Raw genomic sequence first — 72,089 nt, forward strand, 5'->3', positions numbered from 1 at the left:
TTTATGATGAAGAATTGTCTGCTCCTTGTAATTGGAAGGGCGTTACAAGCCATGAATGCCTTTGTTGCGGTAAACCACTTCCTCTTCATGTCTCTTATGTCCTTGCTTTGTAAGAACAGAATAAACTCTGTTTGGCATCTGAAAATAGGATAACATCAAGTTTCTGCATCTGTCCAACTGAGCATCTGCAGGGTCTATTGTGCCAGATGCATTTAACCTGGCCTGGCACCAGAAACATTATCTCTGTTCCCAGAATGCCCTGGGATGTAACTGGATGTCAAATCCCCATACATTATGCAGTCTCAGGCAGACTACTGCAGTTTGCCACAAACTTGCATTGTCCACTCACTTTAAAAAGAAAAAGCTAGTATTTTGCTTTATGAAACTTATCACACCAATTTATAATACAAATGGCAGACACCCTTGTCCTAGGACTTTTTAATACATCATTTTACACTGCCTTTTTCTTTAAGCAATTGCAAATCACCTTATATGTGATTTAGCTATGCAAATCTTACTGAGACAGTGCCTGTTTCTGCAGCCAAACCCATTCAAATGTCCTTCTGCTCCTAGAGGGAGTGACATTATACAGCCCCTTAAAAAGTCATGCAGGCATAGTACCTGAATGCAAGGCATTGACCTCTGCGGTGGATTGGTGGTAAGAGGCAGCTCGGTGCTTTGTGCGAAAGGTAGTTTCAGGCTGTACGTTGGCTACCAAGATTGCATGGAGCAAAGCCCCTGTTCTTTTGAGTTGTACGTTCCTGCCAGTGAAGTTGCTGGCTCTACACCAAAAACGTGGGCCTTGCTTTCCTTACCTACCTTCTAAAGACTCTTTAGAAGCAGTTGTGGGCTGCTCGTGTGGGCCATGGATCACAGCACAAAAGCTGTGGTAATAAGCTATTTTTTCAGCTCCGAAAAAAACAAGTGACAAGTTTCATCTTCCTGCTGAAAGCTGGTCAAAACTTGCAGACCATTCAAGTGAGATTAAATGACACTAAGGCTTTATTTTGGTTCTTGGCAGGACTTATCTCATTTCCCCGACTCATGGAAGGGTTGCATGAATAAGGAAATAAGGCTGACATACATGGAAGATCCATTCCTGGGTCTCTGTCAGTGTTAAGTGTGTTGCCCACACTTGAGTTTCTCCCTTCTGGTTCATCCATCTTGAGTGCCACCTTAGGCCAGGCAGTGAGGTGTCCCTTCTTCTTCATTACATGGCCCCTGACACCTCTGGGGCTCACCCTCCCTGTCTAAATCCTGGAAAAGCTGAATCACGCTATTGATTCTTGCCCCGTAGAGCGTGGGAGAGTGTATCGATTAGTGCTGGGTGCCCAGGGAGAGCTGTGGGAAGACATGAAAGGGCTGCTAGCATCGGAATGGCATGCACCCTCTAACAAGGATATATGGTAAGCTGATGAGTTTTCCTCAAATAAGTGGGACCCTAGACCAGTCAGCCACAGCTAAAACACAACTGATTATAACTTACAGGATTTAATATAGAGGTAGCACTTAATTTAATGGCACATGCTAATTGTTGGTCATGTTGATTTTGCAATGAAGGCAAGATTTCAGTGATGCTCTAAAAAAGAAGGGTAAATAAAAGCTGAGCATAAAGCCCAATGTGGCAAGATTAATTCTGCAGAATGGATGCTTGCTTTTTCATTGCACCAGTTAAGTCTCTAAAATAAACAGAACAACCAATTTAAAGCAGATGCATGGAACAACAATCAGGTTTCATCTCTGGTTTTAATCTTTTTAAACCACAGCATTTGGTACTCAGAGCTCAAAGGAACTGCAGACTGAATCAGGAGTTTGCTGTAACTTAGCAGCTTGGAGGAAGCAGATTTGTGGCTGTATAACAGGGAGAGTTGAAACAGCCCTGTTCAGATAACCAAATTATAGTAAAATAGGCAACTGTTGGAATCTGGAGACAAATGAACATCCAGAGGTCCTGCCTGTGAACTGTTATCAGCTACAGCTTGGGAACAATAGAGCTAAGCAGCAAACGGCCAGCTCAAGCACTGCTCCTTAAGTGATGAAACAGTAAACTCATGAGTTTTATTGGCAGTTGCTATCCTGTGTACCACAAAAAAATGAAATGTGGAGTGAATCAATACTACGTGAAAACAGGGCTTATGAATGAGTAGTATGATCCCATCTTTACATCCCTTGGTGACTTTTAGGAGGGACTTCTTAACAAGGCAGCAAATACAAAATAAGCCCTCAGGAAATCCACATGGGTCTGATTTCCCATTTCCCTGCTCACTGTGTCATCGTTCACCTCAGAGGTTTTGCATCACTGTGTGTGACTACCCACAGCTTCTGATCTCGTGAGGCTGAAGTCATTCTTCAAACAACAGTCTGCTTTTAAGGACTTGGTGGAGGGGGAGATGATGCTGGGCAGGACAGCTAAGCTAAGACAAAGAAATGTCTTCCAGACAGAGGAGCTAATGCTGGAAATTCCCTGGGGACCAGTCTTGTGACATGGTTATACCATTGCAGACACGTTTTCAAAGCAGTGGGTGCGGTGGGTGCCTCTTGCCAGCCTGGCTCAGACAAGCTGGGCAAAGCAGGGGTGCTTACCTGCGTGTGTTTGCACAGGGTTATCAGGACACTTGCTGAGAGCAGAGATACCCCAAAACGGTGCTGGAGGAAAGTTTCACAAACTTACTGGAACCTCAGCGGGGTCATCTTTTTTTTTTTTTTCATGTAGTTTGGAGGGATAATTTAGACATTTTAACACTGGGGCCCGTGAGCCCAAAAATCTTTAAGAGCAAATCACCCTTAGTCCCAGGGTGCATCGCAGAAGGACCGTGGGACCCCACTGCTCGGTGTGCAGGCGACCACCCCTCTGTGGCGGCGAGAGCACCGCGGGCAGAGGGGAGACTGGAGATCAGGCTGTACCCATAGCTGTCACCCTCGGCCGTGGTGTCCGTATGGATTTGGAAAGGCAGGTTATTTCACCTCTCTCTCCCTTGCTTCGTGGGGGGAGATACAAACGAGGGAGGTAGTGTTGTGGCTGCAGCAGCCGGGGAGGGATGCAGTGCAGGGGAACACGCTGAATGCAATGGTAAGGAGTGGAGTGGTGTGCATTAAGGTAGAGTCTAATCCATTACTTACATATTTTCTTTCATTTTGCTGTCTTCCTTATGTTTCTGCTTCTTTCTTTGCCTTTTTTTTTTTCCTTTGTGAGTGATTTATCTTTAAGTGATTTATCTTTAAGTGTCCCTATAAGTAGGCATTAAGTAGCAGTAAAAATCTGAAGGCATCTCTGACATGGTGTCTGATGAATCACCACTAGCCTATAGTAAAGACATCTACCTTGTCATGTTCATTGAAGGCTCATATCCTGATCCAAACTGTGGTCTGCTGATCTTTTTTTCTCCCCGGATTTACAGCTCCGGACGGTGAGATCACAGGATAGCCTGATATTTGTTATCATTTCCAAATGTGCAGTGACTCCCTTCTCCTTGTCCAACTCACATATGTGTAATTCATATGTGTTCACAGCCTCCCATTCTGACCTCCAGCCCTTTTTAAAACAACTGTCCTCCTCCCCCTTCTCCACTGCTTACGTGTAGTTTCAGCATGCTTTGGTCTATTTCTGTATAAAAACACTCACAAAACAGCACCAGAAATTATGAAACCACTTAAGCCTTCAGACAAAAAAATCTGAAACTGTTTATATTCACAAATGGTACCTATTTAAACAGTTTTTGCAACTATTGCTTCCTCTGGTAGCAAGTTTAATAAAAAAAAAATTGAATTTAATTCCAAAAGGATAAATATGACAGCAGATATTTACAGAAGAATTGGTTTGTTTTTATGAAAAGAGCATTTTCTCCACAGCCTTCCAAATGGGATCTAAACAGCTGGTCTTACAAAAGATTAAAACGCAATCTATCAGTCCAGCACAGAAAAAATATAACCCCAAGCATTCTTGTAATAACAAAACATTACTGACAAACGGAGCAGAGATTGCAGTGCCATTTTTCTACCCCGTATTTCTGCTCTATCTCATTAAACTCTTTCTGCAGCACAGAGATTCAGTGTTACATGAAATAGGTGAATAAATTGTGCATAATATTTTTTTAAATGCATGAATTAAGAAAATACATATGCTTTGCTTGTAGAAAAGGAACTTAGCCCCTAAGAAGCGCTGAAGAAAGTTGGAAGTGTGGGATGATGGGCAAGTTTTCCAACCCAGAGCTTGCATGCTGCAACCCTGTCCCTGTACTCTCCCTTTGAAACAGGAGAAAATACTCCAGGGCACAGCAGGAGACAAACAGCCATGTGGATGTTTGCATATTTTGATGGACATGATGACAGCCTGGGCAACTGATAGGAGCTTTACTCTGAGTCCTGCTGAGAAATACCAGTAATGCAGGACTACAGTATTCGGATGCTACATGAACTCATTTATCCTCTTCTTTAGAAACAATGCAACTAGGGACAAGTCTGGCTTGCTGCTTAGGTAAGATAGGCAGGAGAGTAGAAGTCACCACAACTTAGAATCATAGAATCATAGAATCATTTAGGTTGGAAAAGACCTTCAAGATCATTGAGTCCAACCATCAACCATGCCCTAAAGTACCCCGTCCACTCGCTTTTTGAATACCTCCAGGGATGGTGACTCAACCACTTCCCTGGGCAGCCCATTCCAATGTTTGACAGCCCTCTCAGTAAAAAACTTTTTCCTAATATCTAACCTAAATCTCCCTTGCCTCAACTTGAGGCCATTTCCTTTTGTCCTATCTCCAGCCACCTGACAGAAGAGACCAGCATCCACAAACTTCCAAACCAATGGGCTACAGAAGCAGTTTGCACCTTTCCATAGCCGCAGCAGGCTGCTGGGTTTCTCCCAGCTTCCTAAGAGAGATCTGGCCGGCATGGTGGGTGCCTCCCTACGCCCTCGGCAGAAGAACTGGAGACCACAATGCCAAGGAAATGATCCTGAATGGGGGAGAGCAAAGCTCTGGGCCTTGCCTAGCGAAGAAAAGCGAGGCAGTTGGCACAAGCTGTGCTCATCGTATAGCCTGGGCTTGAGGAGAAGTGCGGTACCCCTCCTCGGCGCGCCTGAGTCCTCAGCCTGGGGGTTCAGGGACCTGGGACTTTGGGCAGTGTAGTACGTGCTCACCGCCTACTCGAAATACAGCCACAGAGAGTCATGACTCCAGCAATACCTCCCTTACATACTGAGATTGATGAGACCAGCCTGGGATTGATGCAGCTTCAGAATAAAGACACTGCGCTCCTAGGACGGGCTCTCCTCTGCTCCCTGGGATGGATGGCTTTGCTGTAGTCTCACTTGCAGTTGATGCTTTCCAATATACACAGCCTAAGTTTATAATGTAGGGAAAGACATATTAAAGGAGTGATATGCAAATAAATGAGAGGTGAATCAAGCTGTGGTTTTTTTCCTAAAGTGATAATTTATCAGCATTTAACATAATAATGCATTTTTATTTACTTCCCTTAGATACGTATTTCTATGCCTTTTGAATATTTGGACTGGTTCCGAACCTCCTCTGATCAGTACACTACAACTTCTACAGAGACCAGCAACTGGCATAAACATTCTTTAAAAAGATAAACCTCACTTTCCAAGCCTTTCAGCAACTCAGTTAATTTTAATTTTAATTCTAATTGAATGCTATTCCAATCATTAGTTTTCAAAACTGGTTTAACTATAATTTATGGATGGATCCCCCTCTACAATATTTCAGTGTTAAACTCAGTTCACTGCTTGTTTTCCTTCTCTAGCAACTGACGTATCAGACTGGTAAAAATAATGAGAACATATAGAAGAGGCATTTTATTTAGGCAGCTTTTCTATCAGGAGGGAAATAAATGGGGGGAAAAAAACCAGTAAAAAATTTGACAATTTATCATCATGCAACTGTTAGCATTATGATAAATGAAAGTTGTTCAACAGAAATTGAAATACTCTTTTATCCCTGGTGATTTTGACCACTCGCAAAGTCTTTAGGTACCCATAAAGTGTGGGCTTGTCATTAACCCGATATGCCTTTGACAGAGAGAGGAGTGTCTTCACTGTAAAGGCATTTGACCATTTTATACTCGGGGCTGATCCTTGTTGTACCACATGGCATCATTCCAAATGTTTTAGTGGTTACCAGCTGTTTTGCCGGACAGTAAAAGAAGCTGATCAAAGCTCAGCTCAAGAGATAATGTTGATGATATATTTTTTTGAATTGCTTCCCCCTAACCAAGTCCCTCATTCTCCTCCAGGATCAACACAGGCATATGCTCCACAGGTCTGCAAAGGGAAATGGCTTCAGATTTTTTTTTTTTTCCCAGGGAACCAGCTTGCTCTGAATATACCTTTGTTCTAAGCCCTAGAAGAACAAAGTAAGTGCTAAATATTGCATCATGATGCACAGTTTCTGCTGGAGGAGGCTGCACGGAGGGAACGGAGGGCCTTGGCATTCTGCGCATTCCTTGTTTGCCGTCAGGTCAGCTTAAAAAGATAAGGTGCAATCTGCTGCTTGCTATCCGTCATGAGAAATGAAGCCTGATAATTTTGGAGTAATGTTTAGCTTGTCATTCTTGGGCCATTATACTGAGTTAGTAGTGCTAGGAGAAGGGTTTTATTTCCTTCTCTGTCTCTTACTGTAATAAGTCGCAGATTAATAATGCTGCAGGCTTCAAAGTCTGTTTTGTTCATAGCTGCTGGCTGGGGAACGGGCAAAAACAAAGATCAGATTTGCAAAGAACTGGGCATTAAATCCCTTCAAAAAGTGTCTTTTGGCACCACGATGAAGAGCTATTAACAACATTCCTGGATGACTGCAGAAAAATAACAAGTTTTTATAAATGGCTATAACATCTTGGATTAACTACCTGACAAATAGGTGTTTTCAGTTTATTTAGGGCCCAGTTCTTTTTTCTGCCAAGGCCTTTTTCGGTTGCTGCTTTATAGGAGTGTAAAAGGGAATCAGGCCCCAGTTTAAATGCAAATCAGGCCTTTGGGATGCAGCCTCCAGAAGAATCTCAGCACACAGGGCAGTGTGGTTCAACCATGCCCAGAAATGAATGGGAACCAGCAGCTGCAACATTTGATTGCATCTGCAACTACAGTGCATTAAAAAAATCCCCAGAAAGTGAAAAACTCTAAAGCAAAAACAATAGCTAATGACTGGAGACTCCAGCAACAAGCCTGGCTTGGCTCAGAGTAACAAATATCTCTTACGTGTGAATATCCAAAGTGTATGAGCTGACTGCTGTGTTAAGCTCACCACTTGCTTATGGCTGATCTTCTTGGAAGAGGACTGCTGACTGCTTTTCCCAGATAAGTCAGGCAGAATTTTAAAAATCATCCTAGAGGTTTCACTTTCAAACTTGCATGAGTTCTTTTAACTTTTGAGACATCATTCCTTGTGTCTAAATATAGGGAAGTGTGTTGCAATGTCAAAAACCTGCCGAAATTTTTTTCTGTGACTCATACAGGGTGCTTGTTTAGGTTACTACATTCATTGCAAGCGCCTGCTACATACAGAAATGGGAGCAAGAATCGCTTAAACCAATTCAAAGTTTTAAACTTTGCAGAACATCAGCTAGCGAATTGCTGGTATGTTAGGTGTCGACTGTGGGAGGCATCGCGCCCTACTAATAGGGCAGTGGACACTTGTGGTAGGTATGCTGGTAGTAGTTGTCTGACTAGACAGATACTGAGGGCAAGCAAGAGAAATGTGGAGGGAATGGGCTATCTCAGAAATTAAAGCTTTCCTTTTACATTTTGAAGCACCCAGAGAGTTCAAAGCCGCCAGGGAGAAGCAAGGAAGAAGAGGGAGCAATATCACGCTCCTCCTTTTTTTCATGAAGGGTTCTATCCAGGTAGAGTCACCACCAGCAACCTTTTCATTAGAGGAAGAAGTGACTTTTCCATGCAATCTGCTTGCATGCAGTGAAACAATATATTGCAAAGAGCAAGCTCATGCACATGTGGTCCAAGGAGCTGAATTTTTTTTGGAAGAGGACACATAGCAGACCATAGTAGTCACGGGAATTAGGACACAATTCAGAGGGGAAGTTTTGGCATTGTCCATAGCTGAGTGACAACACAGCAAGTGGGAAGAGCCCAGGAAAGTCACAGAGTGGTCAGTTTTCTAAAGAGGGACATACCAGAAGCACAGACCCAGGCAGGACATACTGACTGCACCCTTAAAAGGTCTCTGCTGCAAGAATTCTTAGTGGGGGGTAAGAAATTTCTTGCCTTGTCTTACGGGAAGAGGTGGGAAGCAAGGACATTTGTGGGAGTAAAATGCACTGCCTTGATCTGGCCATTCCCTAACGTCACTCGTGGGTCCTGTCTAATCCTTCTCTCTGGCAATGTTGTTGTCCATCTGTGTTTATCTCTACTCTGAGTGTCCCATTGGCTTTTAAATTTGTGGATGTGCTCCAGATTCAGTGATGAATTTGTACTTTATGATATTTATATCTCCACCCTTCCCTGATTGCTGCACAAGATTTCATGCTGGAATTTCTGACCCCAGGTTTTTAAAGAGGTCTCATGGATTTAGGAGGAAAAAAGAGCCTTTTCTTCCTAAAAAAAAGTAGAGAAGAGTAAAGCTAAGGAGGAGGCAGTTAACTTTTAACTGTGTCCTGGGGACGCTGAACCTCAGCAGATTGTGAGATCTGTGAAGTATGGTGGGGTGAAAAAATGTCCCCTAGAAATTAAGTTGTTGCAATTGGCAAAGGAAGTGGGGAACAAACCCCAGAGAAACATGATCCTGAATGGGGGAAAGCAAAGCTTTGGCCCATGCCTAGCAAATAAAAATGCCGCAGTTGGTCTGCTGATTGTACAGTAGCTAGCAGAAGAGAAGCGAAAATGAATGGAGACTGTGTTTTCCAGATGAGGTACGTGACATGTGCAAGGACAGTCTCTCCTCTGACCCCAGCTGCCCTGGCAGGGGACAAGCAGTCCCAAGCAATCGGTGCCACTGCCAACTGTGACTGCCTCGTGGCCCTTGGCAGCTTCCCCAGAGGTACAGGTTTAGCGGGGCTGCCCAAAAAGACTCTATCTCCCTTCTCTTTGCAGCTCCCACTGCACCCTCTGTGCTCCTGGACCTTCGGTGGTGTCCTCCACCCCTGCAGCAGCAGCTGCACATCCTTTCCCCCCATCCACGGGGGATGCCCTCCCCGCTCTCCTCCCTGGGAGATCAGGGGAATGAGCTTTCCTTCCCGCAGGACCAGAGGGATCGCAGTGGGATATTGAACAGAAGAGTTTGCCCCGGCATTCTTACTGAGCGTACCATCAGTAGGGACTTCTTAAACACCATGCCAAGAAGTCCAAATATACCGGGAACGGGATGAAGAAAGGTTGACTACGTCTGTATTAAGAGGGAGCGGGGTCCAGGAGCAGCAGATCTGCAGGGTGAGACCCTTGGTGCCACGGACCTGGTGGGTCTCACCACGGATGAGCTCGTTTGGCCTTGTGATGGCTGATGGTTAAAGTGCAGTAAGTCGGTCCTCTAGAATAGCATGTGTAGTTTAAAAGGAGATTAAATATAATGAATTATGATGTTTATATGCCTGCAAAAATGCAACTACTATGTTAGGTATTTAGTATAATGATTTTACTAGACCAGAAATACACACCTACTGAAGCTGTCTGTAATATATCCTCATAGCTCTCCAAAACTTTATTTTGGGGTTTGCTCTTATATTCATCATTTCTTGCACTGAAGATAGATTTAAGAGATCAAACTATGACTAACAGTTACAAACTTCCGACTGAATATTTTATTCTTAGCCTGTCACAGACCTCTATTTTTAGTCAGCTGGAACAGTGGCAGGGTTATTAGCATCAGTAATTTTTGGTATTTGTGATGCATTTTCAGAATCTTAACCAAGAGGAAGTATTCCCAGATATTTTAATTAATGTATTCAAAACATTTAGTGAGGTTGATCTTTTATTTTTAACTTTTATTACATGTTATATTTTCAAGGCCAAGAAGACCACCAGCAACTTTAATTTTTTTGTTATAGTAGAATATTACAGAAATCAGACTGATAAACAAAAACAGGTAGGATTTTTTTTTACAGAATTGAGCAAGTTGCACAATGGTTGGCATCCCTGAAAGGACTGAGCACACTCATCTGGTAATGAAATTAATGAAGTTTAGAGTCAGCTATCAGTACTTTCGAGGACCCAACCTTGTATCTCTCTGCTTTAGTTTCCTTGAAGTTAATTGCACTTGCATTAAACCTCAGGGTTCCTCAGGGTTTAATGCACTTGACTACATCGTAGGGGCATTATAGGAATTAATCTGGGACTCAAAACACCTGAATGCTTTTCTGGGAACAGTGGGTGACCAGGAGCAAAACAAGCAGCTGCCCATGGCATCAGCTTTCCTACACAAGATTGCCTGGTGGTTACTCACCTTTGTGCAGTACATGGTGCTTTACAGATAGTAAGCACTCTGCAAGAAATAAATTTTTGTTGTCCCTATAAAGGCAGAAAGACAAATATAGCTACATAAGTCAGAATTAAAGACACTGAATCAGTACATCCAGAATTACTGAGAATTTAGGTCTCCATCTTTAAACATATGATTTAGTTGGAACTAATTCTTAGATCCAGCTGGATGAGACTGTCTTTCCACTATAAAGCTCCACATGAATTTAAACTTCGGTATAATCATACATTTTTTGAACATTTGAGGGTCTGACCCAGTGAATAAAGAAGTCAGTTGAAATCTACCATCAAGAAATCTTGAACAGATGGTAAGATTTACAGTGGGAAAAGGATGACTAATTGACATACATGTCAGGTAATCTGCTACTTACTAGAAAAATAACATAATTAAAGGAGGAAAAGCGTGGGAGAGCACGAGTGTGAACATGTGGACATGAGTCTGCACTTGATATCAGAGTGTTTGTAGCTTGCCTGTCATTTTAATACTATTTCTTAAGAAGAATAATTATACTTAGTGAACTAGGTACAATGAAAACATGATGCAAAACACAACAAGCAAATATTTTAGCTTAAGTTAAAAACTGCTTTTGCTTGATCTCATGTTTTACTCTTAGTATGGCAAGATGTTACAGGAGGCAGCTGTCAGTAGCAAAATCTTTTCTGACAAAATGGAGTCTTTTTCCTCTGAACGCTGTGTATTCCAACTAAAATTTCTTCTCACTTGCTTTTGGCTATAAGAATTTAATAGCTATTTAATGTTTTTTCCTTGTAGATATTTTATAGTGCTGGAACCTCTGCAATCCACTCATTTCAGCTGCGAAGACACAGCGTGATTGTCCTGTACACTTTTCTGTGGCCTGTTACAGGTGCACAGAATTTCTCCAGTAACTTGTAAGCGAGGGCATATTTATTACAAAGCAAAATTAAGTTATTCAAGGAACTCCAGTAAAAATGTTAGTGGTTAGGTCAAAACCACTTGAAAAGATATGTGAATATAAGTAGGTGCCTTTTCTGCAACCACAACTTCAAGAACAATTTTGACATAACTGGTGCCATGGGGCAATACTTACTACAGGCGGAAGGTACTAGAGGCATCCTACCCTTTCAGGGAACAACATCCTTGAAGATAAACCCAGCAGTCCTTTCCAAAGAGTCTCCTTCCCACCCCACTGAGTTGGTGGGTTAATTCTGGTCAAGCACTTTGCACTGACTCCCCACACTGTTGCTTTCGTTTAAATGTGCAGCCAACCCTTTGCATCAACTGCGTTTCTGCAAAGTGCTGTGCTGGGAAGGGCAGAAGTAAAAACCCAGCAAAACTTGAGAAGGAGCCAGGCTGTTGAAGAGTGGGGGTTAATGTTAAAATAATTTGCTATGCCTGCCATTCCTTCATGCTTTAAGGGAAATACAAAGTACTAGCAGTAAAAATGGGAAGAATCATCAGCAACACATAGGTGCGTGCCAACAACATGGGTAATTGTCGTCTATACATCAGATGCTTAAAATACCACAAGAGACAATGCAGAAAACAATGCAGAAGGCTCACTGCTAATCTGGACTGTGGCTTCTTCACAGTTCACTGGCACTGAAAGGAGCAACACAAATGCTGAGGAAAACGCTGTCCACTAGAATCATAGCTTCTGTTTTACAGACCGGGGTTTCTAGGTTGCAAAACAGGCACAAAAATTCTACCAGCAATTCAAATCATTTAGAAGTTGTTACAACATCCGTACCAAAAATAATATGGGCTGGGCTGCTTGGAATTTAGTTAAGTGAAATAGAGTTTTAATTCCAAAAGCACAGATTTTTAAGAGTTGTTTCACAACTCTCTCATCAGGCAGGTCCACCCCCTAAAGCAGGGCACAGAGCCTTGGGCATCCTCTGAACAGGCTGATATATCTCCATGGCACAACGTGGGGACACACGAAGGTACTGGCTCCTGTCCCAGCTGCAATACAGATGGCTTTATGTGGGGCTGCACCCTTTTTTGAAGCAAGGCCAGTTAGTAATTATATAGCATTCAGCTCTGGGAATAGGTAGCTCAGGGCTCTTTGCCTCAATACTCCCCTGCCGGGCGTAGACATGCCTTGAATCACAGCACAGTGTTGAAGAGGCGTTGATTCCTGTGCTGTTTTTTCAAGTAACCTTTGAAATCATGAAGGGGTGTGTGTGTGCATCCTTCAGTTTATTTAGTTTTCCATTGAAATATATTGCTTGAGGTCCTTCAGCTCATCACAGGCCCTCCTCGTCCAACACATGAGTCATCAAGGCTTCCTGTCTAGGAAGCAGATGGAGCTCTTCTGATTTAAAGGCATCCTGATGTGGCAGGTAGGCACACAGGTAGGTTAGCCATCACAATAGCGACTCCAAGAAGGAGCAAGGCCACCCAAGCAAGAAAGGAGGAATAAGGCGTTTAGCTCCCGGTTCCCTCTTTTCAAGGTTAGAGAAGGAACCAGCTCATTTCACTACAAACCACCCTCATATAAAACATGACCCAGTTTCAACTTTTGCTCTGGGCCTCCGCGCTCTTTCCTTCCCTTGTATTTGTTTCGCCATTTTTATTTTCATTTTTTTCCAATTTCTCCTCGCGAACTGCAGGCCCACCCCAAGAAGGAGGTCCGGCAGCTGGCTGAGAGCAGCGGTGCTCATCCCCAGTGCTGCGATAAGCTGCGCTGCGGGGCTGGGAGGGTCCCGTCTCGGCCCCCAAAGGTTGGCTGCCGGCTAAGTCCTTGACATCTGTTCCTTTTCCAAAGTAATGACTGTGGGAGTGGCCTTTGGTTGTCGAGTCCCCTGTTACCGCTTGCAGTTTTGCACAGTACTCCCACACATATTAGCCAAGGGATCTGATTATTTTAAGTGCACTCACACATGTAGTTCTTACGTTGTCTTTTCTACTGCGAACTTTTGGTCCAAGGGAATCATCTGTGTAAAACTGTACTCAGCTTTTTGCCAGTGGAACTCACATAAATACTTGTTGTATAATTTACTTAAAGATGCTATATTTTCAGCCATTGTATTTTGCTTTCATTGGTAAAATGCTAAAATGATTCTAATGTCACAGTTACTGTTGACACAACACTGGCTTTGCTCCACAGATTTTAATGATTGACTCCCGTGCCGATTGTTTTGGGATTCTCTTCATTCAACAGATTTTTGACACTGAATTTCTGGTTGTTTCAGGATAGTTTACTACCAAGGGTTCTTCGCTAACTGCTTTTGAAATTCCCGTTTCTATTGTCAAAGCTGTTTGGATGGGAGTTTTCTCCTTCCCAGCCAGGCTTCTCCCTTAGCTCAGCGATGCCAGGAACTCCTAATCCCATGTCTCTGACATCATGGTCCGTTGCCATGGCAATGACATCATGGTCCGTTGCCATGGCAATGCCTGAGAGCCGTGCAAGTCAACGGTCTGGTTTTTCTGCAGAAACTATGTAGGAGAAAGGGTGAAATCAGAGGGAGCACTAACATTCTTATGACGTGCACACATACAAATGTATGCGAAAAAAGAACCGGGGAAGAATGCAAAAGCTGGAAACCCAGAAGTTAGTTATTTGGGTTTTGTGTTTAAAGCGTGGGCTTGAAGCAGAGGGAACTTCTTGTGTGTTTCCTAAATTCCTAGCCCTTGGTCTTGTGCTGGACATGGGTAGCATGACTTCATCCAGTCAGCATACTGCCAGTGCCTTCTCTTCATGGATGTTAAGTTGGTGGTTGGTTTGGTTTGAGGTTGTTGTTGTTCATGACATTTCCATGCTTTTTCCAAATTTGGAGAGTTGAAAGAGGCAACAGAACAGGGCTCAGATTTATCCATTCCTTTTCTTTCCTCCCTAGTTATTTTGTGGCTTTAATTTTCTAACAAACAGAAGAAATCCCTAGCCCCTGGAATGATTCATTCAAATTATATTGCACTTTTCTTTCAGCAACACTTAGGTTCTCACTCAATTGAAAATATGCTATAAAGTACTCTAATTTTTTAGATAATTTCTTTCTTCCTGTACTTAGCTGTCCACTTCTAAAGATCTCTACCTGTCATATAAGGAAAAATGCTTGTGCTGAAACCTGTGCTGTTAGAATCGAATTTCCTTAGTTAAACTGTACTGACTTAATTATCTGTGCATAAATGAAACCTATTGCAATTTAGTCACATCTCATCTGTAGTTAATTAATAGAAAGAAAAAAAGAAAAGTCTTTAGTCATATATCATTTGGACATACATTATGATGGTGGAGCTGATTATATATTACAATTTCCTGGTTCACAATGCAAGCAAATGTGCAATCTTTGAAGAAATTTTACATTACTGTTGCACTTGTGAAGAAGTCTTTGCCTGTGGGAAGCTATGGAAAAGGGCAAGAATACACACTCTATACTTTTAACTCTCTTATCGTGACCAACGGGTTCTTATTTGGCACTGGTACTTGGGCTGAAATTCCTGAAAATGAGGGGTTGGAATACACGGCCTGATATAAGCCAGTTGCATAAAATATGCCTGGACCTGGCAAAACTCATTTCTCCTTTAATGCAAAGCTAACCTGCAAAATTTGCTTTCATTTGCTAGGGCAGGCTACTCTGCTGTATGGATTAAATGCGCAACTTCCTTGATGACAACATTTTGTTCAAGCTGGTGAATGACTCTCTGCCTTGCCAATTTATGACACTATTTCCCTCTGGGCATCCCTTTTGGCTTATCTGTTACTGCCAAGATATGTGAATTGAATCATCTGGTAGTACTTGAGCTATACATCTCACCCCAATAAATGGCCGATGGTCAAGCTGACTCAGCTGCTGCTGTATGTTATACCCCTAAGCTTGTTACATTTACTTAATTAATTCATTCCTGCTTTTAGACGTTGGAAGCTGATAAGGGAAGGTTGCCCTTAGCTCAGTTCCTATTTCTTAACTTAAAGATTTGATTAAATGTAATAATAAAATTACATTAGTCCTTTGAACTCATATCTACCCATGATTCAAAGGATTAGAAGAAGTTAATCCAATCTTTTAAGGAGGTTTTTGAAGTTTTGAGAGTATCTTTCTTCTCAGGGGCACACTTTGTTGTGTTAGCCCCCTTTCTTTGTCATTTTCTGAATGTCACCTATAGCTTTGCAAGGCTTGAGGGAACCGCCGCAGCCACCTCATCTGCCTGCTGCCTGCTTCGGGCTCTCAAGCTGAGCTCGCCCGTGGGTTCCCACACTGGAGGGGCTCATTCTGCCTTTCTTCTTAATGAGCCCTCCAGCAAAGCCCCTGCAAAATAGATGTGCTGTGGAAGACAAATATAAAATACGCTTCTTTCTCATATCGCCTTTCACTTCAGCGGACTGACAACCATCAATAAGCCCTGTATCTCCGTCCAGTTCACGGATGCCATGGAGGTTGTATTTTGTTGGCTAAACACAAAAGGTTGAATATCCCTAAATTCCTCAGATGCCTGATGAATTACCACAGACAATTAACAAAAGAAAGACCTTTCCCTCCTCCCACCAAAAGTCACTTCAAAACCTGCACCTGGTCGTAATCTTTTCTACTTGAACTAATTGCTATTTGCGGTGGCATATGGAACAAGGCTCCTTTGCCTAGTAGTGGTATTTCAAACTACAAAGACATTTCATAATATTGCTTGTTCATTTTGGAGACTGCCTATACTTTACAAAGATTTTCCTTTGCAGGAACTGTGGCGCTCAAAAATCTCAAAAAAAAAGAGAACAAAAAGCAAGTGACTCTGAGAAAGCAAGGGAATTTTCATATCTAAAGCTTCATGAGAGAAGGATCAGAGAACAACAGATTTTGCTCATCTTCTTGAGTAATTCGTATATACTTACACAAAAATCTGAATGAGTTTCTAGTCTACATGGGCACTGTGTAAAAGTGAAAGCTTTATTTATTTTTAAGTAGACTTGTCAAATTGAATTTCCTTTTGATACACAAGGTACATGATGTGGTTAATGTTTTACCAATAAGCTTTTAGAAGATAGTTAATAGCTGTTAAGGCCACAAGGCACCAATGCAATCAGCTGCTCAGAAGCCTGGTGTAGCATAAGCTATGAGTCCAGAAAATTCTGCAAAAGAGGAAATTATTCTTTCCAAATATGTTAGTACAGTGGCTTCTGGGGTTTTTCTTTCAGGAAAGCATTCAATCTTAACATGAAGATGCCAGATGACAATGAACTAATCATTGTAATACCCCACAAAGTGCAATTTGTGGCTGTTGTAGAATAGAAACTGTCATGCTCTTCTTCCCCTAAGATCCACTTACTTTTTTAGAGGAGCAGATTTCTTTCCTCAACAGCCTGGTGATACCAGGGCTTAGCCAGGCAGATCCAAGTCCCTCCAGAGGGTGTTTGGCCCTGCACCTCTCACGTCCTGGATAGAGGCTGTAATCTGCCTTTGAGCTGGAGCCATCACAATGTCTTTTGTGGATACATGCCAGTGTGCAACATAGAAGTTCCACTTTGTGTAGAGTAATTCAGGTTTTAATGGAGCAGGGGCAACCTTTCGTCCTCTCTCATGTGGTTTTGGTGGTTTTTCAGGCATTGGCTTGGGTGTGGGAGTGGAAACCCCATCTCTCCCCATCCATTTGAGTTATAAAACCATGGGGATATGGAGCCGTTCTCTCTTCTTGTGCCCAACCAGTGTTAAAATAGTTCAGTAAAATGAGAGAGGTCCAAGAGGAGGGGTTGGCAGAGACTCACATAAAATGATTGCATGATGGGAGTGTTCACCCAAGGAGGTGGGTAACATGCACACAAATGTCCCCAGGCAGATGCTGGAACTGTACCTGTTTCCTAGATGAACAGAGATTAATTATCTGCCAGGCTCATGGCTAAAAAGCAAGCAGGCCTTTCTCCTATCTTTTGAAAGACATAAAGCCAGCTTTGGTTTGCGAAATCAAAGAATTATAATTCTGGCTCCAGTGGAAGAGTCAAGGTTATGGGTCGTTAGCAAAGTTGGGCACTTCCCTGCAATTCAGTTGGGAGTTGGGCAAACACAAGCACTGGGGCTTGCTCGTCAGGTCTTCGTTCCTAACAGGCAAGTGAGGCTAGCACCATAGTATTGCAGTTTCTATAAATCCCACTTATAGGAGTATAACTATGGGGGCATCTGTTGGAGTCAGTGATGATGGTTTCTTCAGTGCAAAGCTGTTTACTTTTTCTGTGTACGTGTGTCTATCTACCCCAGTAAGAAAATGTCGATTTGTGAGAAGCAACCCATGCTTACATTGATCAAACGAATTGCCAGTGACTGAAAGGTGAGAGCTTGCTTTGTTTCAGCCACACTGCTGAGCCAGCTGGGATTACAGCGAGGGCAGGTCCACCCCCCAGGCCCCATGAATCATTCTCACACAGGTGGTGGTGGCAATGTCAGCAGGGCAGTATAGACGTTGGTATGGCCAAGGGTGTCCCAGGGGTTCCCAGGAGGTTTGCATGGCTTAGGGTAAAGCTCACACTGAGGTATCTTAGGTGCAGTTGACTGAGCGAGGTAGGTTTAAGCTAGCATGAGCAAGCACCCTGGTTGCAGGAGGGACGTGCTTTTGGTACCTAACTCTTCTTTGTGCCCTGGACAGGGAACCAACGTATTCCCTTGACTGCACTGTTAGTTGTGCTGGTGGTACCATACCCTGTTGAGTAACGTACTCCGCCACTGGCTCACTCAAGAGTGGCAGTGGGATGAAGGAACACGACAAACCCTGCCATAACCCTTTTTTCTGGGTTATGTGATCTAAAAAGCCTCTTTCATCCCAAATTTCTCTGAACAAACATGCACACAACCAAATCCTGCTCTTCATCCTGAGTGCATGCCTCTCCCATAGGGAGCACTGGCCACCCATCTCATGGCATCCCACCAGACTGTCGTCTTCTTTTTACTGACCTCTACATCTTTTATCTAGCTCAAGTAATTTTAGACTGGACGACTCTCTAAAGCCTTTTTATACTGAGATAAGAAGGGAGAAAAGAGCAGAAAGTTTATCCCTCCAGCTTTGCCCTGGATTCCCTCATAGGCAGGATGCCTGTCCCATCTCCACATTGGAACAATCTGAGTTTAAAAGGCTGAAGTATCCCTTGCCGAGCAGCTAGTGTCAAGGCTGACATTACATACCATACAGAGATTATCTTGATGCTTCCTATCGACTAATATGCCTTTTTGATATAAAACATATTAGCCTGATTTCATTTCCCACCTTCATTACAACAGCTGTCCAACTAGGACAACAGTACTCCTGCATGGCATCTAAAATCCTTGCTGTAGTAATTATATGCAGCAGTGACTGGATTGAGTTTGCTGTTCCTATGATTCACCTGTAACAATGATCTTTGCCAGCATTTTCTTTTTTAGTGGATAGATCATTTGAAGTATTACCTAGTACATTTGACCTACAGAAAAAGAATACTTGTCATCATTAAGTTACTATCAAAAGGAGAGGACTGTGGGTATAAAGATTATAGATATATCTTTGTGGATTAGGTCTTAATATAAAAAAGCTCACAGAATTCCTCATTTGTTCCATCCCCAGTCATGCAAGGCACTAAGCAAAACCGTATCTTGCGGAAATTGCTCTGCACGTGCAAAGAGGAAAGATAATTTAGAAAGCCTTGGCACACAGCTCAGTTCAGTGTCATTGACTGAAAGCGAATGGAATAGATTTAGTGGGGCTAAGGAAGAAGCTGCAGAAGAGCTCTGGCAAGCTCACAGTCCACAAAGAGATGGGGAATTAACATGGTTTAGGGGTGGGGTTTCTTTAACAGACTTTTAAAATCCCATTTGAGTATTCCTCCTTGGGTGCTGTTTTTGTTCAATGCCCAATAGATCAGAAGGAAAGGTTATTACTGACTTTACTGGGCCTTTAATGAGGCTTTTAACCATTGGATACCTTTGATGGCTTCCTTCCCTGCCTACAAACTATAGTTATTAATGGCAGCTTCTTTTGCTTTCTTTAGGGTCCGTGGTTTGTAAATATAAATATGGTGATTGCAATAGGTTTGTACATAATGGTGTGCCCCGAGGCCCAAAGGCTGACAAAAAAAAAGGGAGTCACTATGAATCTTGCTACAAATCTGCTTTCTGTGTGATTTATGTATCATGTGGCAGCTGTGGAAAGCTAAGACCACGTCAGAAACTCTGGTTTGATAAAGTGTTTGTATGAAGAATAGTTCTTACAGTGTTTGTAGAAGATTGTCATGGCTTAAAAATGCTGTGGCAGCCCAAGAAGCGGCTTTGAGTGCAAACATGAGAATCCCCCTGGTTATGACACCAATGGCTGTGCACGGGGAACAAGGCCAAAATAGCATTCAAAATAGCCATTCGAATAGCAGCAGGTTGGAAATAAGGAGGAAATAAACATAGGACAAAGAGAGAAAGTTGGGGAATTCAGAGGAGGCAGCCGGCAAAGAAAACTTTATTTTAGTGGGATGTCACTTTTTGGTCTGGGGGTTAGCTGACGTGACTACAACTGTTATGCACTGTGGTTGCAGGCATATAACTTTCCCCAAACCATGAAAATAATTGTTTTCATATTTCTTTCTTAATCTTTCTCACTGGAAAAGTATTGTTTTCTGTTTTAAAAAAATGTATGGGTAAGGACAGCAGTTTTATGTTGGGAGTTTAGCCTTGTGTCACCCAGTAGCTACATGCATCCTGTCCATGGATCTTGGCTGTGTCAGACTGAAATAAGTAACAAAAGTACACAGCAGATATTGTGCAGGCAGACACCCAAAGCTCCTTGGTGTCTATAGCATCCACAGCTGTGCTGGTCTTGTCTTTCCTTCCAGCTCAGCAGCGTTTCAAAATCACATGTTTCTGTCTGGTTAGATCCCTTTGAGATACCAGTTTGGAATTCCTTTCAAATATCTCATTTAACATTAAGCTCCATACAAAGACAAAAGATGTTGCTTCTTGAAGGAAACAGGTTTTCCCCAGGGGATTATATGACTGCTGTTATTACCTTTCCTCCTACACCTCTTTCCCAACAACATATTTCTTGTAATGTTTTAAGGGGTCTGAAGTGCTAGTTTCCACTTTGACGTATTTGGAAAAAAAATTGATGCTATAAATCTTTGTTCATGAATAATGAGATCATGAGACCTAGACGGGCGTTCATACAAAAATGTCAGATAAGATCAAGGAGTTTCTGGGGGAGCTGATTTTGGAATATTTTTCTTCCTTTTTTTTTACAAGGCTAAAACCAACAGAAGTTAAAATTTGACACAAACTCTGAGGTCTTAGTGTAAGGCATCAATTGGTAGTAAAAAAAAATACCTTTGCTCTCACTGGCAAAGATCTGATATATATAAATCGGGTGAAATCAACAGACAATTGAAACCAAACATGTGTAGCACATAGTTTCCACTGGGTTTTTATGACTGAACTAGCATCGTAGCTGAGTTAAAAAAAAAAAAGTGTTAATATCTGCCCTCACAGATTCTTTTTAAAAGACGTCGTGTCAGCCTCACAATCTTCTATAGCATCTTTATGAAAGAATTGTCGATGGGGTTTGGAAAGAATTACCTGGCAAAATATTACTGCAAAATAATATCATTACACTCTCTAAGAAAAAGAGAACTCTATGTTCCACTAGAAAGTTCCCGTTCTCTACATGCTTAGCAGGATCCTTTTTATTTTCACTGTCCTCATGGTGTCTACAAAGCACCAGACCTTACCTCAGACATACTCAAAGACCTTCTGCAGTCAGTTTCAGAGTTAACCGCACACGAAAATCCATATTTCAACATGTTTTTCAGCATTATGCTTTGCTTATGCCAGGTAAGCATTGCAAACCTGCTGATGTATGGCTAGTGGGAGATGGAATGGCTTCTGCCACCAGAACAGGGCTGTGTTCTCAAAAGGAAACGTCATTCTATTAAGCAGTTGGCTTTTCAGTGTTCTTTTAACAGATTTAATGGAAATCGAATATCACACCCTTTTGGGTAGAAAGATAAACGGGCCAACGGCTCTTGGCTACTGTCATAGCTACAGTTCATGTGGGAGTGAGCATACATGAGTAAAGAAGACATTTACAAATACCATTTGTAAAAGTTATTACATGGAAAAAAGCTTTTTCTTCTTAGTCCTAGACTGGTCTGTGTTGCTTCCTTCCTCTCAACAAGGAGTTTTATGGTACTTCAAACACAGATGACACATGTGTGTGTCCATTTGGTTTCAACAGTCACATATCATTTTATGTAAATTAGCAATGCTTCAAGTCAGATTGTATAATTATAGAGTTGGGGGTTTTTTACTCCAGAATAGTTATTTCTGAAAAAGCTGTTGCTAACCAATAATCGGGCATTTCCCTTTTTCAAATGATAGAAGCTGAGAACTGCCATAAATCAAAGGCACCAGCTTTTATCTGAAAACGCCTCTACTCGGAAAAGCCTTGATACTTTATTCCAAATGGAGGCTTGTCACCATAGAGATAAGATGAATTCAAGGATTTAAGACTTGCCAGAAAATACTATGTACCATGTTTAAGATAAAACTTTGCTTGCTTAAAACAGCAGTGGAAGCTGAAACTGTAAACCAGCATCTAACAAAGACAGACTGGCAAAAGCAAAGAAAGGATTCACATTCTTTAAATAAAAGCTATCTGTTTTTAACTAAGAGTGTAAGTACTGAAGCTATGTCCTCAGACCTCTTTAACAGCTATGGTTACTGTGTATTTTAGTGACTGAGTCACATAAGTATTTGATTTTCTGGGCGTTTCATTCTCCCTTTTCCTCCACCTTCAAAAATAAATGTTCTTCTTTGTTTTATTTTAATTTATCCCTTAACATTTTAAAATCTATCTGGCCTTTTTTTTAGGACCAAAAGAAACCGTATCAGTTCTTTTTGGTGATCTATAAGGTGTGCTTTGATATGGTTTTTTGTGTGTAACAGTCCCCGTGCTCCTAGAAATTATTTTACTGCACCCAGAGTTGTGCTAAGTATCCCCAAACACAGATATACTGCACATCCTCTAAACAGGCATTTGAACAATCTGCTCTCTCCTATTACCCATGAAAGAACAGCTAGAGTTTTCAAATGTGCCTTGGGAACTGAGACACTGCTGTAACTGTGACTTGTGTTATCGAAGCCTATTCCCGACTAAGACATTTTTGAAAATGAGCTTTCTTTTGAAAATGATGCTTCCAAGGCATTTCAGTGCTCTGGAAAACATTATGCCATATTGTCACAAGGCACACTGCCCCTCAAGGTTGAGAAGAAGCTTTAATGTAAAGTTCTCAAGGAAGATCTGGGAGAGATGGAGACGGCAGCATCTGTCCACCACAGAGAACATCTGGTACCCCAAAAAAGCCACCGTGTTCGGTGTCTCCCCATCCTCCTCATGGCAGTGGGGATTGCTGCAGGGTGGGGACCATGAGACAGGGTGAGCTGCCCTCGCAGGCACTGGCTGTGGCCAGACCGATTGGTGCGGATGGATGCGGTCACCTCGGAGTTGCCTACACACAGAAGACTGCTAAGGCATCCTAGGGGCAGTCCCTGCTGTCCCAGGCTCTGACACAGTATTTGGCCAGGTAGAAGGGGATTGCCCATCACCCCCAGCACCAACTGCTTGGCCAGGTGTATGGAGGAGGGCTGAGAAGTGAGTGGGCACGCGAGGGGGGAAGTGTGCTGAAAGTTTTGGGGCTTCTGGGCTCATAGAGCTTGGTGTTACTATTAAAAGTTAATAGTATTAAAATTAATAACATCAGTAACAACAGAATTAAAATTTTTCTTTTTAGTGGTTACCCATACAGCATCATAGATACTATAATACAGAACAGAAAATACCATGAAGTCCCCACATCAAAACTAGGGGCTGCCTTTTAATCACAGTAAAGCCATTTTAACAACCTTTGGCAAGCTCAGCAGCAATGCAAATATTCCAAGTGGTGCAATATGTGTTTAGGAGAGGAGAGAAAGGGCTTAAAATTCATTTAAATTGAAAAACAGCAGTCATGCATTTCTCTAAACGATTGTTTTCAGTACCGTAAGCCACATCCTTTCAAATTTCCTCTGCTTGGCCACATCATTGGAATGAAGTGTCATAGCTGGTTAAGTCACTTTGACATCATCCTGATGATGTGTCAAGCACAGGAAATTTGAAAGGACAGGGCTCAGTAAGGTCTTACCCTAACTTGCCTTCTTTTGACAATTCCTCCCTCCTGCCCCACACCCTCCCTGCTCCTTTTTTCAGCTTCAGTGTTTCTGAGCTCGGTTAACTCTTAAAATCCCTAGGATGAGGCTAATGCTGCCAAAAGTGTGGAGATAGCATTCTGCAGGTCTCCCACCTTTCTTTCAAAGCCAGCATTTTCAAAGTGTCCAAATATTTATGATGAAGGGTCATAAGTGGAATCAGTTACATTGAATTTGTCAGAGAAAAGCCGTGCAAGTCAACCTCAGCTGGCAAGTTGCATGTGGCTGCAGCTTCAGAGTGTAGGACTGGAAGAGACCCTGTAGGCTGTGAGCCCTCTGCCTGGCTACATCAGGCAACTGGTGGAAGTAGAGTCCATTGCATAAACTGCTTAATAACGAGCTAGTCAGGTTTTTTTCCTTCAAATACTGCTACTGGGAAACTGTTCCAAAAACTCACGGGTCTGAGTAGGAAGCAGTGTACAGAACTCTTGTGCCAGAGCTGTCCTTCAGCTTAAATAGCTCTTTTTCTCTCATCTCCTTTCTCCACCCCCAATGTACTTAGAGAAAACAATCCTACCTCTTCTCAAACTTCACCTTGCTGACCTAAACAAGCCCTGTTATATCTTCTCAGGAAGTCATCTCTCCACTCTCTTGAGAAGTCCCTCACTGCATTATTTTCAGTTTCAATGCTGCTTGCTTGATAATAGATGAGCAGGAAAGAAAACAGTATTTCCTCTGTGGACTTCCCACAGCTTCTCACGCAGCACTGCTATTTTCCTATTGCTGTTGGAAGTACCTCCCCTATATACTCACCACAGTAGCTTCAGGGTTTGTCCATGGATGCATCCTGTTGACAGCCCAGACCCATCCTGTGGTCCATTCATGTGCAGATGTTTCTTTCCAGTAGAAATTCATGGTTCGGAGACAGAAGGCCTACATTTGACCTGTATCCATGTGCTTAATACTGGTTAGTTATCTCTGAAGGTTCAAACTAGCCCGCAGCAGGCAGATGGAGGCAGACCTGTGTCTTTGCTCCCTCCGTGCAAGGGCATTGCTCTCCGTTCTGTTACACATGATCTCACTTCCAGTGCAGCAGCCCCCAAGGTTATCCATTTCTTTCTTTCTAATTCTTTTCATGCTTTCCATTTTTATGTCATCAGTAAATATCTCTCATTTGCTACTATTTTCCATGCCAAGGTCACTAATGAAACTATTAAGAAAATAGGTCCTAAGGTCAATCTGTCAAAACAATAGAGTTCCTCCCACCTGATAACTTTCCTTTCAGCAGAACCTGTTGTGAGCTGCCCTTTAGGCAGTTCCCTGTTGACCTTATAGTTATTATACTAATTCTCAGCTTCTGCACATAATGTAACCTTTTTCCCTACGGCTTCATATCAAATGTTTACCTGAAATCCAGATAAAATGCTGCATTTCATTTGTCTAGGAAAGCATTTTTATCACCAAAGAAATATACCTGCTTATTCTTGCATGATTCAGTTTTGTTAAAGCCATACTACATTTTATATATTTTTTTTATTTCTCTCTACATATATTTTCTTTCAAAATTCGTTCTTATATTTTGTATACTATTAAAGTCAGGTTAGTCCCTAGTTGTTGGTGGGCTATTTCCATCTTTTCTCAAGCAGCAGCATTACATTAGCTATGTTCAACCATAATGCACCATGCCAATTTAACGTAATCAGTACAAAAATCGTTACCCGATCCTCAGTTTCTCATGCCAGCTCTTTCACAGTTCCAGGAGGGAGATTGTCTGGTCCAGAGATTTCTGTTTCAACTTCAGCTGTGTGTATTTTCAATTTGAGGGTTGCACTTTCATTAATCTCCCTACTCTATTTCATTGTTTTTATTAAAAACAAGGGAGAGTTTTGAAACTACCTGAATTATCATTGATTTCTACACCATCTTCACTCCAGTGGGACTTTACTTTTTCTTCGATCTTATACATATGGTTAAACAGCTTCTTGCTTATTGTCTCAATTGTTTTTTTCAAGGTGTAATTCAGCTTGAATTTCATTGATTCTCGCTTTACCTGTATGGTTCCTGACATCTAATGTAGCTCATTTTGTTGATCATTCAATTTTTCCCTCCTGAGAAGGCTTTTTCTAAAATCTTAACACAGTCTTTAAGGTGGTTATTTACCTCTTTCTGTCCAGAGTGCTTCTCTACAAGTTTACAAAGATTTTTCCTTTGCTTATGATACAGATTCCAGATAGGCTTCATCCCTTTGACTTTGAGTAATTCTATGTTTCCTCTGCACTCAGGTCCTTCATTTCTTTTGGATAGCTCACTAATTAGATACCTTCATTTTTCAGACTTTATCCATTTGAAATCTAAAACCTTAATTACAAAACTGCCTTTGTTTATCCTTAAATTGTATTTAAACTGAATCAACCCATGATCCACTTGAAACAAGTTTTTATTTCTTATCACTTTTAAAAACAAAGTCTAATTAAGGGTGCCCTCTTGTTCAATGAACTTTGTCTTAGTTGATAAAGAAAATTGTCTGCTATCATACTCAGGAAAACCTGGACCTTATCCTTAATGTTAATATTTATTCTTCACCTATATTTTTGCATAGCATAATATACTGTACTTATGTACTCCAAATAGTTTTATCCATGCTACGTGATCGCTTACTCCTTTATGGTCTCTTACAGCATAGCATATAATGTTACTCCACCTCATTTTTCTCTAAAAATACATCTTTTCATCACAAACCCTTCAATATCCCTGTTCTCTCATCCTTGACAAAGCATCTTGTATTTTTGGTGAAACATGATTTAAGATCCTCAGCTACACATTCTAATTTTCTTTTTTTTTTTTAGGGACAACCTGAACGTTTCAGTTGTCCCTTAATGATCACTGGTTTAGTAACCAGACCAGAAACTGTCCTTTCTCTAACAGTGCCATCACTTGGGTGATTGCTTTTAGTATCAACCTTCCATTTTTCCTCACTTCCATTGTTTCTTTTGGAGACTGGGGAAGGTTGATGAGTATATTACTATTTTATAACTGTGGTCTTTAGGTCTGGGTGCTCAGAAACGAAGGGCCTGTAGCACATGCAGCGTTTTGTCCCTCTTCTCAGCTCTCCTCAGCAAAGTTCCCCGGCCAGCTCAGGGTTTCAAACCAAGCTACTCCCTCTGGGCTTGCTGTTCATCCTGCACTGGTACGCTGCTCCTGCATTTTGCTCCAGAATGGCAGCCACTGGGCATGTATAATCTGGTCCTTCTGGTTTTATATCCTTGTCGCAGCTGGCTTTTCTTCAATGGTTGACTGCCTCTACCATCAGCTCAGCAGCATACCCAACACAGCCCCGGACTGAGGACCTTTCTAGAGAGGACCAAGTGAAAGACATCACCTTTAATGAAAGAGATGGACAATGGGCTGAAAGATCCCTTTATATTTATATTATTTTGGATTAACACCACTAGTTATTTGTAGTTTCCACCAGTGTGAGAGGTAAGTCAGGGCCAGTATTTTCAGACCTGAACAGAGATATTAATTTTTCCTAAAATATAATATATCTAGCTGCAGACTCTGGTTATAAGTCAGAGATTCCGTTGGTGTAGCTTCCCTCTCTTTCTCTAATTATTACTAATTACATTATTAAATCATTTTGATAAGCGAGTTACCTCCAGCCCCTATATTCAAAGTGCCCTCTGCCTGAACTCTTCAAACCTGGCACAAAAATTTCTGGTAAAGTTTACAATACAAATGCTTTATGGAAATAAAGTGGCACTAGGAATGTTTTGACTAACTGTGCCAGTTCAAACCCACATAAGTCATACAATGAATTGTTATGGTTTGAAAAGAGCTGTTTGCATTTTATTTTTTTTAAAGCATTAATTATATGACATATAAAGCTACTAACATCTTAGGTGAGGGAAAGTGCCAAAATGGACATTACAAAAATGTTCACTTTGGTATTAATTCTATGTTTATGGGGCGTCTCATGTCTCTAAAACCTCCCTAGACCACTATTAATCATAACCTATCAAGTACATTCATCACGTATTTTTCCTGTCATACGCCAAATAATGTCTTATTAATTAAAGGGGTAAAAAATTGGAAAGGTTCCTTTTCTTTCCTATTGTTTTGCAGAAGAGGAAATGATAAAGTTCAAACAGTAAATCTGCTCCTTTCCAGAAAATGTTCTTATTGGGAAAGCGGACTTCAGTCATATTAAAAGCAAAACTGTTTTGCAAATTTTGGCCCAAATCCGGCTTGGGCTGCTTGCTCATCTAGTTCTTCTGAACTCAATTCACTGCAAAAGCAGGATTTGGCCTTTTAGCACTTGTGCTGCAAAATCCATGACTGTTATTAAAGGCATTTTAATTAAACCCAGCATTAGAACTACATTTTTCTTTCAAACCATCTATAACCAATAATTAGCAGCAAGGGGTTTTTCAAACCTCAAAAGAAATTGTTTGGGTGATACGCTATATGTGGTTTATAGATTTAAAATCCCTGGGGTTTTGTTTTCTGGGAAAGAGAAGACAAATCTCCATTTTAAAGTTAAATGGGTTGAGTTTTCTGTTCATTCCCTACTGGACAGTCGTCCACATCTCAAAAGCTGAATGTAGCCTTAATTCATGACAGCTGTTTTCTTTACAATAGAATTGAATTTTATATAGCTCCATTCATATTTGAGGTGTCCCAAAGCATTTAACAATAAAGAGTCGGTGCCAGCTTTCGTGGACCACTGCAGCACGTCAGAGTTTTGCTTGATGAAGATCCCCAGGATTTGGGTCCTTGGCTGGTGGCGATGCTCTGGGCGTGGGGACCACCAGAGAAGATGTTCTGCAGCCCCTCTCCCAGCCACGGGAGGCAATACTGACAGGACCCTGGGGTTAAGTTCATGCCAATTCAGAAAGTACTGCAAAGTGCCCTTTCCTTTAATATCTCTGAGCAATGGCACCCTCAGCCAGTTCTATGAGCATTGCTCTGCTAAATTTCTATATTTTCTATGCTTTCTGTCCAAAATGTGAGCCGCCAACGTTCTGCCTTAGATCTACTGCAACGGCTGACTTGCATTAGTCTGACCGCAGGCTGAGCAGAGCAGGGCAGGCAGGATCCTTCCGCCCTCAACAACGACGATGCTGTCATAACACAGAGAAATCCTGGGTTAGTCACTGCCTGCTTATCAGAGTCAGTCCATGCGTATCTGCTGAGCGTATCTGGGTCTCTAAGATTAAACATCTATCTTAATCCTTGTCAATAGATAACAACTTGAAAGTTGCTAGTCTATATCTCTCATACTTTATTTTAACCACTGCCTTAAAATGGCAACAGCAAAAATATGTATGTAAGCCTTAAGGTGTGAAGGCATAATAACCCAGACCAACAGGTATGAGAAAGAAATGTCTCTTAGGTGCATATTTACTTCTGATTGGGAGTTCCGTGTAATATAGTAGTTCTGTGGTCACACAAAGAGGTATTCTATAGCAGAAATACCTGAGAACACAGGTAATAAACTACTTCTGAGCTCACCATCAGGCCCTTGCTATTGCAGGCAGCCACTTTGTAAATCAGCTGTACAAGTAAGGGAGAGGAGTTGACAGTGAATACCTTTAGAAAGAATAGACCAGCCTTTCCGTCACCTACATCCATGCAATTTACTAACACAGAGGATTGCCCAGAAACAAATTTGGTTGCCTTCAGCTGGATAACTTATTCAAGTCAGAATGATAAAATTGCATTACTCTAGAATGACTTTTTCCTATGAAAATGGCACTAACTAGCAGGTTTGCCTTTGAAACAAAGAGCTTTTCTAGACAGTCAGAGTGGGATAGGGCAAAGTCTTTCAGGATAAATACATAAAGTACAGGTTCACAAATTACATCAGAGGTTTGAAACCAATAAACAAGTTACACCAAGTTGTGCTCTGGAGTAGCATAAACCCAATGGATCTAAATTCCTCCCTTCTGTGATTCTGCAAAATCAGTGAAGTTGCACTAGGGCTTTGAAATACCAGCTTTATTGCATAGGAGTAGGCTCATCTTTAGAGGCCACAGATGGATTCCAGCTATCATGAAATAAATAGTTTTCAAGAATGGATATCCAAAGGGAATTTTCTACAAAAGAGCTGAAGAAAAACTTGCATCACCATTATGTGTTTAAAATAAATCAACACGATAAGGAGCATGATTAAGGATAGGTGGGGATCTCATGGTGCTGAACAAGCTTTGGAGACCGAAGTCACATGTGAGCATGAAATCATGAGAAAGAGGGAAGAAAGAAGAAAAGGAAGGTACAATGAACAGACATCAAGCAGTTTCATGGTTGGAAGAATCATGATCTTCTCGCCTGACCTCCAACATAACACACTGCAAGAATGCAGCGGGGAAAAGCAGAAGTGAGAATGAGCTGGGATAAAAAGAATAAAGTATCAAGCTGCTCTGAGTAAATAGGATAAGAAGAAAGCAAGGTCTCAGCAAAGGCACGTGTTACAGAGCCTTCCAAATACATGTATTGCCCAAGGCTGATGCTGTTTTCCAAAAAACTTTTTCCCATTTCCCATGTTAAGCTGAAGGGTGCAGAATGCACCATTAATCTTAAAAGAAGCCACTTTTACTTCCAGGAACAGAGTTGTCCAAGCTTGGCTCAAAGACTGCAAATTCTTTGTACTTGTCCTGTTGTAGGTAGGTTTTAGTGGGTGATGACATTCATCTGCTGTAGCAAAGGATAAGTAAGATTGTTCATTCCTATTTTTCTCACAGGAAGAAATCCAGATGTGCACTCTTAGTATTATCTTTATCCTTATTCTGAAAAATTCCCATTCACCTCAAAAGCTTGCTTAGTCAACACAGAGTGAGGATCCAGGCTGCGTCTTAGTACATCACAGTTAAACGCTGCAACCAAGCAAATGAATGGGAAGATAAATGTAAATTATCTATAACTCTTACAGCAGGACTCTGTTCTCCTTCTCAGTGTCCTACTCATTTTAATCACTGACTGGTTCTTTAGGAAAAAAACCTCACATTTTTGGTCTCTTTGGGTGGAGTTTGTCTCACTAACTAAAATCTGGTTATCCCAGTCTAAGCTCGTCCTTTAAAATCTCTCTGTAGAAAGAAATAGCCATCTCCAGAGGGTGAGTCACCCCATTCGAGCACAGTCACCGAAGATAGCTGGGATATATTGCCCTCTGGGGGTGCTTATTTTTCTTTACTGCTTATAAGGGAAACTTAGATAATTCTTAGATATACAAAGCTGGACAAGATGAATCCCAGACTTCGTAAGCAGGTATATTAATTCAATCAAGTGAAAAATACAATTTTTTTTGCAGATGTGCTATACATACATTTCTGTCCTTTCCTGCCCTTTTCTCAGCTTCTCATCTCTTTGGTGCTTAAGCTGTAGATCTCAACAGCTTCTGTGGGAGAAAGGGAAAAATGCTGATTGCTTCCTAAAAAATCATCAAGTGCAACCACACAACAATCTTTAGCATTCACAGCCAAGCACCTAGTTTGTTAAGTATCCATTAAAAAATGAGTTTGCTACAACTTCTCTGTGTATGTGGAAATAGGTGACAATCTTTTCATGTTGTTTGGGGCCTTAACCATGCACATGAAGCTTTCTACTCTCCTCAGAGTTGCTCACAGGTTTTAAGGCATTCAGGGAGCTTGTGGTAATAACCTCCACGAGCCACTGAATGTGGAAATACCCAGTCCTACAGCTTCATAGCCTTTTAAGCTAAGATCATAATCTTATTAATTAAGATTAATCTTAATTTCCTGGAGGAAATGGCAAAGCAGCAGAAGTCTCACTGTCTGCATTTGCCTATGCACCCTGGCCCTGCCCTTCCTTGGCATCCAGACCCCTATATAAATAAGCCTGTCCTTAATTTTAAGTCCCACTGAAAGCAGCTGGCAGGGATGTCTGCTACCGAGCGCTCTCAAAGGCACCACAGAGGATGACGTGGGCTTCTGGGCTGACTCAGTGCCGATGCTCTTACTCTCTGCTGTGTATGAATTTTGTTGAATCAGGGCTTACGGGTGCATGTCATGATTTACCTACAGCCACTGAGAGACATGTTCTCCTTTCGCAGTGTATAATTAAAGTAATTCTTCTAGCGTAAGGCTAGGGTTCTGGATTAAGCCCAGGTGGCAGCTAGCATCATGTGATATAACTTAATTATCTTACTGTCAGCTGTGCTTTGCTGAGCATCTGGCCTTTAGTCTTTCAGGTTGAAGCTCCAAGTTAATTACAAATACCATCAGGATTGCAAGGAAGCCTAATTGCACTTACGTCCTTAACATTGTTTAATCCATTTTGAAATCCTAATCTACACATCATAAAGTTTATTGGTCATGTTAACTGGCTAAATCTGTCATTGCAAGAATGGAGGAAATTGGCTAATTTAACTAGACAATAGAATTTTAAAATCCTATGTCCAGATAATCCTGTTGTTGATGTCACAAAATTCTACTCTATCGTTTTTCTTTTCAAAACATTTTTACAATTAAGATTGATTATATAAGGCTGATTATTCTAAGGCTGATTACTTTCAGTGCTGCAGAGAGCTTTTCCTCTTTCTCTTCTTCCAGTGAAGTGTGGCAGAAGCAGCGTTAAATGCAATTATGGATTCAGAAATGTTTATGGTAGGCAGAGCCTTCAGATTAGCATGACACATGGAATTTGTGAGCTGTTAGATTTGATTTCAAAGCGTTAGGCTAGGATTTCACATTTTGTTTTTATAAAATGCAAATAGACTTCAGTTGTTTTGTTATTAAGATGGATTTGAAATGCTAGCCAGGGAGCAGATATGGAACCCATACTCGTTACACAAGTCTTGCTTCCTGGAATGGATTTTCTTTCTTTTTTCTTTAGGATTTCTCCCAGATGCTAAGTAAACTGCTACTGTGAGACAGGCCGAGCAAAAAGCTGTTCCCCTCACTAATAAGGGATAAAGAAGTAAGGAATGAATGAAGTGAAATCGGAACGAGGACACACAAAGTCTTTTCCGAGAACATGCATTGAAGGAAGAAAAATCCAGTACCCACAGGCCACTGAATGACAATCACTGGTCTACGCAGAGCTCCTCTGCATTAGAGCTGAAGGCAAACGAGCTGCCTTGCCTGGCAGCAGCAATCTTTATCACTCCTGGTGATCACACCATGACTTCTAGAGCTACATGCAGGCGTCGCTGCTGGTGTAGGTAAAGATGTAGGATCCCACTGTTCACGGCGCAGGTAAGCCAGGGAGCTCCAAAGCACGGTGCCAGCATTATTGACTATCCTGAACACCATGGCATACCTTTGACTGTGAGGAGAGGACCTACTCGTAAGTGTGCATGACACCTGAAGGTCTTCCTGAGACCAGGTTAGCTGCGTCCCGACAGCGGGCCTCCCCGTGGGGCCCATGCACTGCAAGAAGGCGTTCTCCAGAGGACGTTCAGTCACAGGAGTGAGCAAACCTATTCTGCCACGTGCATCCAAACAGATTGCCAGAAGTCTGCCTGCAAGCTGCTGACAGATTGTCAAGCAGCTGCAAAGACGAGGTGGGGAGCTCCCGGGTACTCCCAGATTGCACCAGAAGAAGAGGGTGGAGTGGCCTTTACAGTTGTTTCAGGCTGTCATCGGATTTCCAGCCATCAAACTGAAGCAAGACCTCAAATGTCATTTAAGATTTCAAGTTAGCTTCTAACTGGAGTCTCCGAGGCAAAATCTCAATCTGACAAATAATTGAATAACCCAGTTTTCTAACAAAAAAAGACCAACATCTGCTATAAAGAGCATTTTCATGGTTGTAACATTTAGTCCTAGGTTTAGTCAAATATTACGGGAATGCATGCAAATGCCTGTGGATTTCCAGGAATTTGCAGATAGCTGTCAGCATCCCAGGTTTCCCATTGCAATGCATGATAAACAGGAAAGGTAGAACGATCCCTTGAATTTCTTGTTAATTGTGCCTATAAATAAGAGAACAAACACTTTTTCTTTTAAATCCTCTCTGCGTACTTCAGACAAACATTGTGCTGGCTAAAAAGGCTGAACCAGCCAGTAAGGCTTGCTGGTCCACGCTGACATGCTTGCAGTGATCTGTGCATGGGTTCGGAAGGAAGCATGACTGAACGTTTCTATAGAGATTAGAAAGAACAGGTCTTGTTTCCCAGCCATAGCCTTGATTAGCAAATACTTAAAGTTAGGAAGATCTGTTGTTTTTACAAGGACATTTTGTTCCAGCAGTGGTTGTGTTTTCCTCCCTTTGCTCAAGCTGCGAGAGGCTGGGAGGCCAAAGGAGCCCAGGGTGAACAAGAGCTTTCTGTCTCTCACATCCACAACACCTGCCTGAGAGGTACCATGCTGCAAGGACACCTGGAGTCTGAGGCTGCTGCTTTGTCGCAGCAGAATCGGGAGAGGTTTCCCCAGAACAAAACGCATTCTCTTCAACTCAAAAGGGTGATTTGTTGGAATAGAAATCAAGCTTTCAGGGTGTATTTCTCTGGCCTTTTCCTGGGATTACCGAAGAGAGAAGAGTGGGCTAAATGAAATAAAGTCTGATGCATCTAGGTATTTATAGATAATTTTGGAAAGATACATAGATCTGTATGCAGATATATCCTGTAAAGTTAGGAGCAGGGCGCTGCAACTTATTGCATGTGCAACGGTAACCAACATTTTGTTATCTGCTCGTAACTGCTAGTCTCGTCAGCTTGAATTGTGCTGGGCTGGAACAGGCGATCCGAGGGAAGGGGTTTCCCTTGAAACCCTGACGTGAATCCCCTGCGCCTCGCGGAGCGGAGACAGCATGTCCTTAAACCTGAACAATTCTGCTTCTCACTTCAGCTGTGGTTCATTAAACCACTTTCTGATGCTGGGTCAGGATGGAATTGGTTATGTTGGAATGAAACCCGTTTTCAGACAAAACTTTTCTTTTCTGCATTTTCCTTTTCACCGCAGATTTACATCCCCAGTCTTCAGCTTGATAAAATCACTTCTGCCCCTTTGCTTGTGCTTATAAGGAGGTGCTTTCTCAAAACTTGAGTCCTAGCTACTTTTTATAGCTGCAAAATGTAGTGCAGATACTGCTCCTGAGCACTGAAGTAAGATTTTAGCAGAGCGGGGCTGAACTCCAGTACTCAAGTGAATTAGAGAGATGTATATGTAGATCCAAGCTGTTTTCATGCTCTCTTTGAAGTGTGCTGAGACCAAGCCAGTTTATTCTAGCTGTTCTGTCATTTCTCTTCACTTTATACCCAAGCTGAGGTATTAAAAATATTGGTATTAAAAGTCTATAATGGCTTTCATTGTTACTTCAAAAGTCCTACCTCTCCAAAGTTTTCATGTTCAGCCAAGCTTGACAGATATAGACGTCTTAAAGAAAAAAATGATCTTCATCCTTTCCTTCTGCTTCTTGGCTGCATTTTCCAACCTCTTTTCAGAGAAATATAGTATTTCAAATATTTCACAGAAAAAAATATGACTCCTCCCAGACTCCTGAGGCTGCTCTCACAGGTTGCCGGTGGATGCTACTGGCAGTAGGACCATGCTAGCTGACCTGGCATGAAGAATTGTCTTGTACCTGAATGCCTCAGATCCATGCAGCTATAAGGGGTGGTTTGGGGCTTCATGGCAGCCCACTCGAAAAATCAAGCGAGTAAGCTTGTCTAGCCATGTCCTTTGGCACTGACACTGATCAAGTGACAGGAATATTTTTGGCTTCAGTCTTTCAGCCTAGCTTGTATCCCTATACTGCTTTTGCCATCCTCTAATGGATAAAAGTCACCATCTGTGAAGATCTGTACAGGCAGGATCCGGATCTCTGCTGATGTCCCATTCCTGATATCCTTTAGCCAGGGCATCAGTGCTCTGTTGTACTCTAACAGTTGCTGGCCCTGGAATGCAAGTAACTTCCCGGCCTCTTTTATGGGGCTCTGAGGAGAAGCCGTGCTGCAGGATGATAACATTTAGCAGGATTCCCCAGGGGCATTGCAGTTGTAGGCGCCAAGTAAATGACCCACCACACTCCTACTCGTATGATAAGGAACTTTACTGGTACACTTTGCAGCCTGCTTTAATATTACCTCTTTCACCTCTTGCTTTTTTTAAAGCTACGTGGCTTGCCTTCACAGGACATCTGTGGGTGGTGGGTGGCCTATACAGGGCAGGAGAAAATGCGTAAGAATAACAGGGCTCAGTTTCACTGCCACCACGGATTTCATCAGCTGCAGAGCCAAAGCAGCAAGCGCTTAAGCTATAAAACCTTACTCTCTTACCAGTATTCAGGCATGGGTGGGAACTGCTGTAACTTCATGTGATTCACATTTACCTTTCAGAGGTGCACAGGACCACTGCCTCATGGTCTTGTGCCCAATAGACATAAATCCTGCAAAAGAAAGAGGGTGGAGTTTTATACTCATTTTCTCCCCTCAAGTGTAGAGGATTTTGCCCGGGCTATTTCGTTAGCTGGGAGGAGGTGGTGAAGAGGAAGTCATTTGCTGTGTGGCAGAGAATATGTGCAGCACCAATACACAGGGATTTTCCATTTGCTCTTTCTCATGCAGCGCTTCTGCTTTTTTCTTTATTTACCACAGTTGCAGGACCCTAACAGTATTTCTGCAAACACAACTGTTGTCTGTGATGGATGTCAAATTCAAAGAAACAAGACAGCAGAGGTTGGTAGACTTCATTGGTATCAATACTGTGATGAAGACACCTAGCTCTAGTATTGTGTAAACATATGATAGCTGATGTTTAGTAAGAGAGCTCGGGGCAAAGGTCTGAATGTAGCATCTCAGCACACTGGTGTGCTGTAAGCTGGATTATGTCTTGCAGAAAACTGTCCTTCATTTACGATACTGCAATAGACTGCTAAGCACATGTTTCCACCCAAGACAAAGGCAGCTCAGGAATTTGAATATTGTGGGAAGCCGGGCTTTGTCTGGGTATTATTTTGGGAAAGGAATATGCGTGGGTGGATGAGAGACAGTTCAGGTGGGGAAGGAGGGACACAGCATGTGGGAAACAGGCAGCGAAGGGGAGCTGCAGCACAGCCAAGCTGCGTGGATGCCTGTCCTGGGAGCAGCCCGAGAGGCCGGAGAGCTGGCTGGCAAAGATCTGCTGCTGTGAGAAGAGAACTTGCCTCTGGTTGTTTGCAACCTACTGTGTTTGTGAAGGCAGACTCTCTATATTGTTCTCCATAAAAAGAATTGCATCAAAAATGCTGGTCTCTGCTATTAATATCTTTACTTGGAAAAAAACTTAAGGGCCCGAATTTTGTACAGCTGGAATGGTGTGGGATTGCCTTTATTTTAATGTGGCATATTTTCTAATAAAGCTTTTCTTTTCTCCTTTTCCCTCTCAGTTCTTACTTGTTGTTCCTGTTGTCTCTGCTTCTCAGGAGAGGCAATAGGTCTCAGAGGGGGCACCCCGTCACCTTGGGGAAGCCTCTTCTCTGTAGCACAAAACCCGAGGTCCTGTCTGAGGGCAGAACTTGGTCCTGCCATAGGGCTCAGCTCTTTTGTGTTAAGAGCTGATGTTGACGCTTATAGAAGAGGCTGAGTTTCTACTACTTAACACTCATCCATCCAAATAAGTGTAAGAAGTCTACCTGTCCAGCTAGCCATTCATCTGTGCTTCTGATTGCTTCCTTTGACTCAGATGAACGATGTCCAGAGGGGAGATATCAAAGCAAAGGTCATTCACAGGGTTTATGAGAAAACAGCAATACTTCCCAGTTGGAAAAAATCCCCAAAGTCCTACTGGTTTGATCAGGCTGAACTTAGAGTGCTCATAGCAAGTGAGAACGTGAGGCACTATTTGCATATTGCTGCTCAGTATTGATCTGGACAAGGTCCTTCTAGTCAATGAGTGCATTTATTGAACTTCCCTTCCCTCTCACACCCGAGCAGGCTTCTGTGGTTGTTGATAACATCATACTCTCTCTGGGGAGCTTTTCTGTACAGAACTGACTGTCCTGAACCCCCAAAGGAGAGTGTCTGTCCACAGTCAACGGGTAGCCAGGGGTTCAGAGGCATCTCCTAGTGCAACGGTGACACAGTCCAGCAAAGGAGAGATCTACAGATGCTATCTTAAAATAAGCAACAATTTCACCAGTGAAACAACACCTGTTCAAAAAATAGCAATAATTTTGAAATTCAACCAAAATAAACCTGCAAAAAGTTGGCCAGAAGCCTCTTGTGATTCTGGACTAGCCTATAGTAGTTAAGGCAAAGAAGTAATATGGCAAATACTGAGACTGAGGATCACACTGCAGCCCATAACCCCAATCCCTTAGATGAAGCATGCTTAGACTTGAAAAGTAATTTATATATAAAAATATCTCTGGACTCCTCCCTCCCACCTCTCTGAGTCCTGATAATGTTCTGGGAGGTGTCACACTTTCTGCTGAGATGTTTAAAGCAAACCTAGTAGCTAGAGAGGTCACCTACTAATGGAGGTGCCATCTTTCTAGGCTTCTCTAATTACAACCAGTAGTCAATTCATTGCCATCTTTCTGAGTCTCTGGCTGCAACTGGCAGGGAGAATAAAACAGCAGCCACTGAGATTCGAAAAGCTGTGTGCAATCTGGATTGTGCATTTAGACAGTGTTTATTTAAAAAAGCTATTATCTACCAGCTGCTCATAAACTCTGTTATGCCCTGCAAGAATCTTTGTACTATGTAATTGGCTTGCCTCTCCCTAAATGCATATTCCACTGGTTTGAATTAGCTGCTAGCTCATAGTGATTATGGTCATCATTCATCTAGAACAATTCAAATCAGATTTGGAAGTGGTGACATCACCTATGTACGAGTAGTGTCTGTACAGTGGGGGCATACTGTCCTCAGCCTTGGCCTAACCTGTGTCTTCTGTTTTCGTCTGGTGTCTTACAAAGCACAGAGTTTATGCAAGAAAGCCTTTCCCTCTTCCACTACAAGTAACGTGTATTGCAGTTAGTGTTATTGGGACCTTAATTACCATTCTAAACACTGTGACCCTGTGCACACACACAGAAACAGGTTTTCTGTTTAACCCCGCACATTTACAGAGAGTGTTTGTTGTATCTGTTATGTCTGTGGACATCTCCTTCTTAACATCTGTGCAATATTATGTGATGGTTCTTCTGGCTCTGCAGTAAACAGAAACCATATGAAGGCTCGGTGTTGGTGCTCCCTTGGACCTACCTAATGCTGGCCCTGATGTTAAGACTGGAGAACTACTGATGAACAGTGGAATGAAATAAATTATTGATGTAACTTGTGTATAGAAGATTTCTAAGTTCATTTAAATAGTGACAGGCATAGCTGATTTTTTGGTGAGATGCTGTATATTGGTAGGACAATAGAAATCTGCAGGAAATGTTGGCAAACCTTCACAGGATTTTGACTTAACTTTCTAAGCTCATAGGTAGGAAAGTTTTCCTCTTATTATTCTGTTTCTTAGTTTGTTGGCTGTGTTCTGGCAATTTGGATGCCAAATAACTCAGCAAGATCAGGAAAAGATCTTTTCTAAAATATGTGCGCTCTCATTACGCAGCAAAGCAAGTCAATGTTGCTGAATTGATGGCACCTGTTTCCAGTACAGCAATAGGATGTATTTGTAGAATATCTTACACTTTTCAGAAATGCTACCCATAAGGAAAAGCTGTCTTCTGGAAGGTCTGCATAGTAAGGAAAACTTCTGAATTGCATTTTCATTTGTACCAATCTCAGCATCAATAGCATTTGCCATTAGGTGTAGGTCCCAATTTTTGTACTGAGACTACATGAACCCCAATTACCACTTAAATCTTCATGTGTGAAGTAGGCAAGGAGGCCTATCACCAGGGTACTGTCAGCAGGTGAGTTCTCAGAGAGTTAAGGCTGGACCGGTATACACCTTAAACCCTCCTTCTGTCTCAGTGCTCCCTGTAACACTGTAGGAATAGTGTTAACCATTTGCAGTGCCAACATTACAAAGATATGAAGGCTGATCATGCTAGAAAGATGATTTGAACAGTCCATGCATGGTAATGGGTGAGGAGCTCAGAATGAACTGAGTCCAGTCATAAGCAGGGTAGGCAGGAAGAAAACAAGGAAAGAGTGGATACTAATACAACAGTACAGGTGATGGACTTGGAGGGATAAAATTTGTCTTTAAAGGCTTTAGAAGTATGTTTTCAAACACTCACAGCCACTGAATCTCTTCTCTAAAAGCCTGCTTATTTTAAAAGTGCATTTGAAAGATTTTTAACACCTTTCCAGGAGTGAACTGAAAATAGGGTATCTCTCTCTAAGTATCCAAAGAATAGAGCCTTTCCACATGTGTGTAATAGTAATGTTGAAGGTCCTACTGAACAAAATTATGTTAGCCAGTGTCTGCAAAGTAAAAATCAAAGTAAGGACCAAGTTTTTCCTTTAATTGATATGACTGAGTCAAGTTTAGCTTCAGTATTTCTGGAGAAAAGTTTTCCAATGTCAAAGAAATAAAAAGCTGGATGCCCAGCTTCCCCTCTTGTTTGTCTCACTGCAACCTACTCACATAATTGGAGAGGCTGATTTATCATTTGTGCAATGAATTTGTAAAGAGCAAAATGACAACAGCAGAAGTTTAAAGTTCCAGCTGTGAATTTCCTCTTTTCTGTTGGCCTATATCGGAGCCAGGAATACATATCCTGCAGCTTTTTGTGATTTACAAGAGTGATATTCACCTTCTGCAGAAGGCCTCAAGTAAGTCTGTTTACAAGGCTGGGTTTACTCAGGTAATTCAAACAAGGCAAGTCTGGTTTTCCATCCAAAACCATTCTCCCAGGAAGCTGAAGCAAACCCACCCGACCAAGCTAAGTAAGTCAGCACTCACAAGTGTTCTTATCAGCAAAATGTTGTCATACAGCATCAATCAGAGAATAGGCAGCCATACAGCACTGTAATAAAAAATCTATTTGGCACTTCCTGGACTATTTACCATTTTATTGAATACCACACTCCTCTGAATGACGACTGCAAATTCCAGGGGACAATCCGGCCCACTCTCCCTTCAAGACTGGAATTTTAATGGCTCCAATAAGAGATGGTCATCTTTCATCAGATATTGTGGTGTTTATTTTAGCTTTTTGCCTCTTTTGTGGCAACAGTGTCTGCACACAGGCCTGGGATATCAACCGATGACAGTCAGTCCTTTCAGAAGTCTCACCAAGGCACTTGAACCATCCATTATGCAGGGCAGCATGAGATAAATTTATCAGAAACATTTGCACAGGCCTTCAGCAAAGGAACGGGTGCACTCTGTGTATTTTCTTCAGGCTTGGTTGGGAGCACAAACAGGACCAAATGATGGAAAGATTTGGTTTGCAATAAGAGACAGTTCCCTCATTCAGGTTTGCTTCAAGTTTCATCAGTGCCAAGTGAGTCCACTGTGAACCTAATGCCTCTGCATGGACATGGATGTATGGGTGAAATGAGTGAAAGACTCAGTTACATTTAACTTTGGTTTACTTTTACATTTCTTGTCTTTTCAGTTCCTAGAGTTTAAATCGAAAAAGGTTATTGTGGTCGTCTATGGTGACACTCCACTTGTAGCCCAGTTTAGGACATTGAGACAGAAAGAACGATACGTACAGATCCTTATTTTTACAACCATTGATCATTTGATCGGAGGTCATACTGTTTGTAACTTTTAACTTTTCCAGCCCAAGAGCTGAACTGTCATATATCAACGTGTGTTTTCTTCTTGCATAAACAGGTGCTCAGTACAGTCTACTTTGCAAATTAGTTTTCCCTTACTCTTTAAAGAAGACAGAGAAATACTGCAACGGGTAACACCAGGATGTGCTGATGGATTTGTCATTAACTTCCTTCAACACATCTATCAGTGCTTCCCAAGACTATTGTCTACAGCTTCAACAGTCAGACCCCATTCTCAGTTACACACCCAATGCTTTGAAGCAAGTGCCTACCTTTGCTCAGAAATATGTATATGCTCATGATTTTTGTGGTACAGTTTGTATGTCTGAATCTAGAAGAAAGGTGGAGCAAATGTCCATGGCAGGTAAGTTGTTTGTTGGGAAAAGCCTTCTCCCAAGCTGCTGGTGGGAATTGATCTTGCGTTTCTTGGTGGATGGTATCTTATTGCACTGGAGTTGTTCTTTCTCCGCACATAAATCCAAATCTGCTCAGAACAGTAAATTAGCCCCTTTTTAAAATGCCACTGTGCTGAAACAGATGCAAAGCTTTCCACAGCCCCAGTGGGATTTTCTTGAAGTCCACGAGCAGGCTCATGGCCAAGATGTAGGATGCAAAGCTGGGGCTCAGCTGTGGTCTAGCTAGATATTCTCAGAGGTCAGGTGCTTTGCCTCAGGGAGCCTCCACATGGCCTGTCTTTAGACCTTTTAAAGGTTATGGTGGTATATCCCTCTGGGACGCTCCTACAGAGTTGCATGGTGGTAGCTCTGGCAGGGTCGAAGTGCCTGGCTTGGCTGAAAGTGGCCTCTCCCTTCCACCGCTGAGAGCACTCCATGGCCACCACCGGTTGGAAGAGCCCCCCATTGACCCTGACCCTGGCAGCTGAACCCTGAGGGGGGTGCATTCAGGACCCTGACAGCCAGAGATTTGGGTCTCCTTGAAATTAATAGTAATAGCGTTGCTAAATCCTCAGGAAAATTCTTGAGAGCAGAACTGGAGGTTTGATACCTTGTTTCCATTGGCTTTCAGTTGCAATTCATGTCCTAGCTGCTCCTTATGTCTTTGGAAAGTTCAGCCCATAAAGGCTAGAATTTCCCAATGACCCTAAGCAAACGCAGAACTTGTGCAAACACCCACATTTCTGCGGTCCCCTGGAAATCCTCTGTTTGTTTTGCTAACAATTTTTGTGATAATTTATGTTTTCCGAACACTGGCATAGAATTCTTAAGAAAAACATAATCTGCTTGATTTTCCAGGTGGATTTAAGCATTCAGTACGTGAGCCATGAACTCTGGAGAACACTCCCGTAAGGTCAGCAGCACTGGGTCAGGCTCTGCAGAGCACACTGTGGGATGTGGGATGTGGGACGCACCTCAGGTTAATGACTTGCAATTGCATGCAGCCTTTCCTAAAGCTGCGCGTGTAGTTAATGCGTATCAGAACTCAGCGAGACTATTCAAATTACCTCAATTTCCCAATGATTTATGATGCATGTTTCTGACATCATTGGTTATTTATCTGTGCTCCTAGTTTGCTAGCCAAAGCAAAGAGGGGAGAAACAGATGCAGTAATACTGTGTTTGAGCAAAGGGTCAGATGTTTTCAGAGACAGTGTAAGTTGGATAGAAGGGTACTAAAGGACTTGAAAGTCAGAAAACTAGCAGAGACATCAGTCCAGTCTAGAGTCAAAGAAACCAAAAGAGCCTTTCCTCATTCTCTTTCTACAGTGAATCATTTCCTGACTCTGGAAGATGGATTCTGTTCATTTAAGTAGTTTTCCAGGGTGTATTTTATATTGCAGACTGGAAGTTTTTTACGATATGCCACTTATGACTTTTCATAACCCTAAAAAGTTAGGTTTCTTTAGTAGGAGAAAACCCACTTCAGACACAGCACTTACAATAAATGGGCCAAATTCTATTCTCAGTTACAGCTATGCAACCCTGATCCTTAGTGCATGTAATAACTGAACTTAGTAGAAGTAGTGGATTAAAGACCTGGGGTTCCAAAATCCACCCTCAGATGCATGTGTGTGGCTAGGACTGAAATCAATGGGAGTCCCATGTGTACATCCAGGGTAGACTCTGGCTTGTGATTTTTATTGTTTGTGCTATTGGATAAAATTGATTCCAGCGTTACGTTTCTCAGTCAGAGTTATTTCTACATCATCATGCATCAAAATGTTGGCTTCAATCTCTTCTTCTTGATGGTAGCTTTGAGGAGTATTTGTTTTCTGGTTAGTCTGGGCCCAGCATTAATCATTCTCAGGCTTCCTCTAACCTTTTTTTTATTATTTTACTGATGGCAGATTTAACTGTTGGCTCACCTTTATTTCCAAAACAGATGAATTTTATTAGTCTCTAATATTAACCAGATCCAACTGGTTGATAGAGTTAAACCAATGTGGGCCAGATGCTCAGCTGGTGAACCGCAGTCCTGTTGATTTGGGTACCCTGTCTGGGAGAGTCTGACAGAATGCCCGGGAAGGCGGAGAGCCCCAGCTCGCAAGTGCAACCACGTAGAGCTGAAGGTCAGCTTGCTGGGCTCCATCGGGTACTCTGAATTAGAACAGAGTCCTATTAAATCTGCTGCTTTGTAACCAGAAGGGAGGTGATCTTTCAGGGGGTATGTTTTTCTTTTAATAGTTGAAGCTTGGGGCTTTGGGGGAAATGTATTTCATAGAATGGTTTGGGTTGGAAGGGACTTTTAAAAGTTGTCTAGTCCAACACTCCTGCAATGAGCAGGGACATCTTTAACTAGATCACGGTGCTTGAAGCTCTGTATTTCTTTATGTTGGTAGTGGAATGATTCTGAACGAGACAGTAGACACTTTGGTGAGGAGCTGGGGGCTGTTATTGAATCAGAGGCTTACAGCTCATGATGTTTTCTAGCTTGGAAACTTGGATTGGTCTCTAATCTAAAAGCTAGGCATCAGATTCAGAAACACAGGCAATCTCATGAAGATGGGCTGTTTCTTCTTTCTTGTTTTGTTTTTTCCTCTTCTGCTTTTCTTTCTTTTAAGGAGTGAGAATCGCAGCTTGCGCATGGTTCTAGGTCTGCAGAAAGCCGTTGTGCTGTGCAGGCAGTACAATTTGCAAGGCTTATGTAAAGGCTCAGGAATGAAAGGGGAAAGTGGTGAGGAGAGGAATTTCATATTGCCACCCGGAAGGCATGTGGACCTTCTGCGGAAGAGGCTGAAAGATCTGAATGTTTAGAGTCATCTTTTCTAGCAGTTTCAAATGCAGCAAAAGAAATAGTGCTACCTCTGTCGTTGCCTCTTTATTTCCGTAGCTGTTATTGGTGAAGCCTACTTCTGAGCATTCATTTCTGCACTTTGAAGCAGGGCAGACAGACCTGGATGCTTTTAAAGTAGACATAAGGCTTACTCAAACTAACTAAGCTGGATTTAAGAACACTCAATTTTCAAGTAATTCTTAATCATAGGATCACAGGAGGGTTCAAGCTGGAGGGGACTTCAGGAGGTCTCTGAGCAGGAACCTCCTGCTCAAAGCAGGGTCAGCTATTATCTGGATATTTGGAAAAAATAAAGCAAAGATAACTGGAAGTATTACTTCACCAGCATTTCATGGCTGAGACCTGTTAGTGCAGACAGGACAGACAACAGGCTCCAAATCGAACAGCAAACTGGCACTGGTTCTCCTACCTTTTGTGTGCTTATTACCTGCACTCAGGAAGCCCAAAGAAAGGCAGAACTTATTTGTGCTGGAGTACAGGGTCTGCAAGTTGCTGAGGCAGTGGCAGGTTCTGCAGCCATGCACAGCAGTTATTTTGCTGTCTGTAGCTGTTTTTCCATTTTCCTTGATGTTTACTGGTAGCAAAAATATTTGTGATGTGAAGACTAATTCCTGCAGAATAAATCACAAGCACATCTGCACAGCATTCTCTGAGTTTCCCTCAGAGTGGCCTTCACTGTAGTGCACATGACAATTGCCGTATTTCTTGAGAAAGACAATATTCTCTTTTTATTTTCCCAGTTTATTATGGGTTCCTTGCTCCATGCCTTGGTCTGTCCATGCAAATTCTTACGGACCTTTGTCCACAGCTTGTGAACTGAGCTATGAGGTCACATCATGGACTTCTGGGGAGAACAAAAGGTGCTTTACATGGAAGAGCCATACGTTGGGTTGTTTGTGCCTTGTGAACGCGGTAGCAATGAGCTTCACAACTGAGCTTGGTACCTGTGTGCCACAATGCTGTCAGCTACGGAGAGTTCTACTATAATATGAAGAAAAGACCTAGAGAAAAAAGATCAAGTTTTTTGAGAAAGATTTGGGCTGGCCAGGGCTGTTGACTCAGGTATAAAAACTTGGCCACAAAATTACCAAAAAGTGTAGCCTTAGCGCAAAACTTTATCCTCTCAACATGTTTTATTACATTCTGTTTCAAACGGTCCTGCTTGCCTGTCACGTCACTTACTGTTAATGAAGGATTGTGGCAGGAACAGGAACCAGTAGGCTGTGCTGGCCAGAGGCTCGGGGTAACACCACGTTCCCTTCAGAGGGCAAACCAGAGCCATCCTTGCACTAGCTCTCCTGTTATGCCTAAATATTTATTTAGGATACCTGCTCACCACATACAGGATGCTTATAATACTTCTAAGGGTTTTATCTATAAATACAAAGCACAGAGAGTGTCCTTTTTTCAAATTTTATCAGGGAAATGCTATGAGACTGAGCTGTTTCTAAACTCAGATGTTTTCTTAGCCCAGTATTCCAGACTTTGTAGCTGCCACTGTACTTGAGTGGCCAGCTTGGACATTTTAAGGTATCCTTCTGCACTTCCTTGTTCAGAGCAGAGCAACAGAGAACAGTTTTACACATCCTTATACCTTCATTTATCTCAAAAGATTTCACCTAAAAACATTTACAATTAAGTAATATGTTAATGTTCATTTGCTTTAAAATCTAGCTAAAAATCTAAAAAGGCAAGCAATAAACATGCAAGAACCATGCATGAAGTTATCCTCAAAAAATATGCATCAGTTGAGCAAAGATGGTATTGTCATTCAGCTAAGGCTTAGCTTGATGCCAGCATTACTCAAGCAACGACAGATCGTATGGGCCTTGATTGTATCTTAGAGAATTAGGTTGCCCAAAGCTTTCTCCTTATCCTCCATCAATAGGGAATGAGAGCTTAGAGCTGTATAAATAATGCCGAAGGAAATGTTGCATTGGACAGTATAACTACATTCTTTTTAACCTTGGAAATACGTTGTGCATACATGGATAATCAGGCCTTTTTGAAATCCTGTGGATGAGCATTGCTGTTCTCTCGCTGCATATACTGGACTGGTAGGCATGTAGAGAGAGAGAGGAATGAGTAACCAGTAGCACATACCATGCCTATGAGCAGATTTCCCTGCTGTGGTGTAATTCTGTCACTGTCGGGCTCCTTTCAGTTCTCTTCAGAAGAATTCCAGGAAATCAGATGGATTTTGAGCCAGTAGACTGATTACACAGCCGCCAAGTCATAAGGGTAAAGCGCTCCATAACTATCCTCCAGAATCCATTAAAGCCCTGCTGAAACATGATCTACTGCTGATTAAAGGGGTTTAAAAGGGGGAGGAAGAGCTTTTTGAGTTGTAAGGCACTGAATGAAAGAGATCAATAAACGAAGCTGGGAGTTCTGAGAATCAGCTTCTCCTTGCAAATGTTTTATTTCAGCTTCACTGGGAGAAACTGCACCTGGACTCTTCCCATCAGCTCCATGGGAATCAGATCAATTTTATGGGTTTGCAGGGAGGATGGGGAGGTTAGCACTGTTAATGGAAAAATACTGACAACTGTATCAAATGCTGCTGTTAATTCGAAACACTAGCAATGTCTTTTGAAGTAATGCTTCACCTTAATTGCCTTGGGGAATAATTTAGCTGTAATTGGAGAGTAGCTTAAAGTTATGTGCGTTTCTGAAACTCAAGAAGGAAAAGGAACGTGGCAAGGAAGAAATGCCCATCTATTGAGTCTATACGGAAACCATTAACTTGGCAAAAACATAGGTGAAAGTTCAGTGATTGAGCAAGCTGGCAGCGCGTAGTCGGAGAGTGGGAGAATGGAGAAGAGGGCAGCGAACCAGCCTGATCTTCAGAGACAGGATTTCCACTGAAATCAATGTTGTACACAAAGGAGGCTGGTGAAGTACAGCAGAAACATTTGTCAGAGAAGACAAAAAAGAGAGATGAATGGGAGTAACCAAGAGGCCCCTAGGAAAGTTCAGTGAATTGTGAGAGCTCACAAAAGACATGCAGGGTTGAATGAGGATACTGAAGGAAAGTGATCCTAAGTCATGTGTGCTGTTCTTGCGAGGTACAATCAGCCCACCAGGATGCCGGCTTTTGCTGCCTGGGAGCTAGTTCCCTTGCTGAAGTTTTCATTTTGTTTTGTGCCCAAGCTGGGAATCCTGTAGGGAGCCTGTTTCCCGGGGATCTCGGTGCTTCCTAACAGTGGACAGTATCTGAGAGGTTTCTGACTTGGACTACTCAAAACCATTAAATCCTTCTGAAAAATGGCTAAGTCCTTTCTCGTAACAGCTGAGAAGGAAAAAAAGAATAGTTCTAAATAATATTACACAACTGCTTGAAGTCATCAGCTGACTCGACCTGTTTTATAGTAGTGGTGATACCACATTCAAGGAGGAGTTACTAGTGCAGGGGCATATTTGGTTATTTAGAAAAAGTGAAGGGAGGTGAGAGTGACAGAATTTAACTTCTGATGGTGCATTCAGCTACCTAGATGCTTCTCCTACTTTTTTTTTTTCTTAACTACTGATGCTGGTCACCCTTAATGAGCAAGACATTAATGAACTACAACAGCACTGAAAAAAAGCACCGAGCTTTGCGAACGCACATACAATCTTTAACCTAGAAATGTTAGTGTTAAAGGAATAAAGTTTACCTTGCAATGCCAGATGTATTTTATTATTTACACAATGTCTTTTAAAAGTGGTGTTTTCCACAAGCTCAGAAAGAGAATCAACAGCAATTTTACATGGAATAGCTAGAATAATAATTACTTAGAAGTTATTCTAGAGAGTATTCCAAATAAGAAAGTGGTGAGATGGCATAGGTTTCTTAATCTCCTGGAAAGAGAGATTAGAGTACAACAGTGTCCTGCTGGGATTATTCTTCATTCAGCCTTCTACAAGAAATAAAGATTGGTTGTGGGAACTTCTTATCAAAGAAATGCCATGCCATTTCTACTCTTTTGGTTTTTTAGTGATAAGTGCAAGTGCTGTGAAAACAACTACTCTTAAATGAGCAAGACTTTACATAATTATATTTTTTTTAAGTCTAAAATGATGGAAAATATTGCAGAAGAACTCCTTATTATTTTAGACCATTTAGGTCTAAAAGCCATTGCCACAGAGGACGTGGCACTTCACTGGTTACAGCATCGGGGGGCACCAGACCAGCACTGGGGGTACAAACCCAATGTCACAAGCCAAAATCTGTTCAGACACTTCTCTCAGGGCTGTAAAGACTCTTTGAAATGCTGAGATGGAGAAGTCAGCACATCTTTCTAATTCAAAGATCAAATTGAGTTAACCAGCGCATTAACTAAGATATTCTTTCTTCTCCATTCTCAAATGGCAACTAGAGGATTAGGGTGGACTTGCACTGAAAGCACTTGAATTCATACACACACAAAAAAAGATGAAATGATGGGTAGGATTCCCATTCTCTGTTACCCTACCAGCTTCCATAAACTATCTCATTTTTTCTTCCAGCCCAAACCCCACAAAAAATTAAATAAACCTGAATTAAACAAATTCGTTTTGAAGATACAGCACAAGCTGAGAAAGCATGCAGTAAAACAAGGTTAATTTCAGGTTTAACTTTAAATTTCTAAATCTCCTGACAACATTGCACAATCTGAAGTAATTTCCCAGTTGGAAAATGATGTCCTTAGTCAGATCCAAGCCAGGAACCCTGCAGATTTGGCAGCTGCACAGGGGCCAGCAGAGAGTGTGTCAGAAAGTAGTCCGAGGTATTGAAATTGTTAAATTCTTCCAACAGTCCCATAGACTGGTTTGACTTAAGTGCCAGCTCGTTTCATATATAGTTGTTGTCAAGGAGGTGAGAATTTGGCAGTTTTGTCCCATCATGTGCTACTTTTTTGCCTCCTTTGGCAGTCTAGGAGAAAATCCATAGCAATGAGAGCTTAAGATGGCATCTTAAGACTAATTGGCTTGGAAATTCTTATTAATAGGGCCAACCCAGGAACTGCTCACCAGTTTGATTGCAAAAGTGAAGCACAGAGTGTTTTTTCCTTTCTCAGCCTTTTCAACAGATCTCTAATTTATTAAAATATGGTAAAACTTTTGTAACTTTGGACTACTGCTTAATACGAACCGTTCCTGAGTCACCCAGGTATGGGACATGATTTATGATTACCATGCCAGGATTTCCTGCAGCATGTGCTCTTCCAGTGGCACAGGCCTTGTGTAATGTGAATGTCTTCCAAGGAGCAGGAATGGGTGAATCGAACACTCAGAGCCATGGACTGTAACTGGTTTGGTTTTTTAATTCAAGGATTTTTTTTTTTTTTTTTTTTTTTAAGAAAAAAAAAGGCCCAACCTCAGACTTGGCTTGGGAGCTCCTGACCGTGGCCAGAGTTACTGTGGTAATTTTGTGCTTTCAGCGCATGGACTGACATGCTCCATGACAGCACATTTGTTAATCTAAAATACTGGTAGATGACACAAATCCAAATCACAACAGGATGTGTTTTCAGTCAGCCAGCAGCACAAGAAAAACTCAGGCATGGCATGTACCATTATATCACAGCCAGAAAATAAATGCACAAAAATGTAAACAAGCCTTAGACAGATGAGTACCATGGTGAGAAAAGTTGGAGGTAGAGCAGCTGAGAGCCCATGTGGCTCCAGGGTACTTTACAGAGCAAGCACTGTCCCATGGTGTGGTATCCTCCATGGCATGATGTGCTTCAACCCCATTTACTGTGAAGGAGTTATGCTGCCTTGCACCAGCTGAGGACTGGGCAATGCAGACTGCCCAACAGCTGCTAGAAGCTAAAAGAGAATTGGCCACGTTTCCAGAAGCTGGCGTGAAAAATCTCCTGTTGAAAACATAGAGACCCAAATGACCTAATTCAGGCAAGAACCATTTCATTCTCCAAGACAGAATTGCTAATAATGATGATTTCTGAGTAGGAGGAATCGCCTAGGAGAGAGCTTCCCAAACCCTCACTGGCTTGGAAATCAGCAGTAGCAATGGCAGCAGTAGCAGGAGTTTCAGGGCTCTGGTCCTTGCTGTTTGCAAGCACTAGAGGACACATCCTTCTTTTTGCTGGCCGTTTACATCCCATTTAGAGGTAGCTTGTGTCTGTCAGTTTGCAAACCTTTAGGTACAGTGCTAGTTGTATTATTTCCCAAAGATCACTGCAAGATGAGCTATTCAAATACAGGTCCCAAGGAGAAAAAATTGTAGCTGCACAGAGACGGCCATATTTCAGAGTTATTTAGTGACTTTTATTTGTAGAGGGGTACTTTCACTGTCAGTCAGTTTGATACCAAAATGGACCACTTTTTTGAGTAAAACCTCTAGATCTCTTCCACAGAGGAGAGAAACAGATGGATGAACCATGTCAGAGAAATGTATGGATGTACTGCTGTCCTCCCCGTGTAGATTTGAAGCTCTGATGAATAATTACAATGAGGGAAACGTATGCCAAATAATGTTGTGACACAGCATCCATGGGATTCTCGGGACAGTTTGGCATTGCCTGGACACTGTTTCAAGGAACCAAGAGAGAGGTAGATGAACCAGTGTCAGAGGGCATTATATATATCATACAGGAAGTGTAAATTCTGCATGTTGAAATGGGTAAGCATGACCGAGAAATAGCAGTCTGCAGTCAATACAGATTAGAAAGGAAATCGTTGACTGCTTGGTATTCCAGCCATTTAAATAAATGAGAATAACATTTCTAAGCAATAGTGAGATAAAAGAATGAAAAGCATGAGGAAATGGCATGCTGTGATTTAAAAATAGCCTAGCAGAAGCCAAGGCAGCCATGCTGAGCGTGGAGGGAGCTGTGCAGCTGTCTGATCGCTACTGCCTTACATGACCTGGAGCATGGGCCGAAGCCCTTGATTTCTTCCTCTCTCCCAAATCTGGGCCTGGCTAAGGATTCCTGGGAACTTTCATGTAGCATTGCAGCTGAGGATCGAGGGCCAAGCTATGTAGTTACAGAAGAGTCAAGACACACACAACTTTAGGCTCGCTGGGCTGGAAGGGGAAGAGGGTGCAATTTCAAAGGAATCACTAGTGTGGAAAGAGTATGTGGAAATTCCTAGTTCACAACTGGAGCTATATAAAACTTGGCCCTTGTGCTTTTCAGAGATTTGCTGTTTTCTCTTTTATGTCAGTTCATGCAGGCTTGCACCCTCTGGGTTTTCTTTTGTGTTCTGGGAATTGAATAAACCCTGGAAGTAGTGAGAATCATCTGGTCTCACAACCTAACCATGCAAAATCCCCTGGCTGGCGTGGTTTTGATGTGAAATCATAAATCAGTCCAGGTTCACACAAAGGGTTTCTGAGCTGCAGCAAACTTTAGACAAATGTGAATTTGGTTTTCGATTAATTTTATTTAAGTTTTCCTCTTAATTTCATCCCTTCTGTGTTTTTTTCATTAACAAACATCTGGAAATTGCATAAGCTGTATTAATATGGATGATTATCTTCTCTCTCTCTCCCCCTCTCTTGCTGTATCATTAACTTTTCCTTTTGGTTCCTCCTTTTCTGTTCCACACACAAATGCGCTTGAAAAAAGCCTCAACGAAAAGTATGTTAGAAGGACTACAGTAGCTTTAGGACTCAGAAAAGAATGTATTCACAGGTCACAAGTAAGGAGCTTGAGTACCCCTCTCTGTGAGGTCTAATTTTGGTATGTTTGAACTATCGACTGATCTTATCATGAAAAAATAAATGCTTATATTACAGTTTAGCATGAAGGTCATAAGGAATAAATATATTCCTTTAGGTAGACCATTGTCCAGTCATTAATTTTACTTGTGTTTTTCTTAATGCCATAATTCCATCTAACTCAAAGTTCAGATGCTTATACTGCACAACCAGAGAGCCAACAGGAATAAAGTGGTAGATCTAATCTAGCCATACTTTTAAAAAGCTTTTAACACAGACCTTCACAGAACACTACAGATGCTTAGAGAGTCTGAGGTCTGTGAGCAAACACAGCATCAGCAATTCTGTTCCAATGGATTTAGAAGTGACATGGTAATGAAGTGTGTGGGGAGAGAGTGCAGGGGGGTGAAAATGGGGGTGGGGAAGGCAGCCACTGAGTTGCCACAAAAATCAGTGCCAGGCCCAATTTTTCTGTTGACTTTCCAAATGCTGAGTCATATAAGCAAAGTGGTTTTGTTGACTGTTTGTGTACTTTTAAGCACCTGTTATATATTTTATAAAAATAAGTAACATACAAAAAAATTTACAGCTGTAGATTGTGGGTTTAATGCAAAATTTCAGTAAACCAAGGTCTCTTCAGACAACCCACTATGTTTTATAGCCTTTAAGAATATGCAGTTTCTATTAGTCTGATATATAAGGCTGGTGCTGAGCTCTAAAGAGGAAGAAGAGCAGATTCCGTTGAAGAAAAACCCAGGGCCAGAAGCCAGAAGGGTAATGAGGACACATGGACAGAGCCAGCAGGAACACCTAAAAATCTTTTGGTTTCATTGCACCTTGTACAATACATGGGGTCTTTACATTTCAGAGAGAAACCCACACAAATAGACATGTTGAAGTTGAAGGAACTGGAAAAGATATAGTAGGGATGTGAAAAGTCTTAGTCAACCCAAAGGTATCCAACAAACCTAAGGCTCCTTGAGGGCCTGAAGGTCTGGCTGCTGGAGGAAGGAGAGGAGGCTGTCTGGGAAAGGTCTTTGTGTGGGAAGGAGTCTTCCTAGGGCCCCCATGCAGCTTTCATCTACTGAGGAGCTGAAACCAAGTGAAGAGGAGGTGAGTGGGGTAGCAGGCGCAGAGGGCTCCTAGCAGAAGCAGTGGTTGAAAGGGCAGCTCAGCTATTCCAAGCCAACCAGCACCTCCAGCTTCTGCCTGGTTGCTTATGCAGGAATGAGTGAAATGGCCTCAGCACTTGTCCCCTCCATGGCGCGGAAGCATGGGAGTTGAGGTGCTTGAGGGGATGGCAGTAGGAAGCTGCCTTTCCCAGGAGAGGGAAGCTCCGATTCTCCTCCCTGTGTTTGCAGTCAAGGGACTATCGGTAGTGTTGGCCTCTAGACTGTTTGTTCTTTCTTGTCTTCACCTAATGAAGCAATGTTTAAGTAACCAATTTTTTTTTAACTTGTTGCTTGAAAGCAGAATGCAGGTTCCCAGATTTAAAGTACTACTTTCATGTAGATCCTACATTTAAAGTAGGGCTTGCGTGGGCACTCTCAGCTGTTGAACCCAACCCTTTGGCTGAGAATCAAGACCTAGCAGAAGGGTATTTACACCTGATATCCAGCAGGAAGACAAACTGTTACAGGAAAGAAAGACAAACGAACAGTTTTGTCAGAAGCAGCAAGGAATGGCCAGTGACACTTTTGTGACCACCTGAGGGACTTCCAAGCAGCTCAGTGCACAATCATCATGCCTCAGTGCTTGTGGGTCCCAGCTAACTTCTCTGTTGATCTTTGGTGGGATTAGTCACCTTGTCATCACTGACCAGCAGTTCAGCTTTGTTGTAACCCAATATAAGCGTGAAGTTCTGACCACAGCCCCCACACTGGTTTGCACTGTGTACAAGAGTTGTAAGGATTTGGTGCCCAGGGTATTTCTGTCCCCTACCTACAAGGCGCAGGAGCCCAATTAATGGATCTTCTAACCTCTCAAATCAAGGGGCAGCAGCAAACTGCCCTCTTCTCTCTGCCAGGGCACAGCTGAGAAACACTGGTCCCTTGCTCACACATACTCATATATTTTTCTTTTCTTATTTACACTATAAAATGATTCCAGCTTGAGTGCTAGAAGACGACATCTTCAGAGGTGATTATTTTCAGGACACTGACAAGCGAGAGTCATTTGGAAGAAGCACTACAAGTGCTAAGAATCCCTTTCTACATCTTTATGTGTAATTGCTATAGATTCTGTAATTTTTGTAATGAGTTTATTTCATCATGTTTGAGCAGTTTTCTCCCTCTCTTTTTCTATTTGGAAGGACAGTAGCAGGAATGTGTCTGGCAGAGAAGGATGATACTTTAACAGAAGAACCAGATGATACTTTGAAGCTTTGTGGCTTAGCACAGATTTTTCATCTTATAAGAAGATGCTATTTTTGTATTACTGGTCAGGCTTATATTCCTGGTTGTTGGGCAGGGCAGTTCAAATTCCCCTTGATTCTGTATTGCTTGATCTTTAATTACCAGTTTTGAAACATTATTGGGTCCTGTCGTGTTTTCTCTCCCTTTTCTGCATTCACAATTATTTCTTAGCCATCTTATATTAAACTATGAGGCACAATCTTCCATCATATGTCCCCCCCCAAGCTTCAACAATGCAAGGATAATATCCTGATAATACCTTTCTTCTTGCAGGAGACTGTCAAAGCCCAGGTGTTTCTCTAACCTTTTAAAGTCTGGCTTGGTGAACAAGCAAAGAAGGGAACTGTTTGGGATCAGACAAGCCATACAACCAACCTAATCTCTACATGCAGCAATGAGATCAAATCAGGAAGAAATGGCTTGGAAATACTAGTACAAAGAACCCCTTCCTTGTGTAATTCATCCTGCTTTCCCAGCAGCTTTCAGCTCATGTGTTACGGTTTGTCCTAACTCCTCCATGCTTTTTTCTTGCCTGCTTAAAAAAAGTAAGTCACTGCTGGTCAGAGCTCTGCTGAGAGCAACTGAGAACTGTTACTACAACAGAAGCGTTTGGGAGACTGTTGCCTACTGTTGGTTTGGGGTTTGGGGGCGGGTGAGAGGAAAGATTGCCCAAGGTTTGGGAGATAAACTGGGCTCTTTGTGTTGCTAAAGCATTTTGGACCCTTTGGTTTTCTTATTTGCTGGAGGAAGACCCTAGACTATGCCTACAACAAAGGAATTTATAACACATGTCAGGCTGCCCAGGCAGAGTCCTTCATTTTCCTCTTTGTAATTCAAAACAGCATTTGCATCCTTGCTGGAAGTGGAGCCCTCCTTAACTTTTCCTCACTCCAGGGAAAGGAAGTGCTGAAGGATGGGGCAGTTAAGCATACATGAACCCAAGCATCTCCTGTGCATGGGAATTCCACTGGAGAAAGGCATCCATTGTGCTGAAACAGCTGCCCTCCAGAGCTGATATTTAAAGCTGCAGGCTGTCACTCGTTGGCAGTTGAGATCTTGGTTTTGCTCTGGAGGAGCTAATACCATCCTATAATCCAGGCAGGAAAGATCTGTGTGGGGTTTACCATATATTAAGTGCTATGCAAAACTGTAAAATTCTTCAAATGCACATTAATTTTATTACATGAACAAAATGCTTTTACAGCAGATCAGATTTGTTCCAGTTGTTTGCTTGTGCCTTGGTCCTCCCTAAGGCCTTAATACATGAGGGGAAAGAGAAATTTATCTTTACTTTTATTTATCTTGGAGTCAGACCTGGATGAGGTCTCAAGCAGTAATAATAATATCACTTCATTAGCCCAAATATACCTGTGTCAGGGGCATGTGGCATCAAAGAAAAACCTCACCTGCAAGTTGGTGTGAAAATGAGGAGCTCTCTGAGCATGTCCTACTTGTGCTTACATGTTGACAGACCGGTCCACCACCAATAGTGCATTGGCCAAGCACTTCCCACTGACCAGGGCAATGCAAGGTGGTGACTCTCACTCAAGAGCCATCAAATCACCCACATTTCCCCTACCACTACTGATGAAATTTAAAATAAGTTTAGTGGAGCTCATCATGGAAAATATATTCCCTCCACCCAATCAAACAGACAGAGAGGGTATGAAGGGTTGCCACACCTTCCCAGTGCCGAGAGTTATCAGCTTGTATCCTGCTATACCGTGCATCATTAAATTTGACTGGCCCTAGTTATCATCTCAGCAGCAGAAGTTATTATAGTTTATATGAAATGATACATTTCTTCTTTAAATTCAGATGCAACATTTGATTCAATGACTGATTCAATTTACCACTCAATTTCTCAGAATGGCTTAGTAATAAACTGCATGAAGAAGCAATCCATTTTTGTTGGGGCTCATTAGTACTGATCTAGTTATATCAAGTGTTGCCCTTTCCAGTCTTGGGGAGAAAGTAACGCAAAGGAATTCGTGCTTCTCGGTTTCAACCTTTTATAATTTTGAATGTGTCAGTCAACCTTCCTTTTTCTTTCTGGAGCAAATCACTTACTTACTTACATTTTGCATCCTACTATGATGGCTTGAACCTTGCACTTACTTTTGTAAGGGACTTTCACTGCCATTTCACAGTCATATCTAGCCTCTTTTATGGTTTTTTTCTTTTTTTCAATGTACATAACCAAGATCCAATTCACATATCTTTTAAAAGTGAAAGTTACACAAGCAAAAGGTAATATTGTCAATGAAGAGAATAAGGTCCCATGGAAAGGCCGTTGGATGAAAGTCAAGAAATCTAAGCTTAGTTTATCATCTTCTATTGTCTGCTCTGGCAGCTTTGAGCAAGCCACCATATCTCTTTGTGCTTGTTTCTTATTCCACTCTGAAGAAAAACTGAGGCACTGTTGTGATTTCCTTCATTTTCTCTACACTGCTAAGTGTCAGTGAACCCAAATCTTATTTGTGGCTTTGTAATGCAAGTGAGCAAAATGTGATAGTCTAGTGTCAAAACAGTCACTTTGCTCTCTTCAGGAAAACACTGGAGAACCTGTTATGTTGTACATACCAGTGTAAGTATGTGATTAACAAGTTTGGTGCAAGTGTTCCTGGAAAGACATTTTCCACATCAGTAATTCAGAAGCCTCTCAAATTTTAAATCAGACAGACAGTCACAAAATTCCTCAGAATAAATTGTATCTCGTCTTGCTAGGCCTGAGTCTCCCTGTGAATCTCAGAAAAATGACAGCATGAGCAATGAGCCTGAGAAACAGCCAGAAGGCACTGGCGAGCCCAGAGGAGCTTGGACCCCAGGGATGCAGGTCCAGCAGCTTCCAGATTAAGGGTGCTCCTCACCACCAGCGCTACAGGGAAGCATGCCTGGGTGCAGCATTCCCAGTTTCTGATAAATGTGGCGTTTTGGGGTTACCTCCCCATCCTTCCTTCCCAGAGCCGAGCATTGGCTCTCTGCTTTGGCTCAGTTCATTGCACTGGACTGAAGCGAGCTTTTTCACCGTAGTATAACCACCTAATGGCAGCCACAAAAAGTCCTTGGAAACCACTGTTTGCCATCTGTGGTGGCAGGCCCTTCTCGGGGAGGACATGCAGGTTGGGATGGAGTTACGTGGGACGTCCCGAGCTTCACGCAGGTTTGTGCCCTGCGGCTCTCCCCTCGAAATGCAATGTTCTGCCAAAACCAGGGTGATGCTGAGGGCCTCCCGCCCCGACATCCGCTTCTGCACCCCCAGACGGGGGGCTGACCTGCAGGTCGCTGCTGTTGCAAGTTTCGGGAGGCCTCGCTACTGAGCAACCCCCTCTTGCCCAAATCCCTGCTGGTGACCTGCAAGTGAGAGGTGCCGCGGGGGGGAGGTGGGGAGCTGTCTGTTGTCACTGTGGAAATGGGATCTCCTCTGACCGGATTAATCTCCGCAATCTGGGAAAACACGGTTTCAGTTTTCTCTTTTGTAACAGCAATCCCTGTTGTCAAGTTAGATTATAGAGCTGAACGGCTAGATTATGCTGTCAAATGCTTGCTTCTGCGAGACTGTGTTGAACGGGTCAAGTGTCGCGCCTCTCCTTGTTCTTTGCATAGCTCTTCTGGTTGATTTTTTACATCCTGCTAAGAGTGAAGATGCCTTGAACCAGCCTTGAGCAGAGAACAGAGAAGACTAGCATGCCTCCTGGAGTGAAGGATTGCTGCTGAGCGGAGCTGAGGTTTTCACAGCAAAAGCAGAGTTACACAGATACGTCTCTGAACCACATGCTGGGCTCAGGACCAAGCAACAGAAATAGCACCGCTGAGCTTTTTCTCCATTTGGCCATTGAATTTAGATACCTTGAACTTCAGGGAAATTTGAGTTTGGATTTTAAGCACCTCGGGATCTGAAGCACCTCAGACTATTGGGAGGCGTTGTGGTGAGCCCAGGAGAGAAGCGTGCAGTCACAACAGGATACAGAACCTGGACCTGCGATTTCCAACAGGCCCACCTCCAACCTTTTATATTAAAGTCTAATGAATTCAGCTGCAGACAATACCTGCTCTGTCCTGTGCAATTTCATAGAGCATTGCACTGCTCCAAGGCTCATTTGAGCCCACAGTAAATTAATATTTTACCCGTTGGAATGTTTTTTTGCTCCAGCTACTTTAAAGGCAAGTTGTGGCAACGAGTGGGTGGGGTATATTTTATTTAGCTGTGGTGAAAATATTACTGTTCTTGATCTGAGCAGCTGAAGCAATAGAAACCATAGAGAGAGAAAACCACCAAATGGGCGGCGGGGGGGCGAAGATGAGGGAGAAGGAGGAGTGCTTTCTTGATGGAGGTGTAAGGAGTTTACAGTTCTGAGAGGGAAGCACTTATGAAAAGACAATACATGGATGAAAGGGCAGGGACCCCTAAGCAGGATGACCCTATACAGCTGCCACATGGCTTGGTAAGTAATCGTGCCAGCCTGATAGTTACCAGGAAAGTTACCTAGAGGATTGGGCAATGGCTGCTGCCCAGTGCTTCCTTTGCTAGGTCCCAGGGCTGCGTATAACTGGGCATGATGAGTCAAAAAGTTCTGGGATCCTCTGGTCAAAAGTGGACTTTGCCCATTGCCAGGGAACACAGCCAGAAGATTTCAGATCTCAAGGTGGCCCATATTTACATTTTCCAAAAAAACTTGCCAGGTTGCTACACTCAAAGGTTTTCTTACAGCCTGTGGTATTTAGCAGGGAGTATGTCAGATTCACTGTGAATAAACTGTTTCAGAGGTCTACTGTCCACTATATAATTTTAAATCTTTTACCTTTCATCTCACAGCTGGAAAATGTTTCCAGTGAACACCAAGAGCCAAGGGCTTAGTTGAAAGGATGGCACAGCTGGTTCCACTGCAAAACATGTGAAGCAGAGTGATGCACTGAAAAAGGAAAAAGCGAAACCAGGAGGTTAAACATTAACCAGTTCCTGCTCATAAAATGGTTTCCATTTCTAAGGATTCTCCAAAGCTTTGGAAACAAATATCAATATGAAATGCCTCGATTGAAAGAGACAGGCAGGAGACATGTTGGCATCTGAGACAACTCTCTCATCAAATGCTAATCATGACAAGTCCCATTTCCAGCTAGCAGTGTGTAATCAGCCACTTGTAAGTGCCATGGCTCCATGCAACGGTGAGGACGGGCACGCAGGCAAGACACGTGGTTGTGCATCTGCTTTGCAAGGAGGTTTGTGTGCCTTGGACTTGGGAAGCTTGGCACTGCTGCGTCTCTTGTGTAACAGATGCTCCACTCTGAGCAAGCAGCGAGTCCTCCCACTCCCCCGTATGTTCGGTTGCTAATTGCAAACATGAAGGACAGACATTTTGATGCCTACTCTTTCAAATTCCTCAAGTTCTTGCTTTCAAGCAGTTTGTTTCCAAGCTGAACTGCCTTCTTTTCATGGGTATTTCAGTGTGAGTAGTTTAGACTATCCCACTAGCAGCTTTGCTAATTGTAGATGCTATGGACATCTGTGGTGTGCTTTTTTGGCCATTTTATTAGAGTAACTAATGTCCGCACTCATTTTGGAGTGAGCAAGAAGCAAAGAACCTACAATATGGCAGACACTTGGCTGTCTTTGCCTGGGAGCATGCTATTAGACCTCATAGCTACTGAGGGCTAAGAGCACGCATATTTGCAGTAGATGAATTAAAGTGCTATAAAGACACAGAGCAGATTTTCCTCCAGGTAACTTGTCCATGTGCCATGCCCTACTCATCCAGCATACAACATTGTCACTCAGCCCAAAGAGGACATTAGTTCTGTTTGCTGTTTTCTGCATGAGACTTGATTCTTTAGCTTTAAAAGGATGCAGTTGTTTGTCTACCTCTTTTGCCTCCCCATATTACCAATTAGCACAGAATAAGCCAGCTATGGCAAAACATTGCCTCTGCTGCCCACAGCCTAGGAAGAAAAATGTGTTTCTTTTTGTGGCAGCTGGGGGAGAGAGCCCCAGACAAGAAGTTTTTGTTCCTGATTCTTCCAACTCTCTCACCTTTCTAAAGCTAGGTCACATCTAGTCTCTGACTTGTTTGTCACTCCCTCCATCCCACCAAGCTGTTGTGAACATCTCCTGTCCTAGTCAGTTAGAGTTCTCTAATTAGTGACATAATAGTTGGGCAATTAATGAACTAAACCTGCATCATAATGAAGGATAAACATTGTTAGTGAGTCACTCTGAAGCAGGCATCCAGTGCTGCTGGAGTCTTTTTTCCCCAGCAAGCTGCAGCTGGTTGTAACAGGGGTGTATCTATGTTCTGCCTCGGGGGCAAATTACTTCAAACAGGACTTTGCTGTGTGGCTGGAGAAAACAACCATTTGTTTGCAGTTTTCCTTGCAAAGGGATGAGTCTAAATCATGCTTTCTTGACTGAAGCTAAGTAGTACCTTCAAGGCCAATCCCTTTCTCATAGTGGCTATTTTCAAAGGAAAATCTCTGCTGGATTTGTCCATGAAGGGCACTCGTTGAAAGGACTGTGTCTGTACCCCTGCCTGCTGACAGCAATGTGCCCACAGAGCAAGCAGGGAGCAGTGACAGGAGCTCCCGTGTCACCCACCACAGCCCATTTTGCCGTTACTAGTGGAAGGGACAGTCTGTATTAACGCCCATCTGACTGCTGGATGAAGCTTTTCTAGGGTGAGGCTCAAACCAGTAACACTGTACACAATCGACTTGGGTTAGTGGTTTACCTCAAAAAATGGAGGAAATCACTTAGCTCTTTAAGCAGAAGACTACCACAGCCATAGTGGTTTTGCAGCAGCATGGGTTGGTGGATATTACTTAGAGGTGAAGAAAAGGGAAAGTGCTGTGGCAGAGCTCAGGGATTTTCCAGCATGGCCTCGAGTGGGCAGCAATGGTTGCTGGGTTGTGGGGATCCCAACATCCACATCCAGGGCATCCCAGCAGTAACTGCAGGAGACGCCAGCATCTTACTCACCTACATGCTTTTTCAGCAGATGTATTTATAGGCTGAAGCAGTCTGACGTCCAGACTGGAAACCACCTCCTTCTTACCGTCCGAGATGCGCTATGAATGAGATCAGTCAGATTTGATGCTCTTGGGATTGCACTAGAAACCCCAATAGAGGGTGGAGGGGCTGCATCTCATTGAGACCCGGCCGGTAGAAAGTGAAACACTGCGTTATTTCCCACTGAGGGAGCATTACTTGAGCAATAAGCAGATGTCTACTGCTCCTGGCAGACTGATGCCAGACTGTGGAATTTGAAGGTGTGAGAGGCTGCAGGTCAGGGATTCACAACAGATATCTGCATCTCAGTGAATCTAATCACCCCAGCCTTCTCCTCTAGTCAACAGAGAGACAGCTTTCTCTATGGAGAGATACAAAGCAGCTAAGTTAGGTGCTTGCTCTGAACCATCCTGTAAAGGATGCCTTATTTCTTCATTGAACATGAGGAAATGAATCTCACAGGGTTTTCTGGCTTCCATTTACATCCCCAGTATCACCTGAGTTGCAGGTTGTACATCCTTCATGTATTCTCTTGCATGTCCTCTGGGAGCAGGCTGGAATATCTTGGGATTTGAAAGGTCTTCCTGTGGTTTCACTTAGTCATAAAAGTTTCATGTGGCCTAATTCAAAGACCCTGAAGACACGAAGGAAACAATCTTCCAGATAAAGCTGTGAGGAGACATGGAGTGTGCCCCACATCAACACAGAAACCCATCATTTACAGTTTGCAAATAATATGGAAGTGGATTATTGCACATTTTATGCCTGATTATAGTGCTTCAGAGAGGCTGTGACAGAGTGGCCTGTCCCTTTAGGAGTCCATACAAATGTCATATCCATGGCTGGCCCTGTAAATGGGATCTCTACACAGAGGGTGGACAGAAGGGCCTCATGCAAGTGGGAACACAGAGTAAGAGACACTAATCAGGCTATAGACTCCTTAGGTGCCTCTCCATCTTCAAGCCATACATTTAAGCCTGGTTACACACTGCTAGGAAACAGCTGAATCATCCCCAGAGATCTGCAAGAGCAAACCTGTAAGGAGGAAGCAAACTATTGCAGTAGTCCTGACACAGGCAAGAGAAAGGAAGGTATCTCCAGAGGTTTTAGCTTTGGCTGGATGTAGAAGCAAGGTCCACCTTGTATATTAGAGAATAGCACTGCTGAAGGAGACTCTTGGGTCTGGCAGAGTAAGGAAAGGCGACAGCTGCCATATGGGGAGAACAGCAAAACCTCACTGGGGCTTTGAGGATCCTCAGTGATTGAGGCAGGAGGAAACTGTAAGCCCACCTAGTATGACCTTCTGCAGCCACTAGCTGTAGATTCCCAGGTATCTCTGCAATAAACCACCAAATTGGTGTCTAACTGCTGCTTTCCTTCAAGAACAGTTCCTGTTTGGCTTTAAAGAGTGAAAGAGATGGAGCATTTTCCTGGATAGGCCACATTCATGGGTTTCTGCAAAGCCCACGCTTTGCTTGACACCGTGGTGACTGGGATACACTGTGCTGAAGACACAGCAGCTCTCGCAGGGAATGCCAGAGGAGAAGTGGGACCTCTTGCCCCATGACCTGTGCCACAGCTCCCATCTGCAGATCTCTGCAGCATGCTCAAGCTCTGATGGGAAATGCTTACTGTCCAGTTCAGTTGAGAAGCAGAAAGCAGATCCCATGACTGTACATGGCTTAAACATTGCTGAGAATTTTCCTTTAGCTGTCACTGAAAATCTCCACAGAAGGAAGAACTGAGACATTTAGTCAAAGAAAATTAGGGAGAATTTCCAGCTGTCCAAAAGGTAGCCAGGATGCATAAGGTGCATTCCCCACAGTCCCAGCTCCTGTCACAGTCTGGTTTTCATCCAAACTAAAAGTGCTCTAGGATTTTAGAGGAGGAGAAAAAGAAATTTCCAGGGAAGTCAGAAGATCCTTTAAAAGTCCCTCTGGAACAAGCATTACCTGGCTCAGCCACATGCAGTGAAAAGGATCCCACCTTGTCCACCTACACTGTATCATCCACCCTGCTCTAAAAATAGCCTCCCACTGCTGAAAGCATTCCATTTCTGTTCTTGGTCCATGTCTTTTTCCTGTCTTGACTTTGTGCAGTGCTGTCGCCTGTTTTAGATGTGCAGACAGAGTGAAACGGCCATCCGTACTGACCAGCAGAGGGAATAAACTCTTAAACAAAAAAATGCTACTTTGCAGTGAGCAAGACACCTTGCTCTTCTCAGATTTCCATTTTAGTCTTCAGTTAAGCTAGGTAACTTTTCTGCTTACCCAACTTAATTGGAGCTTTGCAGGTACAAAAATATTTGCTCTGTCAGGGCAGAGAGCAGCTATTGTTTGCCATGGCCTAAATTCCTTGCAAATGTTTTCTTGCATCTTCTTATTCTCATCTCCTTTGGCTAAACCACAGCACAATAACCCTTTGTAATACAAACACCTTGGTACGACATGTTAGGATCTGTTCCACCGAGCCAATTTAGAAGGTAAGCATGCTTGTAACTGTGTAATTGAACTGCACTGATATGCCTGTGCCAGGGAACATTAACTTCTCCTAAATTCTCAATAGTTTCACATTCATGGTATTTTTCCAGATGGACTGTAGCTGAAACTGTATCTTTAATGTCCTTAAGATACAGCACAGCAACCCATAAACTTCTTGAGCTCCACAGAGCATTGGGTGGAAAAGCATTTGCTGTGCCAGATTTCTCCACTAAGTATTTCTCCTGACAGTAGCACGTTGAAAAACCATGTAACTGTGAGATCTGATGGTTACAGTGCTTTCGAAAAGGAAAAATAGTGTTGCGAGCAAAGGTTAACCTACAGTGATTGATTTACTTAAGCTTTAAGCAGTCATGCTGAACCTTTGGATAAATGTTTATTTAACATTGAAAATGTGTTGTTCATTTTCATGACACAACAAACAGTGTCTGTGCTTGCTGGGACATGGCAAGGTTAGCTAAGTTTTCTGCCTTCAAAAAAAAGAGCCCTAATATTAGGGAAGAATATGAAAAAATACTTTGCCAATGAACAGGATAACATTTCAGGTTATTCTCCCATTTATGGTTTTGTTTCAGAGGCTGAGAAAGAGACTGTCCCAAACAAGAGGGAAGATACTAAAAAGTATTCATCAGTAAAGCCCAGTACTCTCTACAGGCCTGGCCTAATATGCATTAATCCACATCTTAGTTGAATGTCAATGTGATTAATCAAAGCGTCAATTCTGGAAGGGGGACGTTTGAGCCTTACCCATCTCCCTCCTGCCTGTGCCTGGCCAAACTCCAGGCTGGGTAACCGAGGCGTCTCCTTTCATGCCATCAACAGGGGAGGGTGCATAACACCTTCGTGCACCAAGGCTGCAGCAGTACCAGCCGGTCAGCAGCATCAAAGGGTGTCCTGCACTTTGAAGGCACCAGGGAGCGTTCAGCAGCATCTCGACATTGACTTGCTGTGGAATGGGAAGGTCTGAGGCACTGGAGAAGAGGGGCAGTGGATTTAATACTGTATGAAAGAAATGCAGTTGCCATTGAGTGCTTCTGGTATATCAATGGCTTTTTGGTGTTTTCCGTAAGGCAAAGAAAAGTCATGTCAAGGTAGAATGACATACTGCTGTCAGTGGTGCTGGTACCTGTTAGGATGAACGCTAAAGCATCTACCAGCCCAGAGAGATTTTAGGAAGCTGACCTAGGGAACTAAAAGACCATTTTCCAGGATCAGAGAGGCCAGAGTCCCTCATGAAGTCAAGCCCTCTAGACATGATCTAGTGTGGGCACATGCCATGGTCCAGAGTAAAAAGTACTCTTTTAGCTTTACACTTTCACCACGTCCTTCAGGACGGCTGAAAACTGTCTCTGAAAAAAGCCATCATGCCTGGAGAAATTAGAAATCTTACCTTCCTCTGGCTGCTAGCAAATGGCATGACTATTCGTAGCACTGAGGGGGAAAGCAGGACAGATTCCTTTCCCAGCAGCGTGGGGTTCTCCTATTGTCCATGTTTTTCAGTTTGAGAGCAATTAGGCAGGAAGGACAGGTGTCAGGGTCAGATCCTGATTCTTATCCAGCAGGACAATTCCTACATCATTTTGGAGCAAGAAGGTTACACAGCAGGTGCTGAAGGCCCCAGAGTTGGCCAGTGATTGCATTGGATCCAAATGTTCCCCCCTCAAATGTTTATTTCTTTGCTTATGGGGACCAACCCAAGTAGCAGCAGCTGTTGCCTTTTTGGAAAAAGCCAGCCTCTTACAGCACTGATTTTAAATGGAGGGTCCATGGGTGGGCATGAGGTGCACTCAAAAGGTGCATGAAAAATAACAAAGAAAATTCTTTCAACTGGCAGGCTGCTTAAATTCCTTAGAAGGAGGTCTGTACTTCCCTTGGAAGTTTTCTAGGGATCTCCACATCAAAAAAGGTTGAAAACCACAGTCCTTGAGAGATTTTCTGTCATATTGGTCATCACATCCAGATTACAGATGTTCTTGTTCCTGTTGTTCTATAGAGAGCACTCTTCTGAAGAAAAGAAAAAAAAAACAAAACCCATGTAAAAAATAGCCTAAATGAAGGTGTCTGCAATAAATCCAGTAAACCCTTTTTCACTTTATGTAAGACCCACATTTCCATTCACGCCATTTTACATTCATTAGAAGCTGCACGGGATGTACTTAATGAGTAAGTAGAGAAGAGAACAGCTAATCCCTCAGGGCCTTATTCTGAAGTTCTTATTCAGGCAAAACTCCAGAGACGTCAATGAGTCATTTCACCACGTAAGGATTTCAGTATCGGGCTCTATCGGATTAAATACAACTTTGCCCAAGATTTCACCCTATGAAATTATAGTAATCTCAGGCCCTGGATCTTTTGATTACAACTAGGGTGCAGAACACTGCCAGTTTAATAGCATAATCATACCAAATATCATCGGACCCGCATGCTATATGCTTGTCTTATTGTGGTACCAAACTGGCTGCCAAAATGTTTGTGCTTTTGACCACATGTCGTCTTTAGTAAAAATATGGCAATTATGGTGAGATTTGGACTAGTTCTCCATTAATTATGGATAATTCATACTCCACTTATATAACAACTGCTATGGGTCTTTTATTTTTCTAATTTAGACATTTCTCAACTCTATAGGTAATCTGGAGCATTCTGGACTAATTTTTTTCTTCCCAAATGGGCAACTCATGGGCTTGGATTTTCAAGAGGAAAGGGAGAAGAAAAATTACCCTAACGTGACCTCTTTGATATCAGAGAACTGCTTTCTCCAAACTGCAACGTGATTTTACAGAAAGCCTATCCAAACTAGGACAGGGACATTGAGTCCTGGGAGGAGGGAGAGGGATTGGGTAGGACGATCCTGCCATTTATAAGCGTGCAATCTGCTTAGTGGAGGGAACATCGTCAGCAATTCATAAGCTATTCATCAGGTCAAAAACAATAAGGAAGAAGAATGATATGGTTCAGTGGCCAGTCAGGCAGATCATTAGTCTTTCCATAATCCAAGCTGTACAGAGGAATCTGGCAGAAAGGCCAGATCTAGAGAGTCTCTATTTTTGTCTCCATTTTGATTTTAAATAGATATTCATTTACACACACTTAGTTAATCTTGCTACCACATCCCCACCCTTGTTCCAAAGTACTACAGGAAAAAAATGTAGCTTTTTCAACGTGCAAAAAATCAGATTAAGATGGAAGAGGAAAACAAACTGCAAAGCCCAGAAGCCCTAAAAGTGAATATTTAAAGCAAACTTTGCTGGGCACAAACCATGGTGATTGGGAGGATGCTGCAGAAACTATATTATTCAGCAGTGTGGTCTCACTGGCATATAGCTCCAAAATTGTATCATCTGAGATATTTTCTAGATGAAAAATTAAATGTGTTTGATTTTTTTCTAAGGAGTTTAAACTATTTAAATGAAACCCTATCACCCCAAATTCTGGAAACTTGTAGTGAGGCAAGGAAACACAGACCTTGCAAATCAAATAGGAAAAGTCATTCCTCCTAAATCCCAGCTAAGCTCCAGTGTTTACTGGGCTAAAGTCTTGGAAACATTCCTTTAGAGAAGATAAATCTCTGGGGTTTGGGGCTTGTCCTGATCTGTGTTGTAACATGATGAGAGCATCATAAGGTAATAACAACAGGTATGCTAATACAGTAGTTAAATAACGCCTAAAATTCCCAAGGACACTTGCGCAGGAGTCTTTCTTCCATTGAAAGTGCAGGTTGGGCTGATGGACGAGAGCACTGCTGTGTCTCCCACAGCCCTATTCATTACCAAGTCATAGAGAAACAGAGAATATTTCATGCCTGAGCAGCCTTCGGAAGGTCGCCTGATCCGACCCCCCCAGTCAAAGCGGGGCCAGTCTTGAGATAAAATGGCAGTTAGGTCAGCACCATTGAGGACGTGAGTTTCAATCAAAGTAGGTAAGGGAGACCTTGATCCGAAATCCGATCCAGCTGCCAAGAGGGTCTACTGAAAAGCATTTTAATCAGTGCAAAGGCTCACATTGACTTTCGTGGGAGCTGGGTCAGACATCACTTCAGTGAGACTGGCTGCCACAGTCAAATCATGGGATAATACAACCGGGCTTTTGTTGGCAGCATTCAAGGCGCCAGATTGTGTTCTCTCCTGTATTGGTGTCTATCCAAAATAACTCTCATTCACGTCACTAGAGCAATTCCCTACTTGTTCCTGTGTAATTAAGAGAAGAATCTTTCCCACTGGGTTGGTGAAATCACTCAGCATTCAGGCTATGGATAATCTGTACATATTCGCCACTGCCAGCATGAAAAGATATAGGATCCTCTGCAGGACTGAACATTTTTCTGTGGGCTTCCAGGCTGCAGTCATAAAATCATAAGGGTTGCTAATAAGGACTTTTCAAAAATGAATCTCATCTGGTTTGCAAGAGTCACGGCTAGCTCTGCATTTCTACCCAGTTTGGGGATACCAAATTTTTCACAGCCCATCTACAAAATTATGAGACATATTGACTACGTGGGTCCTGACACTCTCCCGGCAGCTGTACTACAGCAAAGATACGAGCCTGTGTCCCTCTCTGACTGATGCAGTAAGTACAGGAGACGGAGCAGAAGAGGTCTGTGCTTCCCATGTCTCCCATTAAGGGTTTTATTCCTGTGATATCATGTAGTGAATGTTGTGAGCCACAAGGAAAATTTTAAAAACCTTTAAAATCAGAAACTTCTGAGCAAATACAGAAGCTCAAGCAGAGCTAACAGCATCCTAGCTAATGAAATCACTCAGAGCCACTGTCTCCTGTGGAAAACTCTCAGAGGAATAGGGAAGAGAAGAGATCTAGAAATGTCAGAGGAAAATTTGAAGAAGGAACAAAAAGGCAAAAATCCTTTAGAACTTGATATCAAATTTCTCAAATACTACTACACATGCTATGAGCACAGTGTAGCAGCAGTGTTGAGCATGTTTGGCGGCACAGAATTTGAAAGTAATGCTTCTTTAAAAAGAAATCCATCACCCAAGAGAATTTGCATGGATATAAGTCTTCATTTGCAATACCCTGGAGAACATAAGAGAAACTTTTGCTATAATCTACAGACTAGATATTTTTGCCAGCTAATTTGTGTCAGAAAGGAAAAGGTAGAATAAGCAAGGGTGGATGGTCTGGTTCAAAAGGGAAGCACAACTGTGGCTGCAGCAGTGGGAGAGATGCTCAAGAACAGGGCACCCACATGTCCTCCCTGACAGCCACCCACCTCGCTTAGAGTCTCATCTGAGCAGTCAAGGGTAAGCAAACTGGGAGTCCCTGGGATGTGAGATGAACAGTGTTAACCTATGAGAGCAAATGCCACAAAACAGGAAGCAAAGGCCCATTCAGATGATAAATTCTTTGGGTAGCTCTCAGAAGCACCCACCTTAGGTCCTGAAAGAGGTACCCACAGCTGTTATCAGAGATCTGCTGCATCTTTTACCTGCAATGGAAAATTTAAACAGTGCAGACTTTGACTGCAAGGTTAGTTGCACAGCAGCATGGAGTTTAGTCCTGCACTACCCAGGAACCATACTCAGTGCTCACTCCTGGTCACCTTTATCAGCTACTTGCAGAGACCATGCATTTATATATAGATTTGCTTCCAGGAGACTAGCTTCCCCTCTGTGTACATGCTGTTGGGAAACACTTCGGGACCTAAGAGGACAAGTGGCTACATCCATGGTGACTCGTGTTTTTCCATCTGGTATCATAAGGCCTAACAAGGTTGCTCCTGTACCTGATGTTTAACTTTGGGAATACCCCTTTCTTCCTAATTAATATGAACATTCTGGTATAGCGAGGCTCCTAAATGTCAATATGCAGGGGATTCTGTGAACAAGCTGCACAGGAAAGTCATGTTCCTTAATACTTCATGAGCAGTGGGTGAGAATCAGCTATAAACCAATACTAGAAGCAGACCCTTTGTAAAACTCCTCTTTTTAGGACATATGCACCAGGTGATTACATTTCACCTGAAGCACAAGGCAGTAAATACCCTAGTTAACAAAAGTCACAGTCAGTGTCTCAAGTTTTAAGGTGATGTTTTATCTTGGTATTTGTTTTGCATCAGGGACAAGGTCTGTTTCAAATCTTATTGCACTTCTTAAAAGGTTCCTAGGACATCATGTGTCGGTATAATCCTATAATTGTTTGGACTACTCCTTAAAATATCAAAATGGCTAATACTCCACAATTTAAACTAAAATTCTTTAGGTGTGAGAAAAAAGAATGGGCACCAGCAGAAGAATAAACCTGCCATTCATTATGTGAATTACTTTCCATCCCAAGGTTTAAAGCATATCATTGGTTAAGCCTCGCAGTAGGTCTGTGATGTGCATAAGTGAGTAATAAGCACCTTCTAATTTTGCGGGATCAAGCTACTTTCATCCTGATTGTTAAAGTTTCTGCCCAGCTGAAAAACTCTTCATTTTCAGCTGGAGTTTCAGGGGCTTGCAAAAAGTCAGGCTTAGGGTTTTCACAGTTGGATGCAATATAATGATCACTTATTCAAACCCTGATGTACTTAATTGACTTGAGATGACAGGAGAGGTCAGTAGCAGAACTTGGAGCTGAACCCAGGTGAGCAGATTTCATAGTCCATGTGCCACCTTATGATGCAATACCTCTCTGACCTAGTGCATCTTCCTTCTTATTGAGGTGTTAAGGTTGTATCGTAGCCTTGCTGATGAATTGGTCAACAACACTTATATTTAAAAGCACATGCTGTCATTGTCCACTCTTTAATCAGTGAATCAGACTGATAAAACTTCATCTTCCTTCTTCCAACTATAGTAATCAAGTAAAGAATCAGGCACACGATTTCCACTTCTTGACTTCTTCGACGTACTCTGCCTTGAACATAGAGCTCTTCTGGAAGCTCACCAGGTTTCAGGCACATGTCTGAGGTTGTCCTCACTTTGTCGGTTTTGGTGTTATAATGACACCTTAACCTGGAATTTATTTCCCATTTCAGTAGTGGAAGGATGCTTAAAAAACCCAAGGAGGAGAGATACTCCTTATTTAACTCTCTAAGGATGTCATATTAGTCATAATAGGTAAAGAATGTATCTCTGGCTTTACTGTGAGCTGTAGCAAACGGCTTTGACCCACATCCTCATAAATTAGGATGTAAGCAGAAACTTACCCAACTATGCCTTACAAATGTAATCAAAATCAGACCCCTGCCATGTAACAACTCTATTTATCCTCTGTGATATCCTTTTGTGCCTTTCAATTATAGCCATGGACATAATGATCAAATTACATGGAAATCTTCAGTGAGGGCTGGGTTTATCCAGTTATTCATAAATAAGAGGATTTGCTTTTCACACTTTGGTACAATTTTATCCATGTCTGAACTGTATACTCTGCTAACACAGCAGAAATGGCCAAACAATTTCCCTTTGAAGTACTGTGCTGCCACATGACTGTTTTATCCCATCACTGAGGGCTTGACCCCACACCTTCTTAAACCTGAAGTTAAAACCCATGTTATTACCATAGTACTATCTCAGAAAATGTTCACAGCTCATGTCTTGGAGGCTTCTTGCTTTCCTACATTAAAGAACAGATATAAAGGACATGATTTTCTAGCAATAGGTCTTCTTTCTAGTTTCTGGGTTTCCTCTAAGTGGCTAGCGTATCCTCAGATATCTTAGTCCCAGAAGCTGGTAATGAAAGCAGATTGTCTGCCTATAGGAGGTGAACAAGTTAACTAAGCATAGGAGACTGTGCCTACCTGGTTAAAGCAGGGAAGAAGTTCTAGCTCAAGTGCCAAAGAAGCATGAGTATCTTGGATTTTGGGACTAGACCATTTAAATTTTGCCTCCCTGACAAGGCCTGTTAATGCATATGCACGAGGTCATTTGTCTAATAAAGGTACAGTGCAGTGGGCCTTTACTCATGGGGATTTTCCTAGCATTAGGGAAATATTCAGTAATTTCTACTGACCCTTGTTTTGCCCCCTGGAGAAGTCAGCAGAAAGCTGTGGGAGCTCCTCAGCCCTGCCAGGTACTGCCTCCCACCAGGTGGGTGGCCTCACACCCAACAGGCGTGTTGCACTGCTTGCTCTGCAGCGTGGCATCTACCTTGCAGCACTGCCAAATTTGGTAAC

General features: G+C 42.4%; 2 long non-coding RNA genes across 4 annotated transcripts; one reads left to right on the forward strand and one right to left on the reverse strand.

The window, feature by feature from the left end:
- The first annotated feature begins 8,151 nt into the window (after nt 1-8,151).
- LOC128143089 (uncharacterized) lies at nt 8,152-58,563 on the forward strand. 2 transcript variants are annotated; one of them, XR_008235605.1, is made up of 4 exons: nt 8,152-8,220; nt 41,221-41,526; nt 42,416-42,470; nt 54,749-58,563. It is a non-coding gene; the product is annotated as an uncharacterized LOC128143089 (long non-coding RNA). The 2 variants fall into 2 exon arrangements; XR_008235604.1 differs by lacking the exons at nt 8,152-8,220; nt 41,221-41,526 and adding an exon at nt 33,041-33,957.
- LOC128143088 (uncharacterized) lies at nt 9,444-25,586 on the reverse strand. Of its 2 annotated transcripts, none has more exons than XR_008235602.1 (3): nt 24,350-25,586; nt 10,407-10,471; nt 9,444-9,555 (listed from the first exon to the last, which is right to left on the reverse strand). It is a non-coding gene; the product is annotated as an uncharacterized LOC128143088 (long non-coding RNA). The 2 variants fall into 2 exon arrangements; XR_008235603.1 differs by having other exon boundaries at nt 23,764-25,586.
- Nucleotides 58,564-72,089: the final 13,526 nt, after the last annotated feature.

The sequence above is a fragment of the Harpia harpyja genome, chromosome 6, assembly GCF_026419915.1.
Source record: "Harpia harpyja isolate bHarHar1 chromosome 6, bHarHar1 primary haplotype, whole genome shotgun sequence".
NCBI classification, from domain to species: Eukaryota; Metazoa; Chordata; class Aves; order Accipitriformes; family Accipitridae; genus Harpia; species Harpia harpyja.